Source organism: Procambarus clarkii, chromosome 11, assembly GCF_040958095.1.
Source record: "Procambarus clarkii isolate CNS0578487 chromosome 11, FALCON_Pclarkii_2.0, whole genome shotgun sequence".
Taxonomy (NCBI): domain Eukaryota; kingdom Metazoa; phylum Arthropoda; class Malacostraca; order Decapoda; family Cambaridae; genus Procambarus; species Procambarus clarkii.
This window is the reverse complement of record NC_091160.1, coordinates 15606943-15672275: the sequence shown is the minus strand read 5'-3', so window position 1 is coordinate 15672275 and position 65333 is coordinate 15606943. Positions and strand designations below refer to the sequence as shown.

The 65333-nt window shown below is 42.8% G+C and overlaps 1 protein-coding gene across 1 annotated transcript; it reads left to right on the top strand.

Annotated features, from left to right (window-relative positions):
- Nucleotides 1-6194: 6194 nt before the first annotated feature.
- On the top strand, nt 6195-32765 carry LOC138363401 (intraflagellar transport protein 70A-like). The gene is made up of 11 exons (XM_069322435.1): nt 6195-6793; nt 8160-8351; nt 9274-9409; nt 13141-13305; nt 13746-13825; nt 14502-14690; nt 16839-17035; nt 17925-18135; nt 18496-18671; nt 29669-29764; nt 32567-32765. Exons 1-11 carry the CDS (start codon nt 6617-6619, stop codon nt 32730-32732), a joined length of 1785 nt encoding a protein of 594 aa, XP_069178536.1. The 5' UTR covers nt 6195-6616; the 3' UTR covers nt 32733-32765.
- The last annotated feature ends 32568 nt before the right edge of the window (nt 32766-65333 follow it).

The following is a 65333-nucleotide window of genomic DNA, read 5'->3' as shown; positions in this document are numbered from 1 at the left end:
GATCTTTCAGGCATCCCTGTGTACAGGAATCGTAGCAGACGGGTGGAAACAGGCTAACATAGTTCCAATCTACAAAAGTGGAAGCAGGGAAGACCCCCTCAATTATAGACCTGTATCATTGACAAGTGTAATAGTGAAAGTATTGGAAAAACTAATCAAAACTAAATGGGTAGAACATCTAGAGAGAAATGATATAATATCAGACAGACAGTATGGTTTTCGATCTGGAAGATCCTGTGTATCGAATTTACTCAGTTTCTATGATCGAGCCACAGAGATATTACAGGAAAGAGATGGTTGGGTTGACTGCATCTATCTGGACCTAAAAAAGGCTTTTGACAGAGTTCCACATAAGAGGTTGTTCTGGAAACTGGAAAATATTGGAGGGGTGACAGGTAAGCTTCTATCATGGATGAAAAATTTTCTGACTGATAGAAAAATGAGGGCAGTAATCAGAGGCAATGTATCGGAATGGAGAAATGTCACAAGTGGAGTACCACAGGGTTCAGTTCTTGCACCAGTGATGTTTATTGTGTACATAAATGATCTACCAGTTGGTATACAGAATTATATGAACATGTTTGCTGATGATGCTAAGATAATAGGAAGGATAAGAAATTTAGATGACTGTCATGCCCTTCAAGAAGACCTGGACAAAATAAGTATATGGAGCACCACTTGGCAAATGGAATTTAATGTTAATAAATGTCATGTTATGGAATGTGGAATAGGAGAACATAGACCCCACACAACCTATATATTATGTTAGAAATCTTTAAAGAATTCTGATAAAGAAAGAGATCTAGGAGTGGTTCTAGATAGAAAACTATCACCTGAGGACCACATAAAGAATATTGTGCAAGGAGCCTAGGCTATGCTTTCTAACTTCAGAATTGCATTTAAATACATGGATGGCGATATACTAAAGAAATTGTTCATGACTTTTGTTAGGCCAAAGCTAGAATATGCAGCTGTTGTGTGGTGCCCATATCTTAAGAAGCACATCAACAAACTGGAAAAGGTGCAAAGACATGCTACTAAGTGGCTCCCAGAACTGAAGGGCAAGAGCTACGAGGAGAGGTTAGAAGCATTAAATATGCCAAAACTAGAAGACAGAAGAAAAAGAGGTGATATGATCACTACATACAAAATAGTAACAGGAATTGATAAAATCGACAGGGAAGACTTCCCGAGACCTGGAATTTCAAGAACAAGAGGTCATAGATTTAAACTAGCTAAACACAGATGCCGAAGAAATATAAGAAAATTCACCTTCGCAAATAGAGTGATAGACGGTTGGAACAAGTTAAGTGAGAAGGTGGTGGAGGCCAAGACCGTCAGTAGTTTCAAAGCGTTATATGACAAAGAGTGCTGGGAAGACGGGACACCACGAGCGTAGCTCTCATCCTGTAACTACACTTAGGTAATTACACTTAGGTAATTACACACACACACACACACACACACTCACTCAATTGGAAACAAATTGCAAAGCCATGGAAGAAGAAAATAAACTCTTAAAAATAGGTTTGGAAGAAGTTAAAGTAAATTTAAACATAAATGACTACAATAGGTTAGGCAAGGAAATTCAACAGGAGAAACAGCTTTTGTCAGCACAGATGGAGGAAGTTACACAGGGAATAGAACAGTGCAAGAAAGATATGCAACTCACTTATGCACAAGTGGCCAAGGAGAAGGAAAAAATAGAAGCAGTAAAGGAAGTCAAACACTGCAGCAACCAAGATAAAACAAACATTAGGCTGGAAGTGAGAAAAGAATTGGCATCTAACCCGAAGTTGGTGCAAAACACAGTTGATCGGAGTAAGTCCCTGATTATTTTTGGCTGCAAAGAAAAGGCGATAACATCTAGGTCAGAAAGAGCTGTAGAAGAAGTTAAAGTAGTATAAAATTGTTGGCCTCGTGGAAGGTCTTACAACCATAGAGAATGTGTGCGACTACAGGAGAATAGGCAGGTACGTAAAAGGGAAAGATCGACCTTTGAGGATCACCCTAAACGGTGCCAAACAGATGGAAGAAGTACTAAGGAATGCTAGAAAATTGCAAAGTGATGAGGATGGGAAAGGGTGGTCGTTAAGACGAGATCTTTCAAAAGAAGATAGAGAGAAGCTGAAACTGAACCTCGCCGAGGCAAAACATTTAAATGAGAGCATGAATGAAGAAGAAATAAATTCTTTTTTCTACAAAGTGATAGGGGTAGGCAAACCAGTAAAGTGGTACATAAAGGCAAACCAACAAAATCAATAGAGAGAGGGGAAGTGAAGAATAAGGAGAGGGGGAACAAGTTCCTGAAGATTGCATACACCAACATAGATGGAGTGAGATCGAAGATACTGGAGTTAAGTGATGTAATACAGCTGCAGACACCAGACATTGTTGCACTCACGGAGACAAAACTTGAAGATGTAATTTTAAATGAGGTCATATTCCCAAGGGGCTACTCAATTTGGAGACGGGACAGAAAAATTAGGAAAGGCGGTGGCGTTGCTGTGCTGGTAAAAGAACACCTAAAGGTGAAGGAAATAATGACTGCCAATCCACAAGAAGTTGACATAATAGCACTAGAGATCTGCCATGAGGATGATAAACTAATGATAATAAATGCATATAGTCCACCGCCAAGCAGCACATGGTCAAAGGAGGAGCTAGATAGTAAACGTGAAGGTCTTATAACAATAATGAGAGAGATTATAGCGAGAGCGGATAACGATAGATCACGACTGTTGATAGTCGGTGACTTCAACTTGAAATCCATAGACTGGGAAGCATATGAAGCTAAAACAGAAGATTTTTGGACCTGTAAATTTGTAGACCTCATCCTGGAAACATTCTTGTATCAACATGTTAAACAAGCTACGAGGATGAGGGAAGGGGACGTTCCCTCCATGCTAGATTTGATATTTACCAGGAAGGAGGAAGAGATATTTGACATTCAGTACCTTCCTCCCTTGGGTAAAAGTGACCATGTCTTTTTGGGAATAAAGTATGCAATGCGTTATAAGCTGGAAGAAAATAAGGAGGTTGAAGCAGTTGAAAACCAGACTTCAGGAGAGGACATTATGGTGACCTTAGAAATTTTTTTAGTGAGTATAATTGGACAGACTTGATGCTAGGCAAGGAAGTGAATGAGATGTATGTCAAGTTTTGTGAAATATATGATAAAGGCACAAAAAAATTTATACCAAAACAGAGATGCAGAACTAGGAAACAGGATTGGTTCAATAGAAATTGCGAGAGGGCTAGAGACCAAAAGACACAAAAATGGAATCAATACAGGAAGAGGCCGAACCCCCAAACATACCAGCGATACAAAGATGCGAGAAACATCTACACGGCAGTGAGGAGAGAGGCAGAAAGAAATTTTGAAAAAGGGATTGCAGACAAATGTAAAACAGAACCAGGTCTATTCTATAAATTCATAAACAACAAATTGCAGGTAAAGGATAATATTCAGAGGTTGAAAATGGGAAATAGATTCACGGAAGATGAAAAGGAAATGTGTGAAACACTAAATGAAAAGTTCCAAAGTGTGTGTGTACAAAATGAAATCTTTAGGGAACCAGATACAATAAGAATTCCTGAGAACAACATAGAGCGCATAGAGGTGACTAGAGACGAAGTGGAAAAAATGCTCAAGGAGCTCGGTAAGAACAAAGCAGCTGGCCCAGATGGCGTTTCACCATGGGTTCTGAGAGAATGTGCATCTGAGCTCAGCATTCCACTTCACCTGATCTTTCAGGCATCCCTGTGTACAGGAATCGTAGCAGACGTGTGGAAACAGGCTAACATAGTTCCAATCTACAAAAGTGGCAGCAGGGAAGACCCCCTCAATTATAGACCTGTATCATTGACAAGTGTAATAGTGAAAGTATTGGAAAAACTAATCAAAACTAAATGGGTAGAACACCTAGAGAGAAATGATATAATATCAGACAGACAGTATGGTTTTCGATCTGGAAGATCCTGTGTATCGAATTTACTCAGTTTCTATGATCGAGCCACAGAGATATTACAGGAAAGAGATGGTTGGGTTGACTGCATCTATCTGGACCTAAAAAAGGCTTTTGACAGAGTTCCACATAAGAGGTTGTTCTGGAAACTGGAAAATATTGGAGGGGTGACAGGTAAGCTTCTAACATGGATGAAAAATTTTCTGACTGATAGAAAAATCAGAGGCAATGTATCGGAATGGAGAAATGTCACAAGTGGAGTACCACAGGGTTCAGTTCTTGCACCAGTGATGTTTATTGTCTGTTTATTGTTGTTCCTGCTGTTTCCTCTGATCTTTGTTCCACTTGGTGGCTACAATTATCTTCTGGTATGTTGTATGGACCACTTCTTTCTATTGGCAATACTTGTCTGGCTTTCTAGGCCCTTGTCCTTTTGGGCCCCTGCACCTTTGGGTTGCTTCCACATATTTCCAGTGCTTGGGGACCTTTGCACTCTCTTCTGGTGTTCTTGGTAACTTTGTCTCTCCCACTTGTTTACCTTTTTAGTAGTTCACTCCCCTCCTGTGTGTTTGAGTTTGTGACTCAGCTATGCAGCTTTGGGGCTGTGCTCCTTTCCTAGCCAGTGGCCCGTAGATGGGTTCAGTCTCCCCTCATGACTGTTACCTCCTTTGATTGCCTTTGCTCGGGAACATGTTTTTGGTTGGGGTGTGCTTCCTCTGACATGTGTCTTCTCTCATGCTCTTCCAGCCTGCCTTTACCTGGATAAATATTACTGTGCAGCCTAGATGCAAGTTACAATTAGCATAATATAAACATTCTCTGGATGAAGATATTTATCACATGAGAAATATGCCGTCATAATCCTTTAGTTTGACAACATGATGCTTGCCTTTAGTGTGTATATGCTTGAAGAGTGAAGTTGTACAGTAATGCACTCTTGGTGATGAATTTTTCTTTGCTCTTCATGTTTTCAAGAAAGTCAACATGTTTGTAAAGTGCCAATTTCTCTAATGTTCTTTGCAATCCTCTGTTTTACATTTCAACTGAGAGTGGTTTGTTAAATGTAAGCATGCAGAAATAATTATATTGTTGGCATTTCTTGTAGCTAGCAAAAAACATTATAACAAACTTTGTGCTTTGATAAAAATATCTTATTTTATATATTTCTTTTAGATTTCTAAAACTTGACTTTCAGAGTACACCATTACTAATTTCAAGAAATTATACAATATTTCTGGTCTTCCATGAACAGTGAGGCTAATGTTTAAATTTAGACTGTTTTAATTAAAATACTTATGAAGGCGACGATACATTTGAGGACAGTTTTCTTATTATAGTACAATATTAAAATTCCATTATTAAAGCTTAACCAATTTAAAAATAAACAAATATGTAATTAACATGATGTAGATATTAATGTATCTGCCTCATTAAGTAACATCAATGTCACACGCTTATCCATGCTACTTATGACAATTTGTGATTGTTGCTGTTGTTAATATTAAATACTGTTAATGTATTGTTATTATAGTTAACACTAAAGCTACAGAAGCAAAGAGTAAAGTAATATATACCCCTCGTCTTCAGGTATCACATAAAAAGATTGTTTATCATTTGCTAAATTTCATTAATCACTTATGTACGTTTGCCGACATCTAATATACTATAATACTGCATTAAGTATTACCCCAAAAGTGTCACACCCAATACTGTACACTCATTACAGTACTGTATCTTAATTTTAATTTATATTTGAAATGCTGCGCATAATGTGTGGCTTTATAAAATACATTATGCAAATACTGTACCTACTAACCGTCTACTGCAATCTCACCCCTCTATTTTTATAAATAAATTATTATCATTATAAAAAGTTGCAATATTGGCAGCACTCACCAAGGGCCGATAGAAGAGGAGAGGATAATAAAGCTTTAATAGTGAAAATGCTCATAGACTTTGAGACTTTACTGCTCCTACCACAATGTTAATTAGCTTTAGTTAGTCTTAACTTGATATTTCATTAACTTTTGTTTAAAGTTTTGTGAGTCTTATTCTAATTTGAATCAGGGACCTGCTTTGTTTAATAATTATCTCCTATTAGTGGAAAAGTGTCAAATTATTCCTGTCTTATCAGAAGAAAAGAAGACGTACACAGGAGTATCTACTTAAAGGGAAATTTCATATCTAATCAGTAAAGTCCATTATATAACATTTATAAATTTTTCAGTATTGCATGGTTTAAGGACTTTAATGACCAAAATAAAAGTACAGTATTGAGTAAAATTAAAGCACATTTGACTTGCAGAGATTTTTGTTATAATGGAGAACAACAGTACAAGAGAGAGAGAGAAAGTGCTACCAGTAGAGTACTCAGACAGCATCGTATATATAAATTGCAGTATATATATAAAGTACAATCAATTTGTTTTTAACAAACAAAAATATGAAATTTAAAACACACATTTTTTTTCTAAGATGTCAATTTTAAGTACAGACCAACATTGTGGTCTGTGATACGTACTACTGCACTGCACTGTGTACGTCTAATGAACAGTAGTACTGGCTGACATTATTTCATTACTGTATGTTGGATGAAAACATGCTTTGTAATTCGTTGAGTAATTCATCACAGAGTACCAAATTTTGTAATGCTGGTCATGGACTACTTGGCATTCTTTCAGTCACGTGCTGCATTGTCTCTCCTGGCCTACTGCTACTTCTACATGCAAGACTTTGTCAATGCTGCCAACTGCTATGAACACCTCACCATTATTTTTCCTGAGATTGAGGACTATCGCTTGTACTATGCACAGGCCTTATACCAGGTGATTATGTAGAGCGTTCCATCATAGGCCTTATACCAGGTGATTATGTACAGTGTTCCCTCATAGGCCTTATACCAGGTGATTATGTACAGTGTTCCATCATAGGCCTTATACCAGGTGATTATGTACAGTGTTCCATCATAGGCCTTATACCAGGTGATTATGTACAGTGTTCCATCATAGGCCTTATACCAGGTGATTATGTACAGTGTTCCATCATAGGCCTTATACCAGGTGATTATGTACAGTGTTCCATCATAGGCCTTATACCAGGTGATTATGTACAGTGTTCCATCATAGGCCTTATACCAGGTGATTATGTACACTGTGTCATCTGCTGTAATTATCAGATGTCTTGCTAGAGTAACATTCAATTCATAAAATATCTTTCATAAACAGTAGCATATACAAGTAAAGAAAATTATCTCAGTGCTTATACTACATGCAGAAGTTAATTAGTAAAGTAGAATATACATACAGTGGTACCTCGAATAACCAATGTAATCCATTCCGACGCCGTGCTCGTCATGTGAAATGCTCGTCTTTCAAAACAAATTTCCCCCATTTAACATATTGGAAATAAAAATAATCCGTTCCACCACCGAAAAACATCAATATGATATTAAATTTTTTAAATAATGGAACATCCTACCTGACATACGCTGAATGAACCGTTATAACATTTGTCCGTTTTTCAAATTTGTTCAATTTTGTTTTCATTTTTTATAGCAAAAGGTTCGGTGTTTGTCAGGTAGGCTGCTCCATGTTTCTTAAAAAAAAAAATGAGAAAAAAATTAACAAATTTGAAAAACGGACAAATGTAATAAAGGTTCGTTCAGTGTTTGTCAGGTAGGATGCTCCAATATGACAATCTTTCTTTGTTTCAGATGTGTTCAATTTGTTTTGTATTTTTCATTTATTTATTAATAATGGAGCAGCCTACCTGACAAACACTGAATAAACCTTTTTGACATTTGTTATTTTTTCAAATTTTTTCATTTATTTTTATTCTACAAAAAAAGTCAATGCTTTGCAACATCACAGCAGTCACCCTTTTACATCCCAGCATCATTAGCATCTTTAAACAAAACATAAATTTTATTTGCATCGACGGAGGCGTCTGAGAATGTGCGAGAAGTAGTGGGAACGCACCATGTGGTTTTCTCATTAATCAAACGACCGCTCGCCAATTGAGACAAATTGTCGGCGATCGGCGCGCTCGTTATTCAAAATGCTTGTAAATTGAGGCGCTTGTCACTCGAGGTTCCACTCTATTTTAAAATTGTCTTGAACATTTTAATTATATCATTTATTGATAAAGCAAGCCAGATAATTTTTTGTAATGCCTCTACACATCTCTTTTTAGGCATGTCTGTATGAAGAGGCAATGAAAGTGACTCATCAGATAGAGGCACCAGAGTATGCTGGCCGCATTACCAAGCTTCAGGCAGCCATCAAGTATGGAGAAGAGGACCTCCCAGGGGCCAAAAGCTTGGTAGATCAATGTCCCACAGATGACCCAGACACAGAAGTCAACCATGGATGTCTGCTGTATAAGGTCAGTTCAAGATATCTACTCTTAAATATTCAGAATTTTGTAGGGCAAAGTGTAGTACAAACATTCTCAACCTTAAAACTTTCACTCATTCAGTCCCATAGTTGTAGTGACTACCATGCCACATCACATCTCAGGCATCCTGCTGACTATACATGTAAGATACATGTCAAGGCAGAATTATTCACCCTACCAGCAACACCAAGGTCGACATCTTGCCTTGCTACCAGCCACCTTCCCATCTTGGATTGTCTTGTGAGCTAGCAGAGTTCCCGTTCCTAGGAGAACTTGCATTGACCAGTGTCCTACATATCATTTATATCATACCAATATATGTACCACTATTATTGCATTTCATGGTCCTTATCTGGTAACCCTTGTAGATCATTAAATAGTTAAGTACTTAATTACTGTTGGAGCTTGAAATGTAATTATTATAAACTGTATTACTGTTGGCAGATATTTAACCTTGTATAAATTGACATAAAGCAAGCATTACATAGACTATTGTCTATTTTATCGTGGGAGACTAGATCTAGTGACGTTTAATAATCGATAGAATCTGCCTACTTTTTAAATACAGTATGATCTCAGTAAAATTTCCACTGCTACTTTAACATATGCACTTCAATTCCTATTTTGGAGAAGGTATATTTTTCAATTATTTTTTGACCCAATTAAAGGGTCAATCATGCATCTATACAAAGTTAATATTTATATACATGTAAATACAGTATATAGCTGACTGATCAGCTGATGCGTTTCCTGAGTGAGTTCCCCCTTCCTTGTGCAGCAGCCTTATAAATAATCTTCCTTGGACATTTAAACTGACTTTGTCTTAAATAGTTTTAAAAGTGCTAAAAATATTAACACCATATTTCTATGTCCAGTATCGAATACGTATTAATATTGACATTAAATTTAGGAAGGACGGTATGAAGAAGCTTGTCAGAAGTTTGGCAATGCATTGCAAGTGGCCGGTTACCAGCCTCATTTATCATACAATATCTCGCTGTGTCACTATCGTCTCAAGCAGTTTGCTCCTGCCCTGAAGCATATTGGTAAGACCGCATGTATATGCTCATACTGTATATAAAGATATTTATATAAATATCTTTTCAAATGTGTAAATAGTGTAGTACAATTTTATTTATGAGCCATTAGCGGGACCACAGAGTTTAATTTTTGCATCCATATATAAGTACTGTAACATGTGCGTGATGTATAGTATTAACATTATAGTAGGGTGTTCGGCAGTGCATATGAATGTACATTTCTAAACCAACCAGTAACAAAATACAGGTGTTGTGCACATGTCAAATAAAATACTGTTCAGTAAATATATTTTCTTTCATGATGGTTAACATTGTACCATACAATCACAATCGACTTGATAATGGTCCAAGACGGACCAAAACATCATCGTCTCTTCAATTTCTAGTGTGTGGTTTGGTCAGCGTTATTCAGCCATGTTATTGTGACTTTTTTTTGCATTGTATCATACACTCGTGTTTCTGGGGAGGGCCCCTACGGCTCCCCGGAGCTATTCAGGCTGATGGGGATAGTCCTAACTTTTGGCAACAGTCGATGTGGGTGGAGTTCTAGGCCTACCGAAGACCACGGCCAGAACCTGGTCCCCTCAGAGAGGCACGAGGAGCAATGGCCTGTAGAAATGCACATGTGATTTTGGAGCATTCTATATCTGCCATCGACTGGGACAGGCACCCAGTAAGGTAAGTGCCTCAAAACAAACCCATATTCTGGTGAAACCAACAAAAATAATGAAACAAGTGGACAGAACTCCCCTAAGGGAAAACGAGCAAACAAGCATGGCGTCTTGTTTGCTGACGTCTGATGATGTTTGCTGATGTCTGCTGCTTTCCGGAGGGGTCCTTGGGTTGTTGATGCTTGGTTGGTCAGGTCGAGGGTGCATCATGTTTTATGTTCGGTTGTGGCCCTCCGTTGTTATTTGTGCGCCACGGCTTCTGTATCCGGGGACGCACTTTGGGCTGATCCGGTTTCTCTTTTTCCCTATTCGCGGGTACGGGTCTCTCAGGTCGTTCACAGGGTTATTAATTAACACTATCGCACTCCGTTGCCAACGTCCGTCGTCATGTATTTTTCTCCTGAGTCATCTCGGTTGCCTCCGTCTTGCGTCACTCATTAAAATACTGTAGTTGTTAAAAATTTCAATTTTATCCGATCAATCTGTGAGTGGTTTCAAAATGAGCGCCTTTAGATTGCACAAAATTTGATTTCAAAATGAAAGACGTGACGTGAAAATTGATGTCAGAACACTGGAAAGATATAAATAAATTTGTGGTGATGAGCGTCAAAAAGTATCCAAAAGTTAAAATATTTGCTAAAATTCCATTTATTATTCTATTATTATTCGACTAGTTTCAAAATGTGTGCCTTTATTTTGTGAATAATTTGATACCAAGATGAAACACGTAACACAAAAATTTATGTTATCAAACTGAACGAGTATATACACTAGTCTGCAGGTGTACCAATTGGTGCTCGTTCACGGGTAACTTGGCTGAATTTAGGCTTTGCTGGGGGAGTCATGCCGGGCTTTTAGACCTTATATGCATATACCCCTGTAGAGAATTCTATTGCAAACACAATGATACCAAAACGAACGACGTAGCACGAGAAATAAGGTGAGAAAACTGAAATGAGTATACACATTTTACGGATTTTGCATGCTCACGGGTAACTTTGCCGACTTTAGGCTTTGCTGTGGGGAGTCACAGAGGGCTTTTGGATCTTATATGCATATACCCCTGTAGGAAATTCTATTGCGAACACAATGACACCAAAACAAACGATGTAGCATGAGAATTAAGGTGAGAAAACTGAAACGAGTATACACTTTTTGGTGTCACCGCACGCTCGCCCACACCAAACGGTGCATGATGTCATTTCTGCGGCACACCCGCACGGAGTGCAATAGTGTTAAGTCTAGCCAGCCTGCGGCCTATCCCCATACCCATGACGTTCGTAAGTTTGCTGCTTTTGCTGCCATTTTTGGGAACATGCCTTGGGCTGACATTCGGGCACGGGGTTTTTGGTAGTTGAACAGGGTCCTGGCTGCACACTACTTCGTGAACGTTCCTGGGCCTAGTCGGGCCTGTGTCGCTTTGGATCGGCGGCTGCATCCTGTCTCGACTTCGAGTTGACGTGTGAAGCACCGACCGCCTCCTGGGTAAGTCCCCTTCTTCCTTAGTCTTTGGTGAAGTAGCTCCAGGGAGCTGTATGGACTCCTCCCAGAAAACCAGCGTTAAATGTAATGAAGCGCCATTTTCTGGGCGAGTCCTGGAGGCTCCCTGGCAACCCTCTCTCCGTCCGGTCAGCGGTTTTCGTGTGTTTTGATATCCAGCCTCGGAACTGAAGGTGTGGATCGCTGGCGTGTGTGTCTGAGGCTCCCCCTTTCCCCTCCCGGGAAGGGTGGAGCTGGGCAGACGTGCGGCGCGGCTCGTGTGGCGTCATGCTTGTTTGCTCGTTTTCCCCTTGGTGTTCTGTCCACTTGTTTCGTTATTTTCGTTGGTTTCACCAGAATAGGGGTTTGTTTTGAGGCGCTTACCTTTCTGGGTGCCTGTCCCAGTCGATGACAGACATAGAATACTCCAAAATCACCTGTGCATTTCTATAGGCCATTGCTCCTTGTGCCTTTCTGAGGGGGCCAGGTTCTGGCTGTGGTCCCCGGTAGGCCTAAAATGCCACCCACATCGACTGAGGCCAAAAGCTAGGACTATCTCTTATCAGCCTGGATAGCTCCGGGAAGCCTCCGGAACTCACCCTGAAAATGGCGTTTCATTACATTCAACGCTGGTTTTTTTCTGCAGCAGCATATCCTCTATGAATACTAGTGAATTACCTGTATTAATATTAACTCTTCCTTAACAATGCGTAGTATTACTTGTGAACCACCTGAAGACATGTGATATGTCTGCAATAATTCTTCAACAGGTCATCCTTTTATGGAAGAGAACTAGAAGAACAAAGTATCAGATATAGAGCAGATGTAAAATATCTGGCAGGTTCCATCCACTTGCCAGAGCGTAGTCCACAATGTACAAATAGAATAGATAGGTATTTCGCAAGAAATCCAGGAACAGCTCCATTGGTAATACTGCACTCTGCCATCTCCCCCACCATATTAAAACTGATTTGTGCCTAGTGCCTGATTTAAACTTGATTTCCAATTAAAGCGTTTTTATACAAGTACTGCATGTGAAAATATTATTTGGAAAATTTATGTTTTAGCCCCAAAATGTGACCTCTACAGAAAAGATAACTTTGACCGTTCCCACTGTCTCGCCTCATTCCCTTCATTAACCTACAGTTGCTAGGTTAATATTTACTTTAGTTTGCAACTAGTTTGCAAACTAAAGTAGTTTGCATTAGTCTTCAGTGTAGATAAGGACCAAGGTGAGAGTAGACTATTTGTTCAAGATGTTTTGCTTCTAAAGAATTTTATCATATCAAACACTGATGCACAGAGCAATAAATGGGAAATTGAGGAATGAATGAGCTCAGAGATGAAGATGGGTTGAAGTCAGTGAGGTACATGCATTACCATTTATATTTATGATCCCCCATGTTTCTCGCATTTACCTCATGAATAAAAGAACATTGTACATATTGCAGGCTAATATAAAGTTGTAATTTTTTTTTTGTACATCTACTGAATCATGAATACTTTTTCAAGAACAGATGTTAGGCATCATCTGGAGCAAAAGAAACTTTTGACACTACTTTGATTACCATTCTTATTTTATTACAGCTGACATAATTGAACGTGGTATTCGAGAGCATCCAGAGCTGAGTGTGGGTATGACCACTGAGGGTATTGAGGTGCGCAGTGTTGGCAACACCCTCACGCTGCACGAAACAGCGCTCATCGAAGCCTTCAATCTCAAGGCTGCTATAGAGTACCAGCTAAAAAATTGTGAGTCTTTGTTTCTTAAGAGTTATTATGTAGCACTGTGTCTACTGCCCTGTAGACACACATTTTGCTTTTGTCCTGTATAGCTTGTATATATTTTTTTCTTGAGCAAGATCATTAAGGTGCTTGAGTGTCTCGGAAGAATAATCAACCCGGCTGTTAATGATTGAAAGTGATTAATTCATAAAACACACAGCTTTGCATAATTCTCCTTTGACATCATACACTGATACATAGATAAGGTACAGTGCTGAATTTCTTATGCTTATTTATTTACAGTAATTTATTTACAAGGTACATTGGGTTGTGAGAGCTTGAGTATTACATTCTTGCAAAGCCTCTAACATGATTTGCATTTCAGTTTGAAGTAAGTTAGACTGAGATCTTTTCATAATGCAACATTTTAAAACAAAATGATCTTACACGGGCTCTTGCCAACCCAGTTGAGGCTGCTCGTGAAGCACTGACCGACATGCCTCCACGCTCAGAAGAAGAACTTGATGCTGTTACTCTCCATAATCAGGTATGTATATTGTAGTATGAATAATGTCCATTTCCAAAGTCCACTTCACAACAATCTGATATAGAGGATGTTACTCGAATAATTTTTTCCATCTTATCTGCGCGTGTTTGAAATATTGATGATTCAGCAGTAGAGCTAATTTTTATTAGCACTACTGTTGTTGTTGTTGTCACAACAATACTATTGTTGTTCACAGAGAATAATCACACTAATGGGACTACATCAGTGAAAAAATCCGTAGAAGCCATGATGAAGATTCGAACACCCAGTGCATAAGCTTGAATTTTCATCACGGCTTTTATGGATTTCCTGTTGTTGTTGTTTTGAATGTTGTCTCGAGTATCTTTAGGGGGCTAGAAATAGCCTAAGCTACTCTATCCCTTTGAGATCTATTTCTTTCTTATCTCAATAGACATACTTGAACTTGAATCAAGTGTCTTGTGTTAGCATTTAGCATTAACATTTATTAGGTACCTACCTTTGCACAATTATGAACGCTGCATTTATATAAAATACAATTTTCTTAAAGTAAAAATAAGCAAAGTGACAATTTGAAATAAACAGGGATGAATCACAAGAATAAATAAAAATAGAAATATTGGACATAACTAAAAAGGGTTAAATTAAAAAAAACTATAGAATATAAAATCAAATACAAATCTCTTTTCTTTCCTAGGCTTTGATGAACATGGAGACGAAGCCAACTGAAGGATTTGAGAAACTGCAATTCCTTTTGGGTCAAAATCCATTCCCTCCAGAAACCTTTGGTAACCTTCTCCTTCTCTACTGTAAATACGAGTATTATCATTTAGCAGCTGATGTCCTTGCAGAAAATGCTCATCTCACTTACAAATACCTAACACCAGTAAGTTGTTCAGTACTGCCTTTGTATTTATCTTGTATTCTGCTACCACCAGGGTTATTACTGGCACCACAGGTTTTTCTATTGCCAGGGCTTCTACTATCTCCAGGGCTTCTACTGTCACCAGGTGTTCTTCCATCACCAGGACTTCCACAATCACGAGAGACAGACAGACAGACAGACAGACAGACAGACAGACAGACAGACAGACAGACAGACAGACAGACAGACAGACAGACAGAGGGGAAAAAAAGAGCAGGATTAACAGGAAATGCACTGGACTGGGTACGGGAGCACTTGACGGACAGGAAACAAAGGGTCATAATCAGAGAAGATGAGTCTGGCTGGAGAGGTGAGGAAAGTGACATTTTACAGGGCTCTCTCCTAAGATCATTGCTGTTTATAATTTATGTAAATGATCTCGCAGAGAGAATATGATCGTATGTTTGTTTGCAGATGTTTGCAAAGTTTGAGGGGGTTAATAATTGAAGAGGACAGCAGAGTGCTGCAAGAAGACCTTAACACATTTGAGAAGTAGTAATTCCAGGCTACTGGAATTCAATCCAAATAAGTGAAGAATAATGAAAATGGGTAAGGGAGGTTATCTTGAGGTTATCTTGAGATGATTTCGGGGCTTAGTGTCCCCGCGGCCTGGTCCTCGACCAGGTCTCCACCCCCAGGAAGTAGCCCGTGACAGCTGACTAACTCCCAGGTACCTATTTACTGCTAGGTAACAGGGGCATCAGGGTGAAAGAAACTCTGCCCATTGTTTCTCGCCGGCGCCCGGGATCGAACCCAGGACCACAGGATCACGTGTCCAGTGTTCTGTCCGCTCAGCCACCTGCATTTAACTGTACCATAACGAGAAGGCAATTACAAAAAACAATAAAGAAAAAGCCTTGGGAGCAGACATAATCCCAATACTGGCACCAGAAGCTCATGTGAACAGGATAACATCAGCAGCATATAGGAAGTTAGCAAACATAAGAATGTCATTTTTAAGAATTAAAACAAGGAAGTCTCTCTGGTGCTTCCACTCTCACAGAGGCTTCCATTCTCACCAGGGCAGCTCCTGTCACTAAGGTATACAAATTTAGTAGAATTATGATTTATTTATGTTTGGTTTAAATTATAAGGCCTTATTGGCATGAAATTCAAGTCTTCTTTTGAAGATAGAGTTGTGGAAGACATGCAGAGCCTTCATGTTGCACTGTAAGCCTGTATGATGGTGTGTGCTAGGTAGTTCACGTCCACAGAGCTTCATGTAGCACTGTAAGCCTGTATGATGGTGTATGCTAGGTAGTTCACGTCCACAGAGCTTCATGTTGCACTGTAAGCCTGTATGATGGTGTGTGCTAGGTAGTTCACGTCCACAGAGCTTCATGTAGCACTGTAAGCCTGTATGATGGTGTGTGCTAGGTAGTTCACGTCCACAGAGCTTCATGTTGCACTGTAAGCCTGTATGATGGTGTGTGCTAGGTAGTTCACGTCCACAGAGCTTCATGTAGCACTGTAAGCCTGTATGATGGTGTATGCTAGGTAGTTTACGTCCACAGAGCTTCATGTAGCACTGTAAGCCTGTATGATGTATGCTAAGTAGTTCACATCCACCTAGAGCTTCATGTAGCAGAACAAACCCAGATAGATCTTCCTGAAATAATGTGAGTATACTGTACATAGAACTTGGCAGACTAACTTATGGTTGCCAATTTTAAAGCCAACCTCTAAGTACTTAGGAATCCACTGAAAATCAAAGTATTACTTAATATTGGAGTTGGTGTCACGTAATGTTCCATTAGACTTCTCTGCATTTCTTGGTTTCAGCCAAAGTGTGGTTGTGGTTGTGGCTGCGGACTGTCACCCTTGCTGTCGTCTTGTTGTCTAAAATGTTCATTGCATCATGTGCCTCTGTTTCACGTGAAATATTTTAATATTTATTGAGCATAATCATTACTCCTTGGAAATATGCATTCCTTTGTTTAAGGTAACAGAGTTAAATGCCAAGATCACAAATAATGGTGGAATGTGAATAGAACAATTTTGTTAATATTGTTCTGTGATGTGAACTACCAATTGAGCTCAAAAAAATGTTTTGGTTAGTAACTTTATGTATATAGATTGCTGCTTACAAATTTTATTTTAATATTTCAGCATCTCTTTGACTTTCTTGATGCCCTGATTACCCAACAAACTGCAGCATCGGAGGCATATCGCAAATTTGATGAACTAGGATCACGTCATATAGAGTTACTGCGGAAACTGACGAAGGTAGTACAGGAGGCTCGACAGAATCACGATGATGATCAAGTCAAGACTGCTGTCAATGAATATGAAGAGGTTTTGGAAAGGTATTCTTACATTGCTACAATACCAACGTCCCTCTCTATCCCCTCCTCCACCTCCCCCCCCTCTCTTTCTCCTCCTCCACCTCCCCTCTCTTCCTCCACCTCCCCTCTCTTCCCCTTCTCCCCTCTCTTCCCCTTCTCCACCTCCCCCTGGACCACCTCCCCTCTCTTCCCCTTCTTCCCTCTCTTCCCCTTCTCCACCTTCCCCCTCTCTCCCCTCCTCCACCTTCCCTCTCTTCTCCCTTCACCACCAGTTGATGAAGATTAACCCCCCTTAGCTGCTATCATCATTCATTGATTCACAGGGTAGTGCAGTTATCATATGACAAGGAAACAAAAGTGCCAAAAAATATTAAAAAATGTTCTTTTACAAACAGGGTGGTAGATGGTGGGAGCAAGTTAGGTGAGAAGATGGTAGATGCCAAAATCATTTCAATAATAATTGATTTCAGAGGCTAATAACGTTTCAAAGTGTTATACGACAAAGAGTACTGGGAAGACGGGACACCACAAGCATAGCTCTCATCCTGTAACTACATTTAGGTAATTACACACACATGAAACTCTTTAACTAGTCTACATAATTCCTATCTCACTGTTATAAGAATTGTATTGTCTGCATACATCACGTTTGTCAAACAGTATTCCAATTATTCATATTAGGCCTACACTAGGTTTACATCCCTCTCTAACATTCTTGACTTCACCTCCTTAATGAACCTCTCCTTACATTTAAAAATATTACTTTTCATGTAAAATGTGTATAAACATTTCTCTTTTGTTGTTATATGTTTAAGGTTTTTAAACTTTTCCCTTTTGTTTTTAAATGACATTTGAGAATGCAGTATTTATTTATTTATTTTTGTAAGTGTTGTATTTTCAATATTTTCAGGTACATTCCAGTCTTGATGGCTCAGGCAAGGATATATTGGGATATGGAAAACTATTCCCAAGTCGAGAAAATTTTCCGGAAGTCAGTCGAGTTCTGCAATGAATCTGATGTTTGGAAGTTGAATGTAGCCCATGTTCTATTTATGCAAGAGAACAAATTCAAGGAAGCTACTGGGTTTTATGAACCCATTGTGAAGAAGAATTATGACAATGTAAGGATATGTTAAATGTACAGTAATTGGGAAAATTATGCATATACAGTAGGTTTATTCTGAATAATTTTTGCTTTATTCCAAGGTGTATAATTGTTTAGATTTGGGTGCTATTTTATTTCAAGGAAATAGTATTTGTTTAGAAGTACAGTAATACTGTAGTGATGCCATTGCTGGCCGTATGAGAGAATGTACCTGAATTACTGGTAGCAAGAAACACTGTAGGAAGAGAAAATAGTGTTGCTACAGAAAATAGTGTTATATACACCTGATGAGTGCCAGCTGATGAGTTGTATATAACAGCAAGCATAGTTACTGAAGAGAAGGTTTACCGTGATCTGATGAGTGTGTTCTCCACAGATTCTGAATGTGAGTGCCATTGTTCTGGCCAACCTGTGCGTCTCTTATATCATGACCAGTCAGAATGAGGAAGCTGAGGAGCTCATGAGGAAGATTGAGAAAGAGGAGGAACAATTGGCCTATGAGGATCCAGAGAAGAAGATATATCACTTGTGTATTGTTAATCTTGTTATAGGGTAAGTCTCATCAGATAATCTTTACACACAAAATATATTTATGTTCAATTCACAAGTTTATCCAGCAAGCAAAATCTTATTGAATAATATTTTATTAGTACAAAATAAATAGGTAGTGTAAAAATCCTTGACTGATTGAGTTACTTTTTCTGTTGCATTGTGTGCACCTTTCAACAGTAAATAAGATCCTGTGTGTGTGTGTTAGAAGGGAAGGTTGATGTACGGTGAGGCAAGATAACACGTTAGCACCGATACCAACAAAAATACTTTTCAAGTGGCCCCGGCAGGTTTGTAATGGTGCTAAAGTTTCACTAGTCAACATTCAGTACAGCCCAGATGGATTGTTAGCAGTCCATTCATAACAATTTAAATTAGGTCCAGGTCCAACGGCTCTCAGTAATTATCAGTTGGCCTACTTGGGTATCTTGAGGTTATCTTGAGATGATTTTGGGGCTTTAATGTCCCCGCGGCCCGGTCCTCGACCAGGCCTCCATCCCCAGGAAGCAGCCCGTGACAGCTGACTAACACCCAGGTACCTATTTTACTGCTAGGTAACAGGGGCATAGGGTGAAAGAAACTCTGCCCATTGTTTCTTGCCGGCACCTGGGATTGAACCCAGGACCACAGGATCACAAGTCCAGCGTGCTGTCCGCTCGGCCGACCGGCTCCCTAAATCAGGGTAACTGATTTGATGAGAACAAAACAGCAGCATTTCAGATACCTCCAGGCCTACACACCCAGGCAATCCCACATACTTTGTGACATCATAAAACAGACAAGAATCAGAGTGGGTACAGCCAACATGTTGACTTAGAAATGCACTTTCATATATAGTAACTCAAAACCTGACTTCTCAACTATCTCATTTGACTTCTTCCTTAGATTAGAATATTCAACAAAAGAAATGGTAAATAAATAAGTGGAAAGACCCTGTTGGTACAGAGCAGTGCACAAGGAATGCTGTAGGGCAAGCAGCATGGCACCCAGACTAATAGAACCTAGAGATCAAGAACCACTGCAGGCACTACAGAGGATTAGCTCAGGGGGGAAAAGAACCTATCCAAAACCCCACACACACTAAAAATCCAGGCAAGGGATCTTAGGAAAGTATTATTTTACTTTGTGCAAATTGTGCTTCAAAATCTACATGGCCAAATCATGGAGCAAAACATTGAAGAGAAGAAAGAGTGTATATAGCATCCTTCCTCAAAACACGACCTCAACCCTAAGATTAACCTACAATCACCAACTAATGAATAAGTTGGGAGATAATTCATTTTGTCAGGGAACAGGCAGCATGTGTATGTATATATCTTAGGCTGGTATCAGGGTGTCCTCGCTTCCAGGTTGAACTACTGAACCTTCCCCAACTCCACAACTGTTAACTAACTCCTGGGTACCTATTTACTGCTAAGTGAATAGAGGCATTAGGTAAAAAGAAATGTGCCCAATTATTTCAGTCCCACCTGGGATTCTCAATTGAGTCAAGAATGACATAATTGTACTAGATGTGGCAATAACTGGAAAACATGGACTTAGGTGTTAAGAAAAGCCTATCTAAAACCACTATGCTGTGAAGAACCCCAAAAATGTCTCCAAAAGGCTCCATGACAAAGCAGATGATTCATACAAAATGAAGAATGCCAGACTTGAATGAAGAGAAAGCTCCTGATGTAGAGCATATCTCATGTTGTGTCAGGCGACCGGTCCAACGTCCAAGCAGGATCTAATTAAATAGTAGAGCAGTAAGAAAAAGCTTACCCGAGGTGATACGGCTGACCAGAGTTTAAAGCTGTAATGAAGCTGCAAAGGCAAAGCAAAGCTGTTAACAGCTAGGGAGTTAACAGGGAGCCTGTCGGCCGAGCGGACATCACGCTGGATTTGTGATCCTGTGGTCCCGGGTTCAATCCCGGGCGCCGGTGAGAAACAATGGGCAGAGTTTCTTTCACCCTATGCCCCTGTTACCTAGCAGTAAAATAGGTACCTGGGTGTTAGTCAGCTGTCACGGGCTGCTTCCTGTGGGTGGAGGCCTGGTCGAGGACCGGGCCGCGAGGACACTAAAAAAAGCCCCGAAATCATCTCAAGATAACCTCAAGATAACCTCAAGATAACCTAGCTATAGTATTAGGGAAAATACTGATCCTCAAAGTAAACCTGATCAGGAAATCCATAATAAGAGCAACAGGAAGAAAAGACAAACACCAGAAATAAATAAATAAATAAATAAATAAAAGCAAATGCCACACTACCTCATTCTGTTTTCCAGAAGATTTTTGGAATTTTCGGGGGGAGGGGATGTGATATAAGCCTAACGTGTAGGAATACACTCGGGCTTCCTGTCCCCGACAATTGTTTTTTTTCGGGGGGGGGAGCCCCTTCGTCTCCCCGGAGCTTACTAGGCTGATATGCTAATGTCAGACATTGGCATCAGTCATGTGTATGGAGTTCTGTGGGTCTGCAGGGACTACGAGCCAGAACCTGGCCCCCTCAGAGAGGCATGGGGAGCAATGGCCTATAGAAACCCCCGTGTGGTTGGAAGCATTCTATGTCTGCCATCGACCGGGTCAGGCACCTAGAAAGGTAAGCATCCCAAAACAAACCCCTATTCCGGTGAAAATATTGCTACCAAAAGCCGAACAACTGGATAGAACTCCCCTAAAAGAAACGAGCATGACGTCACACACCACCACACCGCTTTCTGCGCAGCTCCTCCCTCCCCAGGAGGGGGAAAGGGGAGCACCAGACCCCCCTTCCCACGCCAGCTATCCACCCATCAGTTCTTAGGCTGATGCTAGAGGTGGAGGTCATGTGTTTGGCTCCAGCTTTTCCAGCACCGTGCTTTGAGTGTGGTGCTGTCATCTGGGGGGGTGCGAGAGCCAGGAGTTATTCTTCAGTAGTCGGGCTGCATGCACCTAGGGTTATCATCCCTAGGTGCCCTGTAAGTACAGCCCTTGGGGCTTGGGGTTACCTTCCACAAGTTCCTCAGGGTCTGTCTCTGCTAAGCAGTATTACTGTTTGGTTTTCGGCTGCCCTTTGGGTGCTGGGGGGTTTTGTCTTCCAGGTTTACCTTAGGGTAAGAGGCAGTTTGCACTGGTGGGGCGCCGGGTACTGCGTAGCTTGTTTTCACCACTTACAGTGACCGGATCTGTTCCTTGGGGTACATCATCCTCTTGCGGGGTTTTGTTTTCGCCTTGTTGGGGGGTCTGCCTTGTTTCCCCCTTTTTTGTGCCTGACCTGTGCACGGTTTTTTATGGTGGTGCCCCCTGCTAGGTCCCTGTGAGTGTACACGTCCCTGGGGTTCAGCTTTAGACAGTTGTTTGGTAGTTTTGGGTGCCGGTTAGCAGTACCCTGCCTGGGATTACCTGGGCATGAGTTTCCGTTAAGTGCTCAGGACCCTGGGAAACCCCTAGGGGGTGCGTGGTTCTGATGGATGTGTTCCCGGAGTACCCCTTCGCTTTGTGCGAGTTCGAGGGTTGCTCGGTCCCCTTGACTCAGGGTGACCCTCACGGTTTTTACCTTAGTCACGCTGCCTGTTGGATCGGTGACACCTTCGACCCGGAGTCATGCGAGTTCTGTTGCTTGCTAGTGACTCGGTTTACCCAATTTCAAGATGATGTTCTACGGTACAGGCGGCACAGGTGTTGCATGCTCGTTTTAGGTTATTGCAGCGTGCTTGGGTGGTTGTTCGCCCGAATCCCCTGAGGCTGCCCCGTTTTGCTTATAGGGACCTGGACTTGAGGGGTGAGGGTCGCTTCGACCTTGGTTCAGTCCACACCCCTCATCTTTTCCCTGCTGTGGTGCGTCCTGGGCCCCCCCCCCCTCCCTGTGCTTCTGGCCCATAGTACCTGAGGGTTTTGGGATCAAGGCAGGGTTTAGATGGTCTTGAGTCTCTAGCGATCTTGAGGGATGCCCCTTCCGGTGTGGAGACGGAGGCATTCGAGTCCGATCTCCCTGCCGAAGCCTCTGGGTCTGACCAGTGGGCCCCCTTCTGTTCGGCTTACTCGGCTGCACTGGCTTTTTCTTTAGGGGGCTGGTGCTCTAGGGGATGACTCGGCCCCGGGTCCTGAGGAGGGGGATCTTGGGGCTGGGGTGGATGTGACTTGGGGGCCTTGCGCCCTGCCTGGGTTTTTCTACCCTCGGAGCAGGGCTTATTATTACAAGGAGTGGGGGTTCTCTTCTTCCCCCCTCTGCATACGAGTTGGATTTGGCATCTGCCCCTCCCCTTGTTCCCACGGGTGTGTCAGTTTCCGTCTTTCTGGAGGTTTATGGCTTCCCGCATCCAACCGTCTGCAGTGCGGGCAGCCCTCGCTCCTTACCTCCTGCGTGACCCAGATTACATCTCGGTGATGGATCCATTGTCTTTCAGGTTTGGGAATTCGTTCTCTTTCTGGGTCCGTTATGAGGTTCCGGAGTCGTCCTGGCTGACGGACTGAACTATTTTTGCCTTGGAGGCTTGGCATTCTTTCTGTCGTTCCTGCACGCTTGAGTGGCGCGAGGTCTTGATGGTTGTTCAGGTTTTCCTGGGGAGAGGGGGGGCTGACCATGAGGACCTCAATGAGTGCTTGTTTGCTCCTGCCCTTTCCTGGGATGTTGGCGTTCAGCAGCTCCATGTGCAGGTTCCCTCCCTGTCGACTGTGCAGGTGGCCGAGGACTTGCGTACCCCAGGCCTCTTGGTTTCGGCTTTGCGCTTCTTTTCCCTCCTGGAGCTGTCTTCGGACTGGCTTGGGGAGGATGTGGGGGCACTCGGGGCCATTCCGGGGTCTGGTGCCTTGGTCTCGGCGGTGCACGCGTCGTCTGCCTTGTTGAAGCTGCTTGCGCCGATCTTACGGGATGCGGTTTTCCTGTTCTACTCTTTCCGGCTCGCGTGTTGGCAGGCGTGGCTTGCCTCCTCTTTGGAAATGGCCTGGGCCCTGGCTCTTAGGATGTCTTCGCCTTTTTGTCCTTTGCTTTATGCTCCTTCGGCCGTGGTGCAGTATATTCAGGCTGCTTTGGCCAGTTGCCGTCCTATGTCTGACTTATTGGTTCACCAGGGGTCCCGGGGAGGTCGTGCCAGGACTCGGGGTTCCACTCATCGTGGTAGGACACTGGTGCCCGTTTCGGGTTCAGCTCTGCCTTCAGATCCGCCTTCGTCTGGTCAGCATGGTGCTTGCTCTGTGTGAGGTTCTAGGTCTCGTAAGGGGCGCCGGCCCTTTCACTGTTCGCTCCATTGACAGGGCGATGGGGGTCGAGGCTTGTGCTGTTCGCTCACACCTGGTCCCATGATTTGTGGGCACTTCGAGTCGTTTCCTTCAGCCTGTGGTGGTGTTGGGTGGCCCCCTTTTCCTTTGGGGGGTTCGGGGCTGGTGGGGCTGGTGGGGAAGGCCTCTTCTCCTGCACTCCATCACTTCATCTTGGAGTGGGTTGCTTGGGCGTCAACGAAACAACGTCATGCCTCAGACTGAGCTACGACATGGTAAATTGGGAATTGTGTAAAATCCTGGTTTGTGTCTCGGAGAGGCTGCAGGATCCAAGTAAGTTCAGTAGAACTTCTGGTTGCAATTCTTTTACAGTGTTGTAGCTCAGTTGATTAAGGCAGCGTCTGGAATGCTCTCGGATGTAGGTTCGAATCCTCGTCACGACCCTTGTGGATTTGTTCATTAGAACGTGTCTGTTTCTGCACTCGCCTGTGTAAATATAAAAGTGAAGGAAAGGCTTAGAAGTGAACCAGTGTTCTTTAGTGAATATGTGAATATGTTCTCCAATGACACTCCAGCACCATTATCATCCTGCAGAATTCCTTTTAAAAGTATCCTTCTGAGCCACTGTTAGTGTTCTCTTATCTTACTCAACTGCATATCATCCATTGCTTCAGACATTAGATCTTATATTAGGTAGCAGCTAAAGAAGATAGTACTTACCTAGTTGTGCTTGCAGGGGTTCAGCTTTGACTCTTTGGGCCCACTTCTCAACAGTCAATCAACTGGTAATTACCTAAGCATAGTTACAGGATGAGAGCTACGCTCGTGGTGTCCCGTCTACCCAGCACTCTGTCATATAACACTGAAACTACTGACGGTCTTGGCCTCCACCACCTTCTCACTTAACTTGTTCCAACCATCTACCACTCTGTTTGCAAAAGGGAATTTTCTTATATTTCTTCAGCATCTTTGTTTAGTTAGTTTAAATCTATGACCTCTTGTTCTTGAAGTTCCAGGTCTCGGGAAATCTTCCCTATCGATTTTATCAATTCCTGTTACTATTTTGTACGTAGTGATCATATCACGTCTTTTTCTTCTATATTCTAGTTTTGGTATATTTAATGCCTCTAACCTCTCCTTGTAGCTCTTGCCCTTCAGTTCTGGGAGCCACTTAATAGCATGTCTTTGCACCTTTTCCAGTTTATTGATGTGCTTCTTAACCCTCAAACCGCGCATATCATATATAAATGATATCAGTGACAAAACCGAAACCGCGCACATCATTTATATATGATTTCGTGTCTAGCGCTATAATTTAAACGCCACGCCTGGGATAGAGGCAGCTATAGTACAGCCACGACCGATAGTTGCCAGATGCCACCTAGAAAAAAATCCAGGCCAACATTCTTGGGTGTTACAGCGTCAGTATTGAGCAAGCCACCAAGGCTGGCGCACGCAGCACGAGCTCACAGCACCGCTGTTCAGCTTGTGACCACAGCATCGCCTACAAATACCATAATATAAATGATACTGCTATTATTTAGCAGTGATAGTATTACTGAAGCCCCCTGACTGTGATAAAACTGACCAGGATTCTAATAATAGCAGGATTGTGGTGATATTTAGCGCTGTGCTCCATGGAGGGAGGAGTAATGCTGTGGGAGGGAGGGTTGTGGCGTCGTTTTCTGACTGTGTGTGGCCACCATTTATTGACTGCACTCACCATACCAGTTTAGTGGTTCACCATGGTGAACACAAATGTAGATACTTATATATAACGTGTGTATAGTGTGAGATAACAGCGAGAGGAGTAGGTTGGGAGCCGCCATTTTGGTGAGGGAGGAGCGTCGTCTGCACGACTTGGCATGGTGTTTACTGATGGCCACTATGGTCTTTGGGCACCATACCAGCTTATTTGTTCAGGTATGGTGAATAAAACAGGTAGATATTTATATATAATGTGTGTATATAGCGTAATAATACCACAAACAATATTGTTGGATGACAAATATTAGTGCGTCTGGCCTTGAGGGCGGCCGCCGATCAGCTGACTGTGTGAGTAGCTACATCTTATGGCCTTCACTCACCATACAAGCTTAGATGTACAGTTATGGTGAACAAAACATGTAAATACGTATATATAACGTCTGTGTATAGTGAATAAATACAAAAGAGTATTGTGGGAGGTGAATGAGGGTGAGTGAGGTGGTGTTGAGGGAGGGAGTGGCAGTGAGTGGCTCGCTGGTGTTTGGTGTTTCACTCCTCGTTGCTTTTTGACTCACAAGACCAACTTAGTAGTTCGTTATGGTGTACAAAACATGCAAATACTTATATATAACCTGTGTATATAGTGTAACAACAGCAAAACTATTTGTTTATTGTTTTATGAACATAATAATTGAATCACTAATATGCACACCATAATTTTGAGTACAGCGATGGTTCACACATTTTATAATATAAATATACCACAATTCACTGTATGGAATAATATTACTGCAAAAAAACTAAGAAAAAATCAGAGACATTGAAATAATTAGGTAATAATATATTTGTGGCAACTGCCGTCTGACAGCTCGGGCGGAGTAGACCTCGTCTGGCGAAGGCTCTGCCAACGCCCCTTTTTTGCCACACTTCCCTACCCTATTGCGGCTAAAATATGCCACCTACGATTTTTTTGTTATTTTTTCCGTGATCAGGGAACAAAAATGAACACTTCTATAAGACGAAAGAATTTTTTGGAATTTTTTTTTTGTTGCGCCTGTGGGTGTGAATTCCATTTGGGCCCCTAGCGGTTTGAGGGTTAAGATATGGGCACCACACAACCGCTGCATATTCTAGCTTTGGCCTAACAAAAGTCGTGAACAATTTCTTTAGTATATCGCCATCCATGTATTTAAAAGCAATTCTGAAGTTAGAAAGCGTGGCATAAGCTCCTCGCACAACGTTCTTTATGTGGTCCTCAGGTGATAGTTTTCTATCTAGAACCACTCCTAGATTTTTCTTTATCAGAATTCTTTACAGATTTCTCACATAATTTATAGGTTGTGTGGGGTCTATGTTCTCCTAATCCATATTCCATAACATGGCATTGATTTACATTAAATTCCATTTGCCAAGTGGTGCTCCATATACTTATTTTGTCTAGGTCTTCTTGAAGGATATAACAATCATCTAAGTTTCTTATCCTTCCTATTATCTTAGCATCATCAGCAAACATGTTCATATAATTCTGTATTCCATCTGGTAGATCATTTATGTAGACACTGAACATTACCGGTGCAAGAACTGAACCCTGTGGTACTCCACTTGTGACATTTCTCCAGTCCATTAATAAATTGGAGTAATTTGGGGATTCAAACCAGTATTCCATTCACTGGGGCTCTAGGAGACTCGAACCATGTTCTGTGTGAGGCAGAAGCTCTATCGATCGAGCTATTGAGTAGTTACTCGATTGCTTTTCAGTTACTTACAGTAACTGTATACCATGTATATACATGGTATATATATACTTGGTGTACAGGTTCCTGGGCCTATTAGGCTCTTATCATATTTACATTTGAAACTGTGCATGGAATCTGCCTCCATCACATCACTTTCCAATGCATTTCATTTGTTAACTACTCTGACACTAAAAAAAAAGTTCTTTCTAGTGTGTCTATTGCTCATTTGGTGCTCAATTTCCACCTGTGCTCACCTAATTGTGCTTGCGGAGGTAGAGCTTTGGCTCTTTGGTCCCGCCTCTCAACCATCAATCAACTGATGTACAGATTCCTGAGCCTACTGGGCTCTATCATATCTACATTTAAAACTGTGTATGGAGTCAGCCTCCACCACGTCACTGCCTAATGCATTCCACCTGTTAACTACTCTGACACTGAAAGTTCTTTCTAACGTCCCTGTCCCCCGTGTCCCCTAGTGTGTGTGTGTGCCCCTCTTGTGTTAAATAAATTGTCTTTATCTATCCTATCAATTCCTCTGAGAATCTTTTTTATGGTGATCATGTCTCCTATAACTCTTCTTTCTTTCAGGGACTTGAGGTTTAGTTTTCGTTGTCTCTCCTCGTAGCTCATACCCCTCAGCTCGGGTACTAGTCTGGTGGCAAACCTCTGAACCTTTTCCAATGTTTGTCTTGTGCTTGACAAGATACGGTCTCCATGCTGGATCTGCATACTCCAGAATTGGTCTGGCATATGTGGTATACAATGATTCCTTACACAAATTTCTAAAGGCCGTTCTTATGTTGGCCAACCTGGTACATACTGCTGATGATATCCTCTTGATTTGGGTTTCAGGGGACAGGTCTGGCATGATATCAACCTCCAGGTCTTTCTCTGATTCTTGAATTCCATCTCACAAATGATACCCTGTATCTGGCCTCCTGGGGCCAGATTCACGAAAGCACTTACGCAAGCATTTACGAACGTGTACATCTTTCCTCACTCTTTGACGGCTTTGGTTGCCTTTATTAAACAGTTTACAAGCATAAAAACTTCCCATTCAGCTGTTGTTATTGTTATAAACAGCCTCCTGGTGCTTCCGAGCTCATTAATTGTTTGATAATTGGAAACAAAGCTGTCAAAGATTGAGAAAAGATGTACAGGTTCGTAAGTGTTTGCGTAAGTACTTTCATGAATCTGGCCCCTGCTCCCTACACCTATCTTCATTACTTTATACTTGCTCAGGTTAAACCCTAACAACCATTTGTTGGACCATTCCTTCAATTTGTCTAGGTCATCTTGAAGCCTCATGCTGTCCTCTGTCTTAATCCTTCTCATAATTTTGACATCATCGGCAAACATTGAGAGGAATGAGGCTATACCCTCTGGAAGATCATTTATGTATACAGTATCAGAAACAGGATAGGTCCGAGTACAGAATCCTGTGGGACTCCACTGGTGACTTCACGCTACTCTGAAGAGTCAATCCTCAGAGTAACTCTGCTTCCTATTACTTAAGTACTCCCTTATCACTGGAGCACCCTACCAGTTACTCCTGCCCGTTTCTCCAACTTATAAACAATCTCTTATTGGGTATTTTCCGACAGTCCAAGAAAATGCAGTCTGCCCATTTTCTCTTTCTTGCTTAATCTTTGTAACCTGGTTGTAGAATTTTCTTTAACCTGTGAGGCAAAGTTTGCCATCCCTGAGCTCATGTTAGGCAGTGTGTCACATAGTTCCTTCTCTCCAGATGTACTACTAGGTTTTTCTCGCAATCTTGTCCATCACCTTGCATGGTATACAAGTTAAGGACACTGGCCTGTAGTTCAGTGCCTCTTGTCTGTCACCCTTTTTGTATATTGGGACTACATTAGCTGTCTTCCATATTTCTGGTATGTCTTCCGTTTCCATAGACTCTCTCTCTCACATCATTGTGTGGGGGCAACCTAAGTGCTACTGCACACTTTTTCAGTACCTATGGCGAGATTTCGTCCAGACCAACAGCCTTTCTCACATCCAGTTCCAACAGATGCCTCTTACTTTCGAACCATTCCAAGGCTGCCTAGTTTATTGTGATCTCTTATGAGTTCTTCACACACCTCTTTGTCATTCTCTGTGTACCTGTTCTCACCTGTTCTCAGTTTCATCACCTGTTCTTTCACTGTAGCTCAGTGTTCATATATAAACCTGTGACAACCATAAGGTCGCCATTCTTACAAACAAAATACTGATTACAATTGAAAGATTTCCATGCACTGTATAATGTTTTCCTCTTAATGTGTATAATGCTGCAAATGCTACATAATATGTTAAATAACATTTACAGTGACGAGCAGTTTCTGTATATGTAACCCAAGGTAATGAAAACCTGATTTCGCAGGACACTGTATTGTGCCAAAGGCAATTATGAGTTCGGCATCTCGCGAGTGATCAAGAGTCTTGAGCCTTACAACAAGAAGCTGGGAACAGACACTTGGTCAGTATCTTATGAATACTTTAGTTACTGGCTAATTCTGGCCACATCGAGGCTGACTGATATTTTTGGTGTAAATTACCACTTTACTGATACTATGCATATGGTACTGTATAGTATTCTGAACTAATGAATACATAGGTTAGAATAATGTATCATTCATTCATCCACAAAATCATTTGGGTGTTATATAATTCATGATTGAAAGAGAGAAAATAGTACATATTTATTTTATAAAACTTATTGATAGCAGAGTTATGTTTCTTAAAATAAATTGAAAAAGCAAAATTATTTACTCAAAAGTACTTAGTCTCATAAAATAAAAGTCTAGAAATCAAAGGTACTGAGGAAATACCGCCTATGTTTTACCAACTCTCTACATCGTAGGGAGCTTGTTCAACCTCACAAGCTGGCTGTGAATGTTAAAGTAATATACAGTACATAATAATAATAATAATAATACAGTACCTTATAAAATAAATTATTATTATCATGGGGGATCCAATTCAAAATACAATATATCAATATACAGTGGAGCCTCGCTTTTCGAATTTTTTGGTTTTCGAGCTCAATATCTTTGAAAAATTTGACTTGGTACTCATAGTTTGCCTCAGTGTTTGAGTTTGTTGATATACATATGTGCCGACCGAGCACATGGTGCACTGCAGCTTACCAGTGACTCCCGCCTAGTGACGACCGTGCTTGAATTCCTTGTGAAGAATTTTATTGTTTTTGTGCTTTTTTGGTTTCTGAACATAAAAGTTCTTATTATATATCATGCCATGTATTCCAAGAAAATCAGTGGTAAAGTTCAACCTAAGAAAATAGTTGTAAGGATGATGATAGAGGAAAACAAGAGATCATTCTTTGTGAGACAATGTGATATCTCACCACAGACAAGTGTTAAAAATTAGGGGGGGGGGGGGGAAAGTGTCTATAGACAGATTCTTAGTAAGACATGCAAGCAGTGAGCCACAACCAGGTCCTAGTGGTATGCCTGTAAAACATAAAAGAGAGAGAGTACCCTACAAATGTTATCACTGTGGTTATAATGGAAGGGGACTCCCCTTCTAAACACTAACACCTCTCCTCCTCCCCCTCCCTCACTGTCTTTCATACACTAACAAGAGTCCTCAATAAAGGTAAGGTACCTATGAGTATTATTCTGTATTAAATGTATTTTTTAGTTAATATTTTGTGGGTGTGGAACGGATTAATTCAATTTACATTATTTCTTATAAGAAAATTCGTTTCGGTGTTGAATTTTTGCTTTTCGAATAGTCTCTGGGAATGGATTAAATTTTAAAGCTGAGGTGCCACTGTATGTATTTACAGCTTTCATCAAGCAACCAACCATGCACAGCATGATAAATAACTGAGAAAATGCTGCAGCTTGAACATCACTTGATAAAGAAAAGAAGAAGGACCGGCCAAGGAGCCAGGAAGTTACGAATCCTCAAAAGAAGGCACCGAGTTCTCCTGTAAAGGACAGGGTAGCAAGTCCCACACAGACGATGGGAGAAGTAGACAGATCTAGCCTGGGCTCTGCTCAGTCGGCAATGCCCTCCGGGGCAAAAAACTGACCCTCACCCTCCAACATATTTGACACCAGAACCTGTTAAGTCAAATGATGAACAGCCACTGTTGGGGAACCAGAAGTGAGCAGCCCCTTTCTGGTTGGTCAGACTCCTGAATCTTCTTTGACATGGATAGTGTTATATAGCCATACTGGCTTGACAAAAAAGAGCTAATTATATCTCATGCTGTGAAGACATGCCAACAGAAGAAAATTAATAAAAGTCACTTTTATGCAAACACCTTGTTGTGACCCAAACTATACTTGCCCCTATACCTGGGAGTTGTTCTACTTCCCAAGCCAGGACTAACCAGCCACTATTGAAACATTCAGCACATATACTATTGTGTGCTTACCCGGTGTTTGCACATTTGTAGTGTCATCCAGTGGGGATGTTTTCCCACATCTAAATGTGAATACAAATACAGTGGTACCTCAGTTTTCATATTTAATCTGTTCCCAGAGACAGTACGAAAACCGAAATGAATTTTCCCATAAGAAATAATGTAAATCAAATTAATCCGTTCCACACCCCAAAATATATTAACTAAAAAATACATTTTATACTAAATAATACTCTTAGGTGCTTTACCTTTATTGAGGACTCTTGTTGGCATATGGAAGGCAGTGAGGAAGGGGGGGAGGAGGGGAGGTGTTAGTGTTTAGAAGGGGAGTCCCCTTCCATTATAACAGCAGTGATGACATTTGTGGGGTACTCTCTCTCTCTTATGTTTTGCAGGCATACTACTAGGACCTGGTTGTGGCTCACTGCTTGCTTGCCTTACAAAGAATCTGTCTATAGACACTTGTTTTTCCCTACGTTTTAACACGTGTCTGTAGTGAGACATCACATTGTCTCACTATGAATGATCTGTTGTTTTTCCTCTATCATCATCCTCACAACCCATGTTGTGATATATAAGAACTTTTATGTTCAGAAACCAAAAAAAAACACAGAAACAATTAAATTCTAAACAAAGAATTCAAACGCGATCATCACCAGGAGGGAGACACTGGTAAACTGAAGTGCCACATGCTCGGTGGACCCATACGTGTATAAACATACCGAAAACCGAATCAAATAATGAGTACTGAATCAAATTTTTTGAAGAAATTGAGTATGAGAACCGAAAAATAACGAAAACCGAGGTTCCACTGTACAGTATTTGTTTTCTCTAGTATGTACTTGTATATGCTAATACTGTATTAACAGTTATCTTTATTTCCAGGTATTATGCCAAGAGGTGTTTTCTCTCCCTCATTGAGAACTTGGCCAAGCACATGATAACTGTGAAGGACTCGGTTATTCAGGAGTGTATACAGTTCCTGGAGCACTGTGAAGGTGAGACATTTCACACTAACATGGTAGCTTATCCTGTAACTACATTCAGATAATTACATTTAGATAATTACCTTCTCACCGTGTCTTACATGGACGGCACTCACTGTGCAGTAGTACTTAGTCTAAGCTGCTTGCTCACAGCTACCAAGCACAAGGAGAAAGGCAGACATGAAGGAAGCAAGGGAGGAAAGGAAGAATGGTAGGGAGAAAGGAAAGAAGTGGAGGAAGGGAGAAATGAATGAAGGTAAGGAAGGAGGGAGAAATGAATGAAGTTAGGGAAAAATGGAGGAAGAAAGGGAGAATTGAAAAAGGGAAGAAAGGAAATAAGAATTTTAGGGAGAAAAGAAGGGAAGGAGGGAGAAAAGGGAAAGTGGGTTCAGGTTCCTGGCAAACTAAAGTAAATCCCAGTTGGTTTTATTCCAGTTTTGGACTTGGTTGTGCCTTATTTGGGACTCTTGGTTGTTGTGGCTGTCCATGCCCCCAAAAGCTTTGCTCTGTTGGCATCTTTATCACCACCAAGTGACTCGATAGTTTGTCGAGTGGTTGTGCAGGAGCTTGAACTTTGCATGTGTCGTTTTCTCACTGGGCCAAATTTAGCTCCGAGCGTTGTACTCTTCCACCTCTCCTGTGGCTGGTGGGTTTGGGCCTCGCCCACCCTTCATCTCCTCTTGCTTCTCTGGCTTTCTCTTCAGGCCTTTCAGGGTTCAGTTCCATGGCAGCATCTTTCCCCATCACTCGGTGTGTTCACAAGCGCCTCATATCAGGGTTGGAGCTTCATGATCAGTGCTTACCCGACTACCTAGGGTCAGTAGTTGGGTCTGTTCCTTCGAATGCATAGTACAGTGCATGAGTTTGTGATTGTGTGCATGCCCTGCAGAGGATTTAGTTTCCAGCATGCTCTGTGCTCCGGCTCCACTCCACCTGCTCCCTTGTGGTTCATTGTCTAAATCATGGGGGATTCGCTTCAGTCCCTGCTATTGTGGAGTTGGATGCTTCGTGTAGCTCAGTTTCTGGCTTCTCAGGGTTTAGTTCTCTTGTGTGGTTCACATGCAGGTTCTCTCTTTTCCCAGTTCTATAAAGTGGACTGTCAATGACATGTCAGGATGGAACCATTGCCTTCTCTCCTATATGGCTCCATTCCATGATTGCAAGGCTCTTGCAGTAGATGCCTTTGGCTGGACTGGTCGAGACTGGTGTTGTCCAGACTGGAGTTGTACTTGGGGAGGGTTTCTAGCACTTCTGAATCCGTCTTTCAGCAGATCAGCCTGGCAATGTACCTTGATGGTTAGACCTATGTTGTACATGTCTGGAGTTTTTTTTTTTTTTGTATGTGCAGCTGTTGCCATTTGTATGGCAAGTAGGAAGCTAGGTTGTTGATGAACCACCATCTTCACAGCAGCCATATGAAGCTGCCTGGCATTCATTTTGCCTCTCTGTCAATTCATTGTCTTTCTTCAGTTACACTTGTGCCTTTTGATACATTGGTTTCAGTGATCCTGTCCATTTTGTCTTAGTTGTTTCTCGATTGGCATCTGATGCCTAACACTGTCTTGTCGTTAAGTACTGGTGGAACTGCTGTTGCTTGCGTTCAGTATTTGGTACTTCTTTGGCACCATTAAGCAGGATGTCTCATGTTTTTTTTTTTTTCATGTCTGACTTGCTGATGCTTGACCTGGTCAAGCCGTCTCAGTCCTAGTCTCGTTACTGGGTTTTGATTTTCATCTTCCCACCTCATTTCACAGTTTCCACTTTAGCTCGTGATGTCTTACTGAAGGTGGTGTTCTTGTTCACCCTTGCCTCTGGCTACCATGTTGGTGAGCTTCATGCTCTTCTCTGGATGGAGAAGGGAGGTTTGTTCTTCTGGCCCTGGTGGGCATTTTATTTATTAGCAGCCGTCTCCCTTTCTGGCAAAGAATAAGTTGGCTAGCTTCCGGATACTTTATTAATACTTAGTTGGTCTGGCTGAGAGTGCACCATTTGTTGTGTCTGATGGTGGCTCTTCACCACTACCTGCAGGCTTGTCCGGGGTGACTGACTGTGGGTTGATCCAGTTGCTTGGTCCCCTGTTCCAAAGCTCACATTTCCTAGGTTGTCCCACAGTGTTATTAAGTCTACCCAGATTATGGTCTACGCTTGGGCCCATTTTGTTTGCAGATATGTTGCTTTAGCAGCAGTCTTCTCTAACATATCCTGAGCTGATATTGGAGCTTGGGGGTTTTAGCAATCTAACAGGGTCTGGCGGCCTGGTACAGTATTTGGCTAACATTCCTGGTCCTAGTCAGTGTTGTGTTACTTTGGTCCGGGTGTCCTGGGCCTGGATTCTCTCCATCTTAATACCTGCCGCATCTTCTCCTCCCTGGTAAGTCCCGTGCGTTTTGTTCTCCGTCATTGTTCAGCTTGAGGGAGTCATTGGGGGCTTCCTCCACAAACCTAGCATTGAATATAATGAAATACTGCTTTCTGGCACTGAGGTCAGAGGAACCAGCTGTGGGCTGGGTCTCGGCTGCCTAGTGGAAGCTAGCAGTGTTGTACTAACGAATTTGAGCTCATTTTGAGTGAATCTATTGTTTCATCTTGATAATTTGTAGAGGATAGACTGCAAAATGGCTAGAGTTAATGACACAGTGGACAACCTGAGAGAAGAGCGTTGGAACAGGGAACCAAAGTGACAGTAGATTATTTGTACATTGATCCTGAGGCAAAAACAGAGGCACAAAAGTAGCGGTGAAAAACTGCTTCCGAACATCATGGGATAACAGTTCGAATGGAGCCAGATCATGGAGTCTGGAGAAATCCAAACTCTGCAGCACCTGCCACATGACCATGAGCTCCCAAACTGTACTGTGCCTCTAACGAAGGAGTGGAGACCAATGGCCCTGCCCAGTCTGGTGACCAATAATCACAAACCCCCAACCAAGAGCCGAGGCGTCCGTGAAGACATGGCGAGGGCAGAGGATGGTGTCAGGCAACCAAATCCCGAAAAGCCTGAAGAGGAAGCCGGTGGTGCAACAAGCGGTGAAGGACCAGTAAAGCCCACACCCTGTAAGCGCAGCAGTGGCAAAAGGGGCTGGCTCATAGAACCCAGAACAACCTCTGAAACCAAATCCTGCACAGGGGATACACCAGAATGGCAAAAGTCGGGCTCCCACACAACTGCTCAAGCAACCGAGTCACCTGGCTCTGACTCAACACCAACAGGTGGTGCTGCTGTAAGCAGGTCGAGGCCATTGGAGGCAGGGAAAAGCAATTCAGACTGAGAATCTCAACTAAGACATAGTGAAGTCCAAACCTGGGACACAACCAACTGGAACTTGTGCCAGTTTACAAGGAACCCGAACCCAGCAAACTGGGAATAAACCAGATCCCAGGCTAACACACGTTCTGGTAGAGAGCGCACACCAGCCTGTTGTTGGGGTAGGCCAAAACCTGAACACCAAGTAAACAAAAACAGGCCACCATAACCTGAGGCCAAGACGAAAACATGTGTGTAGCTAGATTGAGCAGAATGACCCAAAAGCTGTAAGCCTACTGCCCCACGATAAAGCCTAACTAATCCCTGAATGTATAGAGGCGTGCCAATACACATCCCGGAGGTCATCCAAGCTCCTGCCACCAGCACAAGATGGACCTAGGAGAATGTGGTCATCTGAAAGAAGGTACAAGGAATAAACAGATTCAATCTGGAAAGATTGCAAATGAACTAGAGGTTCGGCAAATCCCGTTTCAGAACCAGAAAGAGGCAGGAAACCCACTAAACAGATGCGGTCATTTTGACCGCACCCAAAGACAACCTGATGAGGAAACCTGCCTAGAAAGGTCCGAACCCCCCTACCAACTCCACTGCAGGCCAAAATAAAAGACCTGAAAAGCCGACAAATTGTGGGACCAGGCATTGGCAAACCGAGTTAGCCGCCCTCCCCATTGCCTCATCAAAGGGGTAAACTGACAAAGGGCTTGAACGAACCTGCAAGCCCCTTTTCCAAAAGCAGCAAGCATGGCACTGACCAGACAAAGGAAGACTGGCCAAGACAGGTGCTTGCAAATTGGCTCCACAGATGGCCTACCCCAGCCACCACCAGGCACCATCCCAGCCCTACCAAACTGCCTAGCAGACCAAGAATGACCACCATGAAGATACAAGAGCTTTGTAATGGGCCAACAAGCAGTCACTGCAGACAATATGAATTGGGCCACAACATCCACTGGGAATGGGAGAGAGGAGCAAGGGTCCAAGCTGAATCCAGAGGCCGGACCAACACATCCTGTTGATACGTGAGTCGGGCGGCAAAGAACATGGCTACCACCCACCACACCTCTTGAAAATAGTAGCATACAGCATGGGAAGCACAGTCAATGCCACAGCAGCAGAGGCCAAGATCCTTGCAAGAGGCATCCTGCCAAGTGCTCCAACATCCTCTACGAGCCAGTCAAAATGTAGTTCAAGGAGGCCCAAAAAGCACAGGACAGTTCCCAGGTACAGATGGGCATGAAGGTCGTCCACCTATAGCGCCGCTGACAAGAGGAGAAAACTGGGCATGGAGATATTGGCTCCCATTAATTCTTGATTGGCCTCATGGTATATGTTCAACAGTTTACTCTCACTGCTGGTTGTTCCTTGAAAATTATCCACATACAAGTTTTTACTAATTTCTGTCTTGTTTGGGCTATTGGACTTCTTCAAGTGCATATCTAAGGTAGCTTGAAGCAGAAATGGTGAAGAAGTGGCCCCAAACAAGACAGACGCAAACCTGTAAGTGATTAATTCACGGTTTGGATTGTTAGGATACTTGATCCATAGGAACTTTGTGTAGTTCCAGTCTTCTTCTTGGAGACCTACCCTAAGGAAAGCCTTGCTGATGTCGGCCGTATATGCATAAGTCCCAATACGGAACTTTAACAGCACGTCGTATAGCCTTTGTGTCAGGCTAGGGCCAGTTTGAAGGCAGTCATTTAACGAAACACTATTCTGCCTCGTCTTAGCGCTGCAATTAAATAGTAACCGTAGTTGGGTAGCAGCAGAATTTTTCTGTACAGGGTGGTGTGGCAGGTAGTGTCCTTCCTTTGGGTTATCATTTGTAACAACTTCGATAAATTTGTCGAGTTGCTTCTATATTATTTCATGATACAACTTCAAGTTCTCAGGTTGTCTTTGTAAGCGCAACACCTGTGATCTTAATTGGTTTTGTGCTATAAATGGTTGATGGGTAGCTGAGGGTGATTCAGCTTCCATGGTAACCTGACCCAGTATTGATTATATCTGTAGATAACTGAGTCCAGGTATTGTTTGTAAGTCCAGTCATCTTCTGGGCTAGGTTGTTCAAGGACAATGCCGAGAGTTGCCAGGTCCCATAGCTTATGTGCAGGTGGATCAAGCTCATCCTCGGACATGTCTCTGAGTTGCAGAGGAGACTGTTTTCCTAGTCATGCAACCATTACAGGGTTGGCATGTTGGTGGTCTACAGGTGCGGGTTGTTTCAGCCGTAATACTGGGCCTGTTAGCAAATAGCCACCTGCAGATGGTAACAAGTTCATTCCTTGTTTTTCTTCCTTTCCTTTGATAAACTTATGGTAGACATCTGATCCCATAAGGATTCCAATATTGGAAAGGTTGTCTGATGTGATTTTATCAGCCAAATGAATTCCCTTTTCTTCCAAGAATTTGGCTGTTGTCCCTAGACCATATACATACAGGTATGTTAGGAATCTATCTACTAACAGAGCTTGTATCTTTCGGACATAACCTCCTAAACGTACTTTGGGGTTGCACTACCCTGAAGACTCGGGCTCCTGTGTTAGTCAGGAATCCTGCTATGTCTATTCGTGTCTCTCTTACAGGTGTAAGTTTCAGTGCATCTACCAACTCCTTTGATATAAAGGTCATTTGGGATCCTTGATCAAATAATCCACGTACGGTGGCTTTGGACTTTCCATTTTTAATGATCAATTGTGCAGCAGGTAGAGCTGATTTATGATCAGACCTTGTTGAGAAGACACTTATGTCAGGTAACACAGTACAAAGCTGTACTGAAGTGGTAGTTCCTTCCTCCTCCTGTGGTTTGGCAGACTTTGTACTTGAGTCCCCACAAAGTGCTGTATGGTGTTGACCCTTATGGCACCTATTGCAAGTGCGTATTTGAGTTGTACAGGTGTCGGGATTATGTGCCCTTATACACTTGGTACATTTACGTAACTCCTTGAGTCGTTTTATGCGTGTAGCACGATCAGGGTAAACTTTGCAATAGTATATGGAATGTGGTTGTTCACAGAACACACATGGTTTCCAGACGTTAACAGCATCTTCAGGAGTCACCGATTTGGGTGACACATTAACTGAAGGTTTGGAGGGACCAACTGCATATGTGCCCACACTGCCTTGTTTCCACTTTGGGGAGGGGGAAGTTATTTTAGATTTGTTTGGAGTACTGTTTGTACTCTGTTGTTTACTATTAGTGTTAGACGAAGGTTTAGATGTAGCTTTTCCGTCTGGGTTATCTCTTTGTCGTTCTATGATGGAGCGTAACCCTTCTGAAATCTCCTTTACAGTCAGAGAAGATTTGTTATCTTCTTCAGAGATTTGTTATCTTCATCAGAGAAGAAGAATATCAGCACATGCTGATATTTAATCTGAGCAACCTTATAATAGTTTTCCAGTGCTGCATAATTAACTGGAGTTTGATTACTTAAATCCTCACATTTTTTGATCTGTCGTGTTAAGTGGCTCTTCATGCCAGTGAGGGTCACTTTTATATTTTTGGCAGTAGACATCATGGAAGTACTTGCTAGTTGTGTTGGACTTTGACTTGGACTATTTCTGGCACTTGAATTAGTAGAGCCACTAGTTTCTGAACTAGAGCTGCTTATCATTTAAAAGATACTCTATATAATCATACACTCTATAATTTGAGTGGTAAGCCTGCATCAATGCTGGAATTCCTCAAGTTAGCCCTTCTTTATCACTCTTGGTTGGTACAGAGACACAGGTTAACACTCGAAGGTGAAATGATTATAGTTAAATTATGACTATAGTTATGGTAATATTATGTTGACAACACAACTCGGGTTGCCATGAATACTGCATAAAAATATGTACTTGCTAGGTTGTAATATATGTTCAACTCTAGACAAGTGTAAAACCATGAATACTGCATAAAAATATGTACTTGCTAAGTTGTAATATATGTTCAACTCTAGACAAGTGTAAAATTCTTACCCTTACACCAGCTTAGCACAATAAATTTGATTAGGTTGCTGAACAACACCAGCCTAAAATGTCCTACCCTTGTGCAAGAATTAGATGTAAATAATGTGGCATGCAGTAATTGTTACAGTAATGGTGCAATATTAAAAGTAATTTTATATAAACTTAAAATTATAAAAAACATATACATTTATGAGTAACTTATGATTAAATTAGCCTCTTATCAGCCTCTTGTAATGAAAAAGCACAAGTGTTCTTTTGGTACAGGCCTCGGTACAATAAGAGTGCTTGTTGTAAGTTCTGTTTGCTATGAGATTGAAAAAGTTAGGCTAGAAAAATGCAAAATGTATAGCTGTGTCTTCCTGCTATAATTAATGTATATGTAATATTGCACTAATGTTATATATATAGATCAGGATCTTATATCTAGGTGCAAAAGACCATAATTTGGTCCTGGTTACTGGTTAACTGAAATAATCATCTAAGTTCGAAGGACCATAAATTATGTGGGAAAATCCTGGCAGCAATTCTCTTTTTTAAATTGACTTTAATAAGATAATTTTCTGAGTAAGTAATTAAGTGAGTGAACAGTAAGTACTGATTCAACTGCCGGAAATTATCTCACATAATTTGGGGGGACCATTTGCAACTTAAACCACTTTGAGATGGCTCCTTCTTAAACCACATATTGTTTACCTTATAAATATATTTATATCATACCACATATAGTGGTCTAATCTACTATTATTATGGCAATGATTAATTAATAATTATGAGCACTACTTCTACAGTATATACAAAAGGAGGGCTTAGCTCTTCCTGTAGAAGGGGCCTGCTAAGGCTGTGTAATTGTTACATCAAAGATGGGTGTGGCCCTGTGCCTCTGAGTGCCACGTATTGGCGGCTGTTTAGGAGGCCTACAAGACTTGGCATACAGGTAGGTAATATTTGTGTAAGGCCCAACTGTCTGCTCAGCTTCTTGTTACTCCAAATCACAATCACCTGCCGAGTTCAAAGAATTAATAATGTTTCTCTAAACATATAAGTACAGGTAAGACATGGAATATGAGGGTGATAAATTGTGTAAACGTACTTGTTATGGGGGGGTCTTCATGCTAATAACCGGCTACCTATCTATATTAAAAGATGCATCTATTTAAAACAGATTACTAGCAGTCGGATACTTAATTGCTCCAGTTGTGTGGTAGAGGAGTTGCTGGTAGTTTGTTGAGGACAGAGTAGGTCTATCGTGTGAAACTAATATCACAATCCTCTCAGGAGCAAACGTTCTAGGTTGTTATTGTTCAGAGTGTAAGTGACGCTGCTCCCTCCAATGTTTTGGTGGTTCCTCTTCCAGATTTAATTTTACAGTAAAAAGGGAGTCAAACTATATTTTGGTGTTAGTAATTATATTCAGTCCTAGTGAACACTTTTTTATTAAATTGAAACACTAGACTGTTGTATAAACAGAATTAGGATAATGTAAATATGCGGTGTCGATGACGTCACGGAATCACCTATTCTCTATTCTTTAAGGGGATACTATGTTATTATGTGTGTTGGATTCCCGACAGCTTAGCAGTTATAGCAGTAGAAGTTCTAGGTAACCAAGTCGGACTGAACACGGTCTCATGGTTAATGGTGTCGTTGAAGTAGGCTGTGCAAACCGTCAGTCAACTGGTTAAGTGTCTCTTGGCCACGATCCACTTTAGTAACTTTCGCCCATCTCAATTTACCTGCCAACGAATTACACCGTAAAATCTACTGCAACAATGTATTCAATCACAAGTATTAACTGATTTAATTATGTAGCCTTGACATAAAGAAGAATATTAAATTGCTCACCCTCGGGTGTTATTGGGCATACATTATAACCAAAGCAGCACATCAATATAAATAAAAATGTAAATGTTCGTTTGTTCAAAATCGCTAATCTCCGAAAGCTCTTCACCAATTGCTTTGAAATTTTGACAACGTTCCATTCGCATCCGAGCAGGTTTTTATATACACCTTATATAGATGTTACGTCCGTGACGGAAAATAACATGCCTTTTTGAAAAACAGTTTTTCATGTGAAGGAAATCTTCGAAACCTCTTTACCGATTGCTTTGAAATTTTAAAACAACATTGCATTCTAATAGGTGTGTGTATTTTTATACCTACTATATACATGCCTCACCTGTGACAGGTAAAAACATGCTTTTTTTGAAAAACAGCACCACCTGTTGGATGTAAGAGCAACACACACTGTTATCTCCAAAAGTTCTTCACCGATTGCTTTTAATTTTAACACAACGTTCCATTCGAATATATGTGTTTGTATATACCTACTATATATATGCCACACCTGTAACAGGTAAAATTATGTTTCTTTTTTAAAAACAGTGCCATCAGTTGCACGTAAGAGCAAGACACGCTGTACTAAATATGTTACAATTGCATTTCAATGTTTCCGATTGTATTGATAAATTAAATTTTTATAGATTTTTATTTATTTTTCACTTTGATTTAAAAATTTTGTATGCCATTGTGTTGGAATTGAGCTGTGTTGTTTACCATACCATTTATTTCGTGAGTATAGTTTATTTTTAATTTTTTAATTTTTTCATTTAAGATTTTTTTAACTGTTCTAATTTTTTCAGTGATGGGAACATCAGATCATTTGATGTTCCTAATTTTCTGATGGGAACATCAGTTCATTTGGGAAAGCATCAGACGAGGGAGTGGGGAATTGTGGGGAGGAAGAGGGGACAGGAGTGGAGGGGAGGACTAGGGGATAGGGAGGGGGGTAATGGTGGGGAGGAAGAGGGGACGGGAGTGAAGGTTGGCGGGGAGGAAGAAGGGACGGGAGTGGAGGATGGCAGGGAGGACGAGGGGACAGGGGAGGACGTAATGGTGGGGAGGACGAGGTGATGGGAGAGTGGAGAATGGTTGGGAGGTTGCTGTGGTTCAGCAACGCACATGCTCTGCTGAGCCACAGCAACACGTGGCCGGGAACAGCTAGTATTATATATGGAAGAGCTCTACCAAAATAATACTGAACGGTAACAATGATCTCACTGGAACCGATAGTGATAGTCCAAACGGCTAAAATCCATTTGAGCAGTAATGTTTGTGCACACAAAACTTGGGATGGATGTTGATATCTATTTCAGCGCCAGTATTCAATATGGCTACTCCTCCTCCTTCCTCGTCTCAGAACGTCCTGCTCTTAAGAGTTTTTAATTACCTTCTGGAAGGAGAGGTTTGTCAGTATTCAATTTATTATTGGTGATTTGGGAAATTTAACCCTTAAATTGCTCAGCATAAAGAGCCCGGAAGCAAAAAATATTCAAATTATGTAAAAATTACTTAAAAATCTTAAGTAAATCTCCATCTTATTGGCTGTGGCTCAGCAACTCATGGGCGTTGCTGAGTCACAGAAACCCTCCTCCATTTACCCCCATCCTCCCTACCATTACACCCTCCCTCGTCCCCTCGTCCTCTCAAACATTCTGCACTCCCCCGTCCCCTCGTCCTCCCCACCATTTCCATCTCCCCCATCCCCTCGTCCTCCCCACCATCCCCCACCCCCCCTATTCTCTCGTCCTCCCTCTCCATTTCCCCCCTCCCCGTCCCCTCATTCTCCCCACCAATCCCTATCCCCTCATTCTACCCACTCCCCCTTCCAATGCATTCCCAAATGATCTGATGTTCCAATCAGAAAAATTGAAACTAACTGATCTAATGTTCCCATCACTGAAAAATAAGAAGAGCAGTTAAAAAAAAAAACGAAATGAAAAACAATGAGAAAGTAAAAAAAATAATCTATCCCCACAAAATGAATGGTACGGTAAACAACACAGCTCAATTCCAACGGAATGTCACAACATAATTAAATCAAAATAAAAAAATAAAAAAAATGAAAATTCAATATAACAATACAATCGGAAACAATGAAATGGAATCTAAGCATATTTAGAATAGCATGTATTGCTTTTATGTCCAACAGATGGCGATGTTTTTCGAAAAGCATGTTTTTACCTGTCACAGGTGTGGCATCTGTATAGTAGATATATAAAAACACGTGCGTATTCGAATGGAACTTTGAGTCAAAATTTAAAAGCAATCGATGAAAAACTTTCGGAGATTACAGCATGTATAGCTTTTATGTCCAACAGATGGCCCTGTTTTTCAAAAAAGCATGTTCTTACCGGTCACAGATGTGGCATGTATATAATATGTATATAAAAACACACATGTATTCGAATGCAACGTTGTGTCGAAATTTCAAAGCAATCCGGTAAAGAGGTTTCAGAGGTTTCCCTCACATGAAAATCACATTTCAAAATACAGCATTGAATGAAATGAAACACCATTTTTTGGGTGAGTCCCAGAGGCTCCCCAGGGCTATCCAGGCTGATAAGGATATCCCTAACTTTGGCATCAGACTATGTGGGAGGAGTTTTAGGCCTGCCTGGGCAACCCGTTCTTGCAAATTTAATAAGTCAATATTGACTTATTAAATATGTGCATAGGTGACATACTTAACATAATAGTTTCCCTTGAAAAGCTTCATAGAAAACACCGACCTTACCTAACCTACTTAGTATATTAAGATAAGCATCTTATTGCTTCGTAATTACAATTATTACCTAACCTATACCTATAATAGGTTAAGTAACAATTGTAATTACGAAGCTATAAGATGCTTATTTTAACATACTAAGTAGGTTAGGTAAAGTCGGTGTTTTCTATGAAGCTTTTCAAGGGAAACTATTATGTTAAGTATGTCACCTATGCACGCAACTAATAAGTCAATATTGACTTATTAAATTTGCGAGAACGGGTTGGCCTGGGACCATGAGCCAGAACCTGGCCTCCACAGAGAGGCATGATTGGCAATGGCCAATGGAAATGCATTTGGGATGTGGGGCATTCTATATCTGCCATCGACTGGGATAGGCACCCAGAAAGGAAAGCGCCCCAAAACAATCCCCTATTCTGGTTAAATCGATGAAAAGAGACAAACGAGTGGACAGAACTCCCCAATTGAAATCTAGCAAACGAGCATGACGTCACAAGAGCAGCACCACATGTCTGCGCAGCTTCCCTCTCCCCGGGAGGGGGAAGGTTGAGCCCCAGACCCCCGCGCCGGCGATCCAAACCCCAGTTCTGAGGTTGGATATCAAAATACTAGAAAACCGCCGACCGGAGGGAGGGACAGTTGCCGGGGAGCCTCCAGGACTCACCCAGAAAATGCCGTTTCATTACATTTAACGCTGGTTTTCTAGGGAAGCCCCTACGGCTCTGCTGAGCTACATCATCAAAGACGAAAAGAAATGAGACTTACCCAGGAGGCAGTCGGTGTTCACATTTTGATTCGAAGTCGAGGCAGGCTACAGCCGCTGACCCAAAGTGACACAGGCCCTACTAGGCCCAGGAATATTAACGAGGTAGCATGCAGCCAGGACCCTGTTCGACCATCCAAAACCCAGTGCCCGAATGTCAGTCCAACCCGTACCTGTGAACAGGGAAGAAGGAAAACCAGATCAACTCAAAGCACGTCCCTGGACACAGAAGTCGTGGCATGCAAATAATGGCAGAGGGCCACAACCAGATACTACACATAATGCACCCCTGGCCTGATCAACCAAGCATCGACAACCCAAGGTCCCTTCCTGAAAGCAGCAGTCTCATTCTTCGCCAGAAAAGAAGGAGATGGCTGCAAACGAACAAACATATCACTACAACCAAAAGAGTAGAAACCCCTGCGCTGGAGAAGAGCATGAAGCTCCACAACCCGACCCCCAGAGGCCAATGCCAAAAGAAAGAGAGCCTTAGAAAAACTATTCTAAACCGAAGGGGCCACAACAAACCGAGGAGAAGAAAGATAGGAGAGCATTCTGTCCAAAGACCAGGATGGCTCAGGCGACAAATGAGCAGGCCGGAGGTGAAACAGCTTGCGAGTTGTATGAGACAGCTTGCAAAACGGTGCAGAAATAACATCTATACCAAAAACAACCTGCAGCGGCTCTGCAGGTGCCGCACGATACGAGGCGACAGTATTCAGCATAAGATGACGGTACAGGAACAACCACGAGAGAAAGGACAACCCCACCCGAATCGCAAGCGATGAACAACAACGAAGAATAAAAAAAAAAAAAACGGAAGGACCACCAAGAAACTTCATACTGCCGCTGAGATGAAACCCGCACGTGGGACACCATCAAAGAAGCCACCTGATCACTATACAGATGGTGATAAACTTGAGTCAAAAATACCAAACGTGAAGACTCGAGGAGAAGAGCGAACCAGTCTCGTGACAGACCGAGCCGATCTCTTGAAAGAGGCGGAGCCATGGAAAAACCTCCGGGTTCGAACACCGTGCAAGCAGCACCTGAAACCATAACTGGGCCGACCACCACGGGGCCAAGAGGACTACTTTCCCTTGATAAGTCTCCAAGAAAGCCAGGACCTGGAGCAACAGCTGAACAGAGGGTAAAGAAGTACAGGAATCCCCTGCTCAACCAGTCCTGCCGAAAGGCGTGGAACCTGAAGGCCTCGTGGTCGGGGAAGGGCGCCACATATAATAGAAGACTCCTCGACCACGCCGACGTGAAGAGATCCAACTACGGGCACCCGAACGTCTGGCAGAACCAACTGAATGGGTCTGCATCGACCGTCCATTCCGTGAAAAAGGGAACGAACGAAAGGCCATCCTCCAAGACGTTGGACATCCCTCGGACGTGAACCGCCAGGAGCGCCAAACCCCGAGACCTAAGCAGACGAGTAACCCGAAGTGACCAGCCCCAAAGAGCCAAGGACAGCATCAAACCCCCTCGGTTCTGGCAATGACCTACAGGGGAGCAGTCCGAATGCAGCTGGATCGTTGATCTGTGGGCGACCTGAACTCTCTGAAGCACAAACTACGCTGCTGCGAACTCCCACACCGTGCTGTGGGCCCTACAAAAGGATGGACCTCACTGCCACTGGCCGGCTTGATGAGCACTGGTCACTAATCCCCAGCCTATAGACGACGCATCCGTGAAAACATTGAGTGAGGGCTTGGGTAGGCGCCAAGGCACTGAACCCCCAAAAAAACGAAAAGGAAGCCGGCGACGCAGCAGCCGATGCAAAGCCCCTGGCGGTCGAACCCAACTATCGCGAGAGAGGCAGAAGGGATGTCCCCGAAGGAACCAGAACAGCCGACGAAACCCAACCCGACCTGGTGGGTAGATCATTATCATCGGAAAGTTCAGGCTCCCGCACAAACCGCTGAAACACACAAACTGAGCAACCGCTGGGTGACCCGGGAGCCCCCTAGAAACAAGCACATGTGGGACTGCAGCCGAAGGAGAGATTCCAGAGGGAGAGACAAGGAAGTGGCCCGAGAGTTCCATACACGACCCAGCCAGGTCCGAACCTGGGAGGAAACCAGATGGGACTTCTGCCAGTTCACCAGGAACCCTAATACGGCTAGCTGGGAAAGCATCAAACCCCTGGCGAGTAGACATGCAGACTAATTGGGAGCCCAAACCAGCCAGTCATTGAGGCAAGCCAACACCCGAACACCTAACAGATGCACACGGGCCACCACGACCCAGGTAAGGCGTGTAAAACAAGTGATCTGCCAGGTTCGACCCGACGGGAAACAACAAAAGCGGTAACACTGAGGCTCACAACAAAGCTGAGCTAGTCTCTGAACCCCGGATGAATCGGGATGTGAAAATACGCATCCTTAAGGTCCAGAGACACCATTCAAGTGCCCGGCTCCAACAGAAGATGGAAATAGGACAGTGGTCATCTGAAAGGATGGGCAAAAAATCCAGGGGTTCAGATTCATATTCTGGACAAGTGAATCTTGTCAGAAGCACATTCTGGACAAGTGAATCTTGTCAGAAGCACATTCTGGACAAGTCCAGAATGATCCGCAGGTCCGCATAGTCCCGTTTCGGAACTGAAAACAGGCAGGAAACCAACCTGAGAGACGTCATCATTTAAACCACGCCCAAGTGCACCCACTCCAAAACGACTTGACAGAGCGCAGGAGAATAGGCCTGCCATGCCAGTCCCAAACCGCCCGAAGGAGGAAGAGCCACCCAACGCCACCACAGGCCGCGAGAAACGACCCAGAAAGCCCACGAATCCTGAGACCAGGCATGAGCGAACAGAGCAAGCAAGCAAGAAAGCAAATCAATGGGGGTGAACCCCCATCGCCCCGTCAATGGGGTGAACTGCGAAAGGGCCGATGGCCCTTTCAAGAAGCCGACCTGTGCGCAGAGCAAGCTCAGCACCGACCAGGCGCAGCCGGGACCGAAAGCGGCACCGGCTCCAAAAACCGGCACCTGTGGCCTTCCCCGACGAGCGGAACCATGAGCCCTGGCATGACCCTTTCTGGATGAACCCACTCTGAACCCCTGGGCAACCAACAATTCGGACATTGGGTGGCAGCTGAAAGAAGCCACTTGCATATATTGCCCTACTGCAGAGGCCACAAACAGCAAAGAACAAAATGGCAAAGACAATCTAAGATCCAGGACCCAAGCAGATTCCAAGGAGGAAGCAAGCACCACCTGTCAACACGTGAGACGCGCAGCGAAATACCACAACAACACATCCTGCAGGTTTGGCGCAAACAGCTTCAAAAGCACAGATGACGCACGAGCAACCGAGACCAAGGCGCCAGACCTGGGAATGGCCCAAGCACCTCCACATCCTCCACAAGCCAATCCGAAGACAGTTCCCGGAGGGGAAAAAAACGCAGGACTGAACCCAACAAGCCACGCACATATGCAAGTCCTCAGCAACAAGCGCAGTCGACAGGGAAGGAACCTGCACATGAAGCTGAACAGCGCCAACATCCCGCAGAAGGACAGGAGTGAAAAGGCACTCATTAAGTTGCTCAAAGTCTCCCCCTAGGTAAACCTGGACTACAGTCAATGCCTCACGTGACATAAGCATGCGGGTACGACAGAAGGCATCCCAAGCATCCAGCGAGAATAAAGGGCAGTCTGCAAGCCAGGACGAACCCGGAACCTCATAATGAATCCAGTATGGAGACGAAGATCCAAACCTGAAGGAAGAGGGATCCATTATAGAGGCATACTCCAAGTCGTGCAGGAAGTAAACTGCAATGGCATCCCAAACCTCAGTAGGCGAGATGCGGGAAGCCTAAAACCTCCGAAATGACGGAACTGAAGGACCTGCAGGGACACGGAAACGAACCCAGGAAGGAGTCGAACCCAAATCCAACTCATACGCAGAGGAGGGAAAGGAAAACTCACTCCATTTAACAGTAAGGCCCTCTCGGAGTGTCGGAAAATTAACCCATTCAGGGTCCAACGGGGCCCAAATCCCCGAAGTCAGCTCCTCCCCAACCCCGGGAACCTCCACTTCAGGTCCTGGGAGCGAGTCGTCCTCCAAAGCCCTAGCCTCACAAAAAAAAAGCCGGGATGGCCGAAATAGCAGAAGTGGAAACAGAACTGTGGTTCCGAATAAACCTCAGCAGGGGAAGAACGAGGAGACGTGGGCTGAATCAAGGCTGACGTGACCAACACCCCCAAGTCCGGGTCCCTATAAGCAAAATGGGGCAGCCTCGGGACATCTAGGGCAGCAACCAACCTAACACGTTGCAACAATCTAAGCCTATCCTGCAACTCGTGAGCCACCTGCACCCGAATAATGTCATCAGTAGATTGGGTGAATTGAGTTACAAACAAGCAACAAAGCTCGCAGGACTCAGGGTCGAATGTGTCACCGACCCAACAGGCAGCATGACGGAAGCAATAACAATGAGCGTCGCCGTGAGACAAGGGGACAGAGCAACCCCTCAAACTTGCACAAAGCAAGAGGGGACTCATGAGTCGCATCCATCGAACCCGAGTACCCCGCGGGGTTTCCCAGAGCCCTTAGACTGGGTTTGCTAAGGGTATTCCCAGGCAGGGTACTACTAACCGGCGCCCAAGCTATCAAACAACACTGCTAATGCTGAACCTCAGGGATGTGTTCACTCACGAGGGCGAAGCAGGGGGTACCACCAAACAAAAGCAACCCAATATAACAGGGGGAAGTAACACCGAGGCAGATCCTTCCCTCCACCAGGCAAAAATAAGAAGAAAAGAAAAACCTTGCAAGAGAACCACGTACCCAAAGGGAAAAGAGCCGGCCCCTATTATAGGTGAAAACTAGCTGCGTAGTACCCCGTGTCCCTACCAGTGCAAAAACTACCAATTACCTCAAGCAAACAAGGATGGAAACCTCTCAAAACACTTGGGGCGGTCATTGCGGAGCAGCAAAATTCCAACGGAGGTAGACGCAAGGTGACTTGTGGAAGAGAACCCCAAGCCCCAATGGCAGTACTTACTGGGCACTCAGGTAAGCTGACCCTAAGCACAGGCAGCCTGAGTACTTTGGAATAATACTCCCAGCTCGCACACCACTGTAAGAACAGTACTGAAGCAGGGTACAGTACAACACAAGAGTCCGGAACTGGACCTACACAACCATGCTGTATCCCATCAGTCGAAGAACTGGGGTGTGGATCGTTGACGCGGGGGTCTGGTGCTCCCCCATCCTCTCCCGGGGAGAGGGGAGCTGCGCAGACATGCGGCGCGGCTCGTGTTACGTCATGCTCGTTTGCTAGTTTTGAATTGGGGAGTTCTGTCCCACTCATTTGTCTATTTTCGTCGTTTAAAACCAGAATAGTGGTTTGTTTTGAGTCGCCTACCTGTCCTGGCCGATGGCAGATATAGAATGCCACACATCCTATATGAATTTCTATAGGTCATTGCTCTTCATGCCTCTCTGATGGGGGCCAGGTTCTGGCTCGTGGTCCCCGGTAGGCCTAGAACTCCACCTACATCAAATGATGCTAAAGTTACGGATATCCTTATCAGCCTCGATAGCTCCAGGAAGATGTAGGGGCCTCCCCCAGAAAAAGCATGTTTTTACCTGTCACAGACGTGACATCTATATAGTAGGTATATTAAAAAAATTGCGTATTCGAATGGAACGTTGTGTCAAAATTTCAAAGCTATCGGTGAAGAACTTTCGGAGATAAGCGATTTTGAACAAAACGAGCATTTACATATTCTTTACATAGGCTAGCTGTACCCGGCCATACATTGCTGTAGCTCAGCAACGCATGTGCATTGCTGAGCCACAGCAACCTTCCCTTGTCTCCCAGTCCTCCCCACCATTCCATCCTCCCTCTCCTCATCCTCCAAACCATTCTTCACTCCCCCGGCCCATCGTCCTCCCAACCATTCTCCACTCTCCCGTCTTCTCGTCCTCCCCACCATTCCCCCCCCCTGCCATGTCCCTTTGTCCTCCACACCATCCCCCACTCCACCGTCCCCACGTCCTCCTCCACCATCTCGCACTCCCCCGTCCCTTGTCCTCCCCACCATTCTCCATTCCCTGTCACCTCGTCCCCACCATCCCCAACTCCCCCGTCCCTTCGTCCTCCTCACCGTTTTCCACTCCCTCATCTGATGCATTCTCAAATGATCTCATGTTCCGATCAGAAAATTGGGAACATCAAATTATCTGATGTTCCCATCACTGAAATATAAGAAAAACTTTTAAAAAAGAAATGAAAAACAATGAAAAAATAGCAAAATAAACTATACTCATTAAATGAACGTTATGGTAAACAACAAAGATCAATTCCAATGCAATGTCACACAAAATAATTAAATCAAAATTTAAGTAAATCGAAATCTATGAAAATTCAATTTGTCAATGCGATCGGAAACATTGCAATGAAATCGTAATATATTTTGTATAGCATGTGATGCTCTTTGCTCTTACATGCAACAGATGGCGCTGTTTCTTAAAAAAAAAGTTTTTACCTGTCACAGGTATGGCATCTATTCTTACAAAATGAACGGTATGGTAAACATCACAGCTCAATTCCAATGCACTGTCACACAAAATAATAAAATCAAAATCAAAATAAATGAAAATCTAAGAAATTCCATTTATCAATGCAATCGGAAACATTGAAATGGAATCGTGACATATTTAGTATAGCAAGTGTTGCTATTGCATGCATAGAGGCACTGTTTTAAAAAAAAAAAAACATGTTTTTACCTGTCACAGGTGTGGCATATATATAGTAAATATACAAAAACACACGCATATGCGAATGGAACGTTATGTCAAATATTCAAAGCAGTTGGTAAAGAACTTTCGAAGATTACAGCGTGTATTGCTATTACGTCCATCAGATGGCGCTGTTTTTAAAAAAAATTAAGTTTTTTTCCGGTCACAGGTGAAGCATGTATATAGTAGACATTTAAAAGCATGCGCCTATTCGAATGCAACATTGTGTCAAAATTGCAAAGAAATCGGTTAAGAGGTTTCGAAGATTTCCCTCTCATGAAAAACAGTTTTTCTTTTAAATATGTTTTTTCCCGTCACAGAAGTAACATTTATATAGTACTATACAAAACCCCGCTCAGATGCGAATGGAATGTTGTGTGAAAATTGCAAAGCAATTGGTGAAGAACTTTCGGAGATTAGCGATTTTGAACAAACATTTACATTTTTATTTATATATATAGCATATGTTGCTCTTAAGTGCAACAGATGTCGCTGTTTCTTAAAGCAAGAATGTATTTACCTATCACAGGTGTGGCATGTTTATAGTATGTATATAAAAACATGCGCCTATTCAAATGCAACGTTGTGTCAAAATTTCAGAGAAATCGGTAAAGAGGTTTCAAAGATTTCCCTTACATGAAAAACACAGTTTATAAAAAAAAAATAGTTTTTTCCCATCACAGTCGTGACATCAATATAATATGTATATAAAAATGACGCTCAGATGTGAATGGAACGTTGTGTGAAAATTTCAAAGCAATCGGTGAAGAACTTTCGGAGATTAGGGATTTTGAACAAACGAACATTTCCATTTTTATTTATATATATTATGTTTAAATTATTAAATAGTGTTGTAAATTTCAGACACTCGGTGTGGACTTCCCCTTCACTTCAGGAGTACAAAATACATACATATTTGCATCTACCTTTCCTTTTATCCTCCCCCCAAAAAAGTCCATCCTCTCTCTCCTCACCCTGCTCCACTAGCTTTTCTGCTTGAGCCTTTATTCCTTCCCTTCTCCCCCCGGACCCGAGTACCTGCCTCCCGCAAACACCCCACAACACCCCGGCCCTTCCCCCCTCCCCCCTCCTCTCCCCGCCCTAATCCAAATTTTCCCTGTATTAGGACGCGCCATATCGTTTAACAACATGGTATGCTTTCACACTGCTGGGTGAAAAGACACGTACAGTCAACTGGCACCTAGTCAATCCTCCCCGGCCAGGAAACGAACCCATGCCAATACGTTGCAAAACGCGGGACGATACACCAGTGAAGGTCTATGGCAACTCTTGCCAAAACCAAAAGTGAGACCATATATAGGGCTTCATATCATCTACTAGAGTGCACTCGTTAACTTGCGTGTGGTATTGAAGCCATATCTTGATGGTCCAGTCGCAAGAAGAAGTTGCAAACACTCGATGATAATGGCAGTTCCAGCGAATGCTCCTGACGGCGGCGGTGTGGCCATTATAGCGAGTGAGAGCGTGCATCGAGGCAGAGAGATGCATCTGGAACACCGCTCCTGAATCGACACCCACCAGTAGAATGTCCTTGTCGTCAGGCTTGAATGCTATACAAGTTGCTGTACCTGTGTGTGAGAGCTATAGTGGTGCAGCAGAAATGAAGACAGTTGTGGTGAAATTCCGCTGGAGTGTGTGTGTCTGTGTGTGTGTATCACTTCAGCGGGAAAAAAATTTCATAAGCGTTTGTAAACAAAATAAAATCATTTGTGTGTGTGTGTATGTTTGTATATGTGTGTGTGTGCTTACCTAGTTGTGCTTGCAGGGATTAAGATCTGGCTCTTTGGTCCCACCTCTCCGCTGTCAATCAACTAATGTACAGGTTACTGATCCTACTGGGCTCTATCATATCTATACTTGAAGCTGTGTATGGAGTCAGCCTCCACCACATCACTTCCTAAATGAGTGTGTATGTGTGTGTCTGTGTATGTATGTATGTGTGAGCGTGTGTGTGTGTGTGTGTGTGTGTGTATGCATGTATTCACCTAGTTGTGCTTGCGGGGGTTGTGTTCTGCTTTTTCGACCCGCCTCTCAACTGCCAATCAATCAACTGTTACTATTTACAACTAATTTTTTTCACACACACACCACACACACACACATACACCCACACACACACACACACACACACACCACACACACACACACACACACACACACACACACACACACACACACACACACACACACACACACACACACACACACACACACACACACACACACACACACACACACACAGGAGTCAGAGAAGGAAAAAGACTTGGGGGTTGATATCACGCCAGACCTGTCTCCTGCAGCACATATCAAGCGGATAACATCAGCGGCATATGCCAGGCTGGCCAACATACGAACGGCATTCAGAAACTTGTGTAAAGAATCATTCAGAACTTTGTATACCACATATGTCAGGCCAATCCTGGAGTATGCAGCCCTAGCATGGAGTCCATATCTAGTCAAGGATAAGACTAAACTGGAAAAGGTTCAAAGGTTTGCCACCAGACTAGTACCCGAGCTGAGAGGTATGAGCTATGAGGAGAGACTACGGAAATTAAACCTCACTTCGCTGGAAGACAGAAGAGTTAGGGGGGACATGATCACCACATTCAAGATTCTGAAGGGGATTGATAGGGTAGATAAAGACAGTCTATTTAACACAAGGGGAACACGCACAAGGGGACACAGGTGGAAACTGAGTGCCCAAATGAGCCACAGAGATATTAGAAAGAACTTTTTTAGTGTCAGAGTGGTTGACAAATGGAATGCATTAGGAAGTGATGTGGTGGAGGCTGACTCCATACACAGTTTCAAGTGTAGATATGACAGAGCCCGATAGGCTCATGAATCTGTACACCTGTTGATTGACGGTTGAGAGGCGGGACCAAAGAGCCAGAGCTCAACCCCCGCAAACACAACTAGGTGAGTACACACACACACACACACACACACATACACACACACACACACACACAAATGGTTGTTAGAGTTTAACCCAAGCAAATGTAATGTAATGAAGATAGGTGTAGGGAGCAGGAGGCCAGATACAAGGTATCATCTGGGAGAGGAAATTCGTCAGGAGTCAGAGAAAGAAAAAGACTTGGGGGTTGATATCACGCCAGACCTGTCTCCTGCAGCATATATCAAGAGGATAACATCTGCGGCATATGCCAGGCTGGCCAACATAAGAAACGGCATTCAGAAACTTGTGTAAAGAATCATTCAGAACTTTGTATACCACATATGTCAGGCCAATCCTGGAGTATGCAGCCGCAGCATGGAGTCCATATCTAGTCAAGGATAAGACTATTATTATTGTCTTTTTTCTTTCTACTTCCATGTTCCATAGTACACTGGCTTTGCCTGTGTCCTCTAGTATTAACTTCATTATCCAGTGTTCCTGAGTGTATCTCTATTTAAACTACCTCAGTTTGTTTTAGTGTAACTTTTGTATTCAACTATAGTGTACTTATAATAGTATAGTAAGCAAGCTTTTCATTTTATAGATTTCATAATTGCTTTCTGACTTTTTTGGTCATCTATTGTTATTAATTATTCTAGTTAATTTTTTACATTCCTATGTCCCCATTATGTTTTTATTACTTAAATTACCATTAAGTTTATATTACTTTATAATTTTTATTCTACTTTTTCTATGTTTCTGTTTTGTAATTTGCTATTCCTGCCTTGTTTTCCTGCAACCAGCCTTTATATGCAGACAAGTATAGACCCAGAACTAAACCTCTTATCCACTATCTATGACAATCATCACTTTAATGATCAAAATTGCAGATATTTTACAGCACATGATGTAAACAATGTATTAACACATAATCACAATATCTCTGTAATCAACTTGAACGTTAGATCCCTAGGTAAACACTTCGATGATGTTAGTACCTTGATTGAAACTATTGACAACAAATTCTCTTTTATTATATTTACTGAAACGTGGTTGAAAGAGGATACTACTCAACTCTTTAACATGCCTAACTACTCGGCAATTCACAACTGTCGTCAAATTCAGAGAGGTGGTGGTACTGCTCTTTACTACCACCAAGAACTAACATGCTTAAAAGTAATTAGAACTATAGACTGCTGTGGGGAGTATATCTTTGCCAGTTTCAGAGTCAAGGGTGCCGAGTCTGTCCTGTCTGTGGGTGCAGTCTATAGAATTTCTAGCACTAATGTGTCCGAATTCAATTCAAACCTTAGAAATCTAATACTAGATAACAGACTGAACAAAAACCATCTAATTATTGCAGGGGACTTTAATATTGACCTCTGCGAGCCTGAACACCCTACTGCTGTTAGCTTCCTCAACTGTATGAATTCCTGCTTCCTCATACCCTTAATCACTAGACCTACTAGAATCACTGATAGTACTGCCACGACTCTAGATCACATCTGGACCAACATAACCTCTCCGCTTACTTCAGGTATAATCACCGATAGCACTACAGACCATTACCCCACATTTCTCTTAACTAACATTACAAACCACTTCTTGAGTCAAGGGAGTTAAGCTTTAGGCTGCACAATGAAACTGCTATAGACAATTTTATAATTGCTGTTGATAATGTCAACTGGGAGTCCGAGTTAGGTAACATAAAACACATCAACCTAGCAGTGCAATCTTTTCTTCAAACAACTCTTAGCCTTTATAACACCCACTGTCCTATGCTTACAAAACAAGTCACAACCAAAAGGCTTAACAATACTTGCCTTACAAAGGGAATACTTAAATCCAGTAGTAAAAAACATGACCTTGAGAAGAAGTATAGGTTAGGAACCGTCTCCAAAGAATTCTCAAAGAATTACTCGTTATTGCTATCTAAAGTAATTAGACGAGCCAAAACTAAATACTACGAAGATAAATTTACCCAAATAAAGAGCACATTAAAAAAACTTGGAGTACAATTTCACAAATATTGGGATCAAAGAAGATTTTAAATAACAAACCAACACTCCTGTCCAATAACAATGGTCAGCTTTCAGCCTCTGACTCTGCTATTGAGTTCAATAGGTTCTTCTCTTCCATTGGGTCATCCCTTGCAAACGATATTCCATCTTCCAGTACTGATGTTAGGGACTATCTTACAGGTAACTATCTCTTAGGTCTCTGGTTATCTAGGTTATTTAGGTCTCTGTACCTAAAGCCTACTAATTCCACTGACGTCAATGAGATAATCCTTTCCCTTAAAACCAAGTCTAGTGCCCTTGAGGAGATACCAACTTTAATTTACAAAAAAGCCTCCAGATCTTTAGCCCCTGCTATTGTATTGCTCTTCAACAAGTCACTTGAACTCCAAACCTTTCCAGATATTCTAAAAAAAGCGAGAGTAACCCCTGTCCACAAATGTGGTGATCTCACAGATGTTAACAACTACAGACCTATATCAATCCTGCCTAACTTGTCAAAAATATTTGAAAAACTAATCTACAAGCAGCTTTACTCTTATCTAGCCAAACACAATACACTTAGCTCTTGTCAATATGGTTTCAGACCCAAATAAAGCACTAACGATGCACTTATTAGTATGATTAACTTGATTCATGCAGCTCTTGATAAAAATGAGTTCCCTGTTGGGTTATTTGTGGACCTGCGTAAGGCTTTTGACACTGTCAACCACCAAAACCTTCTTCTTAAATTACATCATTATGGAGTCAGTGGACTCTCCCTGCAATACCTCACATCTTACCTTACTGACAGGCTCCAGTATGTTTCTGTGAATAATTCAATTTCTCCCACCCTACCCATCAACACTGGTGTTCCTCAGGGCAGCATACTTGGCCCTCTCCTCTTTCTCATCTACATTAATGACCTTCCAAATGCCTCCCAACACCTCAAACCAATTCTATTTGCTGACGACACAACCTTCATTTACTCCAGTCCTGACCCCCTTGCTCTAAATGCCACAGTAAATACTGAGCTAAATAAAGTCCATCTTTGGCTAACTGCCAACAAACTCACCCTTAACATTGACAAAACTTTCTATATTCTGTTTGGCAATAAATCCTCTAATCAAATAAATCTCAAAATAAACAATACCCAAATTTGTAACAAATAAAATGGCAAGTTCGTTGGCGTTCTCATTGACCACAAGCTGAATTTCCAAGGACACATTCTAAATATATCAAAAAAAGTTTCAAAAACTGTTGGCATTCTTTCTAAGATCAGATATTATGTACCACGCCCTGCCCTGGTGACTCTCTATTACTCCCTTATCTATCCATATCTCAACTATGGTATTTGTGCTTGGGGTTCTACTACCCAAAATCATTTACGTCCTCTAATTACTCAACACAAAGCTGCTATTAGGACAACATCCTACTCTGGCCCCAGACATCACTCGGTACCCCTACTCAAATCTCTGAATATGTTAGATATTAAGTCACTGCACATTCTCTCATGGTAATAGTGGCTTTAGGCATTGTATGTACTAGCTCTATCTATAAATCCATCAATCTTTGTAAAATCTCTTGTATGTATGTACCTTACCTAAATAAACATTTATTTATTTATTTATTTTATTTATACTAAACTGCAAAAGGTTCAAAGGTTTGCCACCAGACTAGTACCCGAGCTGAGAGGTATGAGCTACGAGGAGAGACTACGGGAATTAAACCTCACTTCGTTGGAAGACAGAAGAGTTAGGGGGGGACATGATCACCACATTCAAGATTCTCAAGGGAATCGACAGGGTAGATAAAGACAGGTTATTTAGCACTAGGGGACACAGGTGGAAACTGAGAGTCCAAATGAGCCACAGAGATATTAGAAAGAACTTTTTTAGTGTCAGAGTGGTTGACAAATAGAATGCATTAGGAAGTGACGTGGTGGAGGCTGACTCCATACACAGTTTCAAGTGTAGATATGATAGAGCCCAGTAGGCTCAGGAACCTGTACACCTGTTGATTGACGGTTGAGAGGTGGAACCAAAGAACCAGAGCTCAACCCCCGCAGGCACAATTAGGTGAGTACACACACACACACACACACACACACACACACACACACACACACACACACACACACACACATACACACACATACACATATAGACATACAAACATACACACACACACACACACATACACCCAGGAAGCAGCTGTCTAACATCCAGGTACCTATTTACTGCTAGGTAACAGAGGCATCAGGGTGAGAGAAATTTTTTTAAATTAAATTTAAAATTTTGCCCCGAGGGGCGAGTCTATTGGGCAGCGCCACTCATCCAGTGAGTGAAAATGCCGCCATAGCAGCATTTACAGCAAAGAAAATCCGCTTGATTGTTCATCCTGTCACTTGTACCCAGACGCAGTTGGGACTTGCTTAACTCTCTCAAGTGAACAGCTCCTCATACAATAAGATTAACATCTGTCAACCCTAAAAATCTTATGTTATCTTGCTGGTGCAAAATGGGGGAATCTTTTAAGAACAGTATCAATATTTGACAAATAGTGTTTTCCTAACTCAAACAATGTGGGGTTTATTATTCGACACGTATTTCTAATGCCTCTCAGGTGTTCACATTCTTCCAGGTAGTGGCCAAGGCGGTGTCCGTCACACTCATCACAGATTATGCAACTCCGCTGCTCAACTGTTGTTTCCAATCTAAATCGTCATGGATATATGTATCCAAGACGGATTCTCGCTATTACTGATTCTCTTCCGAGGCCACCTCCTCTTCGTCCATATTGATTGGGGGTTGCCAGCTGCAACCATGTTGTACCAGCGAACAGATTCGCTGGTTTGTGCTTCTATCCTCCTTTCCTCAGTTACCTTGCCACGGTGATGTTGCCTGACAATACCTCTAATTTGTAGCAGAGTCTTGGGTACGAAGTATTCGATATGGTCTCCTTCAGCACCTTCAGCAGCCAGCACTTCTGTTCGTTCATTCCCACACATTCCAACATGGGAGGGGATCCACAGAAACTTGACGACTCTTCCCTGGTAGATTAGTACCCTCACAGCTCTCTTAATTTTAGCAACTATCACAAGATTTTAAGCCCGATTTTTACTTAGGCTTTGTAGCGCTGCTTTTGAGTCAGTGCAGATCACTGCGCCATTAGAGTTTCGTTCAAGGAATCTTAACGCCATAACAATGGCAATTAGCTCCGCTTGCGTTGAAGAGGCATAGTTCTCAATACGTGATTCTTCTTCATTTCTGCGTTGAAAAGCATTATTCCTAATTACAGTGAATGCTGCACCAGCCCTGCCATTGACAAGATTAGATGACCCATCAGTGTACATTTGATCTAATTCATCTCTGGCGTCTTTTAAATGTCCCGGAGAAACTTGTGCCTCATTTCTTGTTGTATCATGTTCGATTTTTTTGTTGCCATTTCATTGATGATAATCCTGCATGAGTCATCCTCCCAGGGAGGTAACCTCTCTACAGACAGGAGCTCACGGGCTTGCTCTAGTAGGTGAAGCTCTTCGAGATAGCAGGCTGATCTGTGATGCCATTTTTTGCTTCTCCTGTTTCCCCCTGAAAGTAGCACAGAACTCAGTGTTTTCATGGCATTATCATTGTAATAGGGATCTATGCTATCCTAATTGCAAGTTTAACATTCAGTTCCTTAATCCTGCGTTTAACACAGAGGGAGGGACAACTCCTCTCGCAGATTAGACGATTTGGCAGTTCTTGGATCTCCAAGAATGATTGTCATGGCTTCATTCTGTATGCTTTCGAGCCTTTTCATATCACTTTGGGAGTAGGTGCACAAAACTGGTGCAGCATATTCTATGACGGAGCGCACATAGGCTGTGTACATCATTTTAAGGACGGCAATAGAGGCTCCATGTCCATTCCAGGTCATAGCTTTCAGAGCCCTGAGTCGACTTTTGCATGTTCCTATGAGTTGGTTGAGCTCCTCTGTCTTCCCCTTGTGAGAGCCGACAATGATGCCAAGGTACCTGTAGTGGTCAACCCATTCAAGTGTTACACCCTTAATTTGCAGTTCTTCATTTGCTCTCCGCTTGTGATGGGAGTATGCCTTCGTCTTGTTTGTGGAGAGAGTGAAACAGAGCTCAATACATTTCCTTCCAAGGAGTTTAATGGACTGTTTAATTTTTCCCAAAATGGGAGCTTGTATTAGAACAGCATCTACTTATCCCACTTGTTGTGTTCCTTCCGGAAAATAAATATTTGCAATGGCGTTCATAAGTACATTGAATAATGTAGGGCTTAAGACTCCACCTTGGGGGGTCCCGAGTTTCATTTTCAGTTTTGGGGACTGCTCCATTGAAGCAGACCTTGGCTTTCCTCCCTGTGAGGTAGTCTTCAACCCATTTCATGAGTCTCCCCTTCACACCCATGCATGCAAGCTCATCCTGGATCGCAATCCCCTGCGCTTTGTCGAAGACTCCTTTGATGTCAACAAACACAGAGTATCTAGCCATGTCATTAGCCAAGTAATTAACTATACAGTTTGCTGTGCTCCGTCATTTAACAAACCCATTGGCTCCCCTCCCCTAACCTGCCTATTTTGTGCAACAGTCAGTCTAGGATGATACTTTCCAGCATCTTGCAAGTGCATGACATGATACTGATAAATTGCCAGGGTCATTGGGGTTCGGTATGGGAACAATAATTGCGTGTTTCCATTGTGTGGCCAACACTCCACTTAGAAATTACTTGTTAAACAGGTGGAGTAGTGGATTCCCAGACACTTTACACAGTGCATTTAGTATGTTGTAGGTGACGCCATCTTCACCAGGTGCAGTACTTTTACCGTTTTTCATAGCGTCCCTTACTTCCTGGGCTTTGATTGGTTCCCCATACTCATCATCACTAGTCAGCACTCTTGTTATACTAATTCTTCTGTCATGTCGCAGGAGCTGTTCCCTGCTGATTTCTGCTGGGAGGGAGGAGGAAGATGCTGCATCACTCCACTTGTGAATTAGTTCTTCAGCCTTACCCTGGGAGTCTTTGTGAGCTGCAGGCCGAGTTCTGCCCCCTTAGCTATCTGAATTTTTGCCCATACTTGTCTTGCAGATGTTTCCCGTCCAATAGAGCTAGTGAACTCAAGCCATTGTCTTTCCCGCTCTTTAATCTTCTCTTCCCTGGCTACTTGACACACAGTTTTAAACAACTCTTGGTTACTTTCAGTGGGATGTCTCCGGTACTCTCTACTCATGTCTCGCACATTTGCGTTAAGCATCTTTATGTAATCGTTCTCATACCATTATATTTTCTTCCTCTGAGGGTTACTTCGCCCAGTCGTACGGCGCGGAACTCTGAGACAGCTCTCAATTTGGTGATTAAGATCATCAACAAATGTGTCAATGTCTTCTGGGATCTGATATTCCGTGAACCAGTCACTCATCCTGTTTATGAAGTGCGGCCTCATATCTGGTCCGAGTGATAACCTTTTTCTTTTATTTGATTCTTTCCTTCTCTTGCTCATGTCGACGGTGGTAATCATGTCCAATGGTCACTACATAAACTGTGCACAATGTGTGTACTGGCATCCGTGTCCTGTGCATTCAGCAGGAGAGCATAGTCCAATCTTCCTCCTCTGAGTTGAGTTGGCTGTTCATCACCCAGGACCCTGAGGTTTTCACTTCCTCTGACATTGAGTGACAGTTTCCGTTCATTGACATTGGGCTGATGACAGTTGGCACCAAAGTGTGGGAGCCTGGCATTAAGGTCACCGACCAGCAGGGTAGGTCCTTCATTAACAAATTCAGGTAGTGTGTCAAGGTCAAGTTTACTCTGTGACACATATAGGTTGATTATAAGTAGGGCATTATTGTTTAAGTGTAGGGTTGCCCCCAGTGATTCATACTCATCCACTATGTGGAGGTCATTAATAATCTGTGCGGGAATGTTGTTATTTACAAAAGGGATGAGACCCCGTTTTCTTTCCCCAGAGGGCAGGGAGTACTTGCGATAACCGCTGAACCTTGGGTTGAAGTCATCACCCACCAGTGTCTCCTGTAGCACTATGACGTCAGTTTGGTGTTCACAGACGTACTGTATGATGTCACTAATTCTATTGAGGACTCCATTGCAGTTCCATTGTAGTATAGTGAGATGTTCTTGAATGTGGGTGGGTTGGGGAGGTCTGACTCAGAGGAAGGGGGTGGAGGGGGGGGGGGGGAAGGTTGGAAGGCCCTTTGAAGGTTAGGGAGTGGGATATGACTGGGTAGGTTTCCCGGAGGGGGGAGAGGCGGGTAGGCCTCACGGATGGGGGTGGGGTGGGGGCTGGGGCCTGCCCCGCTCAAGCCCCAGACCGAGGCGTGAGCGGGGTGATGGAGCCCCGGCCCAGGGCCCTGCCCGGGACCCTCCACTCACCGGATCGCCTGTGACCTGAGGGGTCGTTCTTGTTGGCCATACCATGCAGGCCTCAGGGTGCAGTGCCGGTTCCAGGCGTGGTGGGGTTGCCTGCAGTTGATACATTTAGGTGTTACTGGGTTTTTATCCCTAATCTGCTGCCAACATAACTTAGTGTCGTGGAAGCCACTGCAACACCCTCACCTAGTTCAGTCATCACACTGACAGGTTCTGTGGGTCCATCGTGGGCAGTTGCCACATAAGGCTGGGCTGCCAATATACCGTTCCACTCTGCAAGGCCTTATACCTGGTATCGTAATGAAAGGGATCAACTCTCCCTCCCACATAGAAATTGCTTGGATTTTTGATACTCCCCCAGGTCCCTTGTTGCGCCTGGCTCAGATGATCTGGGGGTGGTCTTCAGTATACGTAATATCAGCATGGATACCATAGTTCTGAATAATAACTTTGGTCCGTCTAGATTGTGAGCTTGCATGCAATAGGTTAAACCTCTTACCTCCGTACTCTTGTTCCACCTCTGTGTAGAACTTCACTGCTCTCTCTCCACACAACCGCATAACAACATTGCTTCCTGCAATTTTTCTTTCAATGCGGTGTTTTTTGTTGGTGTGGGCGGCCTTGATGATCCATCTAAACTTATCTTCTGGTCTCATATCTGATACAGAGAAGATGAGGGTTTGCCACTGACCACTCTCGTCTTGTTGTTGTCGTTGGTGCTGCTGCTGCTGCTATTGTGAGTCATCCATACGCTTCATCTTTGCCTTGTCCCGTCTCCTACCCGTTTAGCATCTGAAACTCTTCCCATTTTGTTTCTCGCCGGCGCCGGTTCACAGAATTACGTATCCAGCGTGCTGTCCATTCAGCCATCAGCGCCCTGGTGGCATATGTCTGTGTGTGAGCCTGGGCGTATACACGTGTGAGAGCGTGTGCGTGTGCGTGTGAGCGTGTACGCTTGTGTGTGGAATGGACTGATAGGTAAGCATTAATATTAGTTGAATGTGTGGCAATAGAGAAGGTGCCAGCATTGTCTGGGTAATACAATACTCTCGCCTCTGGTCACACCGTTGGTAAGGGGAGTGGCTGAGATGGGAGCTGTCAGGGGGGCGCCTGACAGCTGAGTGGACAGCGCTTCGGATTCCTCGTCCTGAGGTTCCGGGTTCGATCCCCGGTGGAAGCAGGGACAAATGGGCAAAATGTTTCTTTAACCCTGATGCCCCTGTTACCTAGCAGCAAATAGGTAACTGGGAGTTAGATAGCTCCTACGGGCTGCTTCCTTGGGATGTGTAACAAAAAAGAGGCCTGGTCGAGGACCGGGCCGCGCGGACGCAAAGCCCCGAAATCATCTCAAGATAACCTCAAGATAGTCAGCGTCCCTCTAGCCTCCATAGGCCTCACAAGAGATCGTCGCCTGCAGCCTGGTACACCACTGTCCTCTCTCCTCTCCTCTTTCTCTATCTCAACTTCTTCTCTCTTCTCTCTCTCTTCTTCTTCTCACTCTTCTTCTTCTCACTCTTCTTCTATTCTTTCTCTTCTTCTTTTCTCTCTCTTGTTCTTTTCTCTCTCCTGTTCTTTTCTCTCTTTTTTCTCTCATCTTTTCTCTTCTCATCATAGGCCGCCGCCGCCATAAAACTCATACTTTCTCATATCATCTAACGCAATTAAGTTTTATTTTATCGATTTTCGGTAATCTATGTTTTCTTTCTATAATTTCACCAGCACAAAAGTGTCAAATTTTTAAATATGACTAGTGTGTGTGTGTATATTTTTGTTGGTGTCACGAATTTGTTTTTATGTGTGCTATGGTGTCACACCCAAATTATGGCAAATCAATATTTTTGCAATTTTCCAATAATTTGTTTAATGTTTTATATATACCTTTATAAGAACAAAATGATTTTTGAGCATATTAAAAAAAAATGGAAGCTCTCTGGGAAAATCTACCTTTCTCTCTAACTATGGCCAAGCAGTAACACCCACAATTGTTTCATTACTTTGTCCATCACCTCCCCACCGTTGCTCTTTGAAATCATATAATAATACTATTATTA

Bases quoted from the DNA above. Each gene is read 5' to 3' on its own strand.
- LOC138363401 (XM_069322435.1), top strand. From the start codon at position 6,617: ATGCTGGTCATGGACTACTTGGCATTCTTTCAGTCACGTGCTGCATTG. The intron at 18,136-18,495 runs GTAAGGATATGT...TGTTCTCCACAG, and splicing joins TGAAGAAGAATTATGACAAT to ATTCTGAATGTGAGTGCCAT. The intron at 29,765-32,566 runs GTCAGTATCTTA...CTTTATTTCCAG, and splicing joins AAGCTGGGAACAGACACTTG to GTATTATGCCAAGAGGTGTT.